At 36.9% G+C, this 61,013-nt stretch overlaps 3 protein-coding genes across 4 annotated transcripts; 1 reads left to right on the top strand and 2 right to left on the bottom strand.

The window, feature by feature from the left end:
- Positions 1-23,555: 23,555 nt before the first annotated feature.
- Positions 23,556-31,728, bottom strand: LOC127426090 (specifically androgen-regulated gene protein-like). Its single transcript, XM_051672605.1, has 4 exons — positions 31,599-31,728; positions 28,113-28,279; positions 27,419-27,623; positions 23,556-26,749 (listed from the first exon to the last, which is right to left on the bottom strand). Exons 2-4 carry the CDS (start codon positions 28,215-28,217, stop codon positions 25,485-25,487), a joined length of 1,575 nt encoding a protein of 524 aa, XP_051528565.1. The 5' UTR covers positions 28,218-28,279; positions 31,599-31,728; the 3' UTR covers positions 23,556-25,484.
- Positions 31,729-33,617: 1,889 nt separating this feature from the next.
- LOC127426103 (ubiquitin thioesterase OTU1) lies at positions 33,618-43,532 on the bottom strand. Of its 2 annotated transcripts, XM_051672628.1 has the most exons (3): positions 43,447-43,532; positions 41,004-41,228; positions 33,618-38,166 (listed from the first exon to the last, which is right to left on the bottom strand). In XM_051672628.1, the coding sequence occupies exons 2-3, from the start codon at positions 41,209-41,211 to the stop codon at positions 37,469-37,471; spliced, it is 906 nt and encodes a 301-aa protein (XP_051528588.1). In that variant the 5' UTR covers positions 41,212-41,228; positions 43,447-43,532; the 3' UTR covers positions 33,618-37,468. The 2 variants fall into 2 exon arrangements, with proteins under 2 accessions (XP_051528588.1, XP_051528587.1); XM_051672627.1 differs by lacking the exon at positions 43,447-43,532 and having other exon boundaries at positions 41,004-43,432.
- An 11,593-nt stretch (positions 43,533-55,125) lies between these two features.
- On the top strand, positions 55,126-60,472 carry LOC127426111 (small nuclear ribonucleoprotein E). Its single transcript, XM_051672641.1, has 5 exons — positions 55,126-55,301; positions 55,565-55,591; positions 56,902-56,964; positions 60,113-60,191; positions 60,291-60,472. Exons 1-5 carry the CDS (start codon positions 55,248-55,250, stop codon positions 60,344-60,346), a joined length of 279 nt encoding a protein of 92 aa, XP_051528601.1. The 5' UTR covers positions 55,126-55,247; the 3' UTR covers positions 60,347-60,472.
- The last annotated feature ends 541 nt before the right edge of the window (positions 60,473-61,013 follow it).

Consider the following 61,013-nt stretch of genomic DNA (forward strand, 5'->3'; position numbering starts at 1 on the left):
CGTCCAATTTCCCTGATTCAGTTAGACATAAACATTTTGTCAGAAATTCTGGCTAATCGATTAAGTAAAGTTATGACATCACTTATATATATAGATCAGGTGGGGTTTATTCGAGGCCGTAGCTCTTCTGATAACAATAGGCATCTCATCAATATCATGTGGTCAGAAGCGAATGATCAGACTCCGGTCGCTGCCATCTCACTTGACGCCAAAAATGCGTTTGATATGGTAGAATGGGATTATCGTTTTAAGATTTTGGGAATGTATGGGTACAGGAGTACATTTATTGGTTGGATTAAGTTACTTTATAGACACCCTGTAGCAGCGGTACAAACAAATGGATTAATTTCAGATTATTTTATTCTGGATAGGGGCACCCGGCAGGGTTGCCCTCTTTCCCCCTTATTGTTCTGTCTTGCCCTGGAACCATTAGCAGCCGCGATAAGAAAGGAGGATGATTTTCCAGGGGTGATTGCGGGAGGCGTGACGCATAAACTTCTGCTTTACGCACATTATATTTTATCATTCGTCTCCGACCCTACTAGATCTATGCCTTGCCTCCACAGAATTATTAACTCCTTTTCCAAGTTCTCAGGATACAAAGTCAATTGGTCTAAATCTGAAGCTTTGGCTTTGACAGCGTACTGTCCAGTAACGGCTTTTCAGCCGGGTGCCTTCCAGTGGCCCAAACAGGGAATTAAGTATTTGGGAATTTTATTCCCAGCAAATTTGTCTGATTTATTCAGAGTTAATTTTGATCCCTTAATAAAGAGGTTTTCGAATTATGTGGACAGGTGGGCTTCGTTACATTTACCAATGATTGGGAAGGTTAATGTTATTAAAATACCAAAATTCAACTACCTGCTACAGTCTCTCCTTGTAGATGTCCCCCTCTCTTATTTCAAGCAATTTGATAGCACAGCGAAGTCCTTTATTTGGAATGGTAAATTTCAATAAGTTACATAGGCCGATTGACAATGGTGGGTTAGGCCTACCCAAGATTTAAATTTATTATTATGCATTTGGTCTTAGATATTTGGCTCATTGGTCGCTTCCACCTGAGAGAGCCCCTCCCTGGTTTTGTATTGAAAAGGAAGTTCTTGCCCCTCTCGCCACTGCAAAGCCTTTCGATCAAACTAGCCGGAGAAGTCGCACCCCATTATTTTGCATTTGCACTCGATATGGTCAAAAGTGTCCAGAGTGTTTAATTCGGATATTTATTTAAACGTAGCCTGGAGCATATGGCTGAATTCTAAACTATGTATTATTAATAAGTCCCCTTTCTGTTGGTCAGATTGGATTCTGAGGGGGGTTAATGCACTCGGTGACCTATATGAGGGTGGAGTATTGAGACCTTTTGAAAATTTGGTTCAATATTCTGGCATTCCCAGATCTCAGTTTTATAAGTATTTACAGCTTTGCCACCTACTCTGCACTGTTTTTGGGAGTGACACGCACCCCCCTAAAGCGGAAGATACTCTGGGAGTGGTGATTGCTGCTTTTGGGAAGGGTCATGAGGCATCAGTGTATTACTCCCTGCTAATTCAGAGTCTGGGGGACGGAACTTTGAATTCTCAAAAGATTATGGGAGAAAGATCTAAACTTGACATTGGGGAAGGGGGTGTGGGCTAGGATCCTAAAAAACATCAAGTCTGCATCTAGAGATGCAAGGGTGTGTCTGATGCAATTTAAGATTTTGCATCCATTTTATTGGACCCCCTCTAGATTGTATAGGCTTGGTCTTAAAGACACTCCCATCTGCTGGCAATGCCAATCAGAAGACGGGGACACAACCCATGTTTTTTGGGGATGTGTTGGGATCCAGGAGTTTTGGTTGAGGGTTTAGAGCTTTGTGTGTGATGTAGTGGACACTCAATTTTCGTTTTGCCCCAGACTGTGTATTTTGGGTGATGGGTCCTAACCAGCGTGATGATTGGCAGACAGGTAATTCTCAGGAGATGGAAGTCAACTGATGCGTCCTCATTTCATGAGTGGTCTACCGAGATGGGCAGGGTAGCAGCATTGAGGAGATGGCATGTAGAAGGCTAGGCAACCTGGATTTGTACATTTGGGCAGCTATTTAGCCTTTTTGGAAGGCTCTTGGTGAGTATTTTTTAATTTTTTTTATGTCTCTAAACATTTTCTGCTGTTTTATTGTCTATATGTGTGTCTTTGTCAGTTGGCTTTTGACCACTGGGGTGCTCATTTGTGTCGGGTGGGGGTGGGGGGGTTAATGTTCGTGGGGAAAAGTTGTGATTTCATGTGGTTTGATTCTGCATTTTCTGTCTATTTGATTTGCTGCATGGAATCAATTAAAATTGTTAATAACAAAATAAAACATTATTGTTACATATTGTTTTCTTTTCTAAGAAACTAAATTCATTTTGACAAGAAAAGTACAAACAGAGACAAATTTCAGCACTTTCTAAATCTTCGATTAGTTCAGTTAACCTAAAAAAGCATCCAGAACCGTCCCCGCATCAACGAGCACCCTAAAGATGCTCTCCTGCGGATATATCAGGATGAAATCAAGAAGCTACTGGCGTTAATCTCCGGGCAGCTGGCTTCTGCCAAACTCACCTGTAAGAAAGAGCACTTAGCCCTATTCTTCATTCTATTTTTTTCTCCCCAATTTGGAATGCCCAATTCCCAATGCGCTCTAAGTCCTCATGGTGGCGAATCTCTGAGACGTCAATCCGCGCATCTTATCACATGGCTTGTGAGCGCATTACCACGGAGACATAGCGCAAGTGGAGGCTTCACGATATTTTCTGCGGCATCCATGCACAACATACCACGCGCCCCACCAAGAGCGAACCACATTATAGCGACCACGAGGAGGTTACCCCATGTGACTCTACCCTCCCTAGCAATTTGGCCAATTTGGTTGCTTAGGAGACCTGGCTGGAGTCACCTATTCTTCATTCATAACCATAGTACATACCCAAAGATTTGCCAGAATAAGCCTGATCTCATGAAAATTACATGACTGTGGTGACATTTTTGCAAAATAATATTACGTGGCTCCTTATACATATTGTGGCAGTTCCGGTGTGAAATGAGTGATGCTAAAAGTGAGATAAATGTTCTACCAAACAAATTAATTTTTTGTGGTTAATACTCTATAGAGTTTTAAATCAACAAAACCTACCTCCCTACCCTAAACCTAAACCTAACCAATAGTGTCATAAAAGCAAATGGAAGATGAAAAACAATTGCTGAAGCAACCACATCATTTTGGGGTGCTTCTTTAACACTTTTGGCTCACGTGTCAACTTGCGTGCTCTTCAGGATTCGCACCCTGGCCCTTTGCATCATAAGTGCAATAGTAAAAGTGCTGTAGTAAAAGTGTTTAGATGTCATAAGATAGCATTGTGTGAGGAACAGGATGAAAAGTAAGTGCTTATGAAATGATAATCTACAGCTTTACTCATGAATTTTGTGAAAGATAACAGTTAAGGTCATTAATAAAAAGTAATTGTTGTTGTAGCGACTCTAGTATTAATTTCACACAGAAACTTGCACGATACAACAAGCCACATAAAAATCTTTTTGCAAAAATTATACAGTTGGTATTAGCGTGCTTGATTCTATGAGACCAGGTTGGTCAGAATCAGAGAGTCGCATTGTGTATTTTGCATTACAATAATCACAATAGTTTTGCAATTGTGAATCTACAGTACTGTGCAAGTTTTAGGCAGAAAAATGTTGTATAGTGAGATATTTTCAAAAATAATGTCATGAATAATTTTTTATTTATCAATTAACTTCATACCAAGTGCAGTTCAATCAAAATCAATATTTGGTATGACCACCCTATGCCTTTAAAACAGCATCAATTCTCCTAGGTACGCTTGACAAATGTTTTTGTGTAACATCTAATGTGCCTAAGACTTTTAAACAGTACTGCATTAGAAATGCTAAAGAACACATGATTAACTCTAGTTTGTCATCAGCACTGTTGGCTGGTCAAGGTCATTGCTCTCGACCCCAGAGCAATATGTCAGAGAGTGAGGCAGATAAAGACAAGGTAAAAGAGTTGTGTGCAGTGATAATGACAAATGAATAACAGAGGATTCCGCAAACCTCCGCAATCTGACAGCATCACTCCACTACTGTGATCCAGACATCTGACTCTTCTCTTTAACATGCCGAAAGTGCGCTAGACTACACAGTGCATCTGGATATATGCCAGGTTACAATACTCTTCTGCATCATTTAATCATAATTTTATAAATGTCTACTGCCATGACTGATTAAAAAAAGAAAAGAAAAAAAAACATACACAAGCGTCTCTTTAAAAAAAATTCAGTTTAACATCTGCTTTCCTTGGGCGGTAATAACACAATGCTAATTGCACCGACCAATAGCACAGAGTTTTATAAATGAAGCAGAATATATAATAAGCCTAATTAGAGGAGAAATGCAGATTGCGCCCGCTTAAAGGAATAGTTCACCCAATACAATTCTGTCATTATTCACTTACCCTGATGCCATCCCAGAAGTGTATGACTGTGTTTCTTCAGCTGAACACAAATGAAGATTTTTAGAAGAAGATAGAGCTCTGTAAGGTCCTTATAATCAGAGGTGGGTAGAGTAGCCAAAAACTGTACTAAAGTAAAAGTACAATTACTTAAAAACTCAAGTAAAAATAAAAGTGTAAAAATAAAAGTGCTAACATAAATAATTACTTTAGTAAGAGTAAGAAAGTATCCAATTAAAAGAGTACTCAAGTACTGAGTAACTCGTTACTTCACAAATGACATAATGGACGTAAACTCCCTACATTCCATTACATAATACACATTTAACATGTATTACAGAATTATTATTATTATTACTATTATTAATGGAAATTCTGTCATCATTCACCATCATGTTGTTCCAAACCTGCATGACTTTCTTCCATGCAACACAGTAAGGAGATTTTAGACAGAATGTTAGCCTTGGTCACCATTTACTTTCAGTGAATGTGTTTTTATATACAGTTGTGCTCAAAAGTTTGCATACCCTGGCAGAAATTGTGAAATTTTGGCATTGATTTTGAAAATATGACTGCTCATGCAAAAAAACTGTCTTTTATTTAAGGATAGTGATCATATGAAGCCATTTATTATCACATAGTTGTTTGGCTCCTTTTTAAATCATAATGATAACAGAAATCACCCAAATGGCCCTGATCAAAAGTTTACATACCCTTGAATGTTTGACCTTGTTACAGACACACAAGGTGACACACACAGGTATAATGGCAATTAAAGGTTAATTTCCCACACCTGTGGCTTTTTAAATTGCAATTAGTGTCTGTGTATAAATAGTCAATGAGTTTATTAGCTCTCACATGGATGCACTGAGCAGGTTAGATACTGAGCCATGGGTAGCAGAAAAGAACTGTCAAAAGACCTGTGTAACAAGGTAATGGAACTTTATAAAGATGGAAAAGGATATAAAAAGATATCCAAAGCCTTGAAAATGCCAGTTAGTACTGTTCAATCACTTATTAAGAAGTGGAAAATTCGGGAATCTCTTGATACCAAGCCAAGGTCAGGTAGACCAAGAAAGATTTCAGCCACAACTGCCAGAAGAATTGTTTGGGATACAAAGAAAAACCCACAGGTAACCTCAGTAGAAATACAGGCTGCTCTGGAAAAAGATGGTGTGATTGTTTCAAGGAGCACAATATGATGATGCTTGAACAAAAATGAGCAGCATAGTCGAGTTGCCAGAAAGAAGCCAATGCCACAAAAAAGCCCGGTTACAATATGCCCGACAACACCTTGACATGCCTCACAGCTTCTGGCACACTGTAATTTGGACTGACGAGACCAAAATAGAGCTTTATGGTCGCTGTGCTGTGTTTGGAGAGGGGTCAACAAGGCCTATAGTGAAAAGAATACCATACCCACTGTGAAGCATGGTGGTGGCTCACTGATGTTTTGGGGGTGTGTGAGCTCTAAAGGCATGGGGAATCTTGTGAAAATTGATGGCAAGATGAATGCAGCATGTTATCAGAAAATACTGGCAGACAATTTGCATTCTTCTGCATGAAAGCTGCGCATGGGACGCTCTTGGACTTTCCAGCACGACAATGACCCTAAGCACAAGGCCAAGTTGACCCTCCAGTGGTTACAGCAGAAAAAGGTGAAGGTTCTGGAGTGGCCATCACAGTCTCCTGACCTTAATATCATCGAGCCACTCTGGGGAGATCTCAAACATGCGGTTCATGCAAGATGACCACACTTTGCATGACCTGGAGGCATTTTGCCAAGATGAATGGGCAGCTATACCACCTGCAAGAATTTGGGGGTCTCATAGACAACTATTACAAAAGACTGCATGCTGTCATTGATGCTAAAGGGGGCAATACACCGTATTAAGAACTAAGGGTATGCAGACTTTTGAACAGGGGTCATTTAATTTTTTTTCTTTGTTGCCATGTTTTGTTTTATGATTGTGCCATTCTGTTATAACTTACAGTTGAATATGAATCCCATAAGAAATAAAAGAAATGTGTTTTGCCTGCTCACTCATGTTTTCTTTAAAAATGGTACATATATTACCAATTCTCCAAGGGTATGCAAACTTTTGAGCACAACTGTATATATATAATTTGAAAGTAAATGGTGACCGAGACTGTCAGTCTGTAACATTCTGTCTAACATCTTTTGTGTTCCACATAATACAAAGGGTCACACAGGTTTGGAACAACATGAAGGTAGAAATAATTATGATGGAATATTAAATTTTGGCTGAGCTATCACTTTAAAGGGACAGTTCACCCAAAAATGAAAATTCTCTCATAATTTACTCACCCTCATGCCATCCCAGATGTGTATGACTTCCTTTCTCCTGCAGAACACAAATTAAGATTTTTAGAAGAATATTTTAACTCTGTAGGTCAGTACAATGCAAGTGAATGGGTTCCAAAATTTTGATGCTCCAAAAAGCAAATGCAGGCACCATAAAAGTAATCCATACGACTCCAGTAGTTAAATCCATATCTTCAGAAGTGATATGATAGGTGTGGGTGAGAAACAGATCAATATTTAAGTCATTTTTTGCTAGAAATTCTTCTCCTAGGGGGCATATGCAGAGAAGAATGTGAATCACCAAAAACAAAAGAAGAATGTGAAAACGATCTGTTTCTTACCCACACCTATCACATCGCTTCTGAAGATATTGATTTAACTGGATTTATACTGTTAATCAGCCCGGAGTAGTTGCGATAGTTGCCAGTACACCCGCAAGGGCGCGGGGTAAATGCATAAATACTGCTCATGACATGCGGGACATATTTTCAGAATAACCCTGAAAATGACCATCACCATGACACAGAAAAGCCCGCGTTATCATTAGAGCCACAACTTACCTCAGCGTGCTGCCTTAAGTTGGAGCTACAATTTTAATCTTGAAATATAAGCTTGACTTTGTGTAAAATGGTACTGCATGACGAAACTATTATTTTTTCACTGTGCGGAGCAAAGAAGGTGTTTCACTTTGTTTGAAGAGCATGATGCAGCAGCAGTGATGGACTCGGCTTGAGTGACATTCTGTGACAGTGCACACAGCTGTGAACTTCCGCTGTCGTAAAAGTCCCATTCAATAATCACTCAATAAATTACGCATTAATTAAAATTAAACCCAGTAATGTAATGAAAGGTATGCCACCCATTGTAATGAAGTAAAAGTACAAAAATGTCATTAGAAATTTACTCGTGAGAGTAAAAATTACCCACTTTTAAACCTACTCTAAAAGTATTTTTTTTTTCAAAAAGTTACTCAAGTAAATGTAACGGAGTAAATGTAGCACATTACTACCCACCTGTGCTTATAACAGAAGTACACGGGTGCCAGCACTTTGACGGTCCAAAAGTCATATTTAGGCAGCATAGAAACAATCCACACGACTCCAGTCGATCAATGAATGTCTTCTGAAGCAAATCAGTACGTTTGTGTAAAAAATAAACTGATTATTAAATGTTCTTTTTTGGGTGAACTATTCCTCCTTTAAACTCAATTGTGGGTGATTAGTAAATAATATACACTGAAAGTTTTTGCACTGAAATACCACACTCAAAAATGGCGCAACTGTTTCGAGAATTCGCCCTGCAGTAAAAGCACCAGATAAGTAGTCCATACAACTGAGCGCTACATACAAGTTTTCTGAAGCCATACAAAAGTTTTGTGTGAGGAACAGACCGAAAATTAAGACGTTAGTTACTAATAATCTTCCCCTCTGCCTTAGGTCTTAAAATTTGTTAGCAATCACATGCAGTTACAAAAATCTTGAAACATTGCACCAGGTTTGACATCATGCTCACTTGTGTCGTAATCAAATGTTATGCACTAGTTTGAATATGTGTATAGGAGAATGTGATTTGAGAGCTGCAGTACAGGTGAAGATTTTCATTTTTAGGTGAACTAGTCCTCTACACTGTTATTTCCACACTTTAATCTACACCTTGAAGAATGAAGGAACAATGAGCACATTTACATGCACAATCTTACACTGATTATGCTTAATAAGCCTTAAACTGCTTTCCTTTATCGTGGTAAGGTCCTAAATGGTTTAATCACAACAAGTAGATTTCTGCCCATTATCACGATTTTGTGTTGCATGTAAAAACCTTTACTGGCGTTCCTACCGGCTTATCTAATGTGCGCAAGTGTTGTGCACATGTCTGTTTCAACTTTGACATCAAAATCGGTGAATAATGCAATGATTTAAAATCTCATGTGAACGCATTTATCTTGCGTTGTCTGATTTTTTTGAATATGCTGATTTTTTTTTGTCGTTATCCAGCGTATTGGTTGGTGTGCATATAAACACACTTGCTGGCAGATTTTTTAGGAAACTTCCTGCTTTCATGTGTCTTAATAGATAATTCAATTGAACTAGTTTGCTGGATAAAAATATTTACAAATTCCTTTCCCAAATCATCCAAAAAGCACTGATCTGTTTTAACTGTGCATTTAGGAATATGAGAAGAAATTAGCCAGGCTGCAGGCCAAGTACGATGCAGAGCAAGAGTCCAAAGCCAAACTCCAGAAAGACATCGCTGCCTTGAGAACATCATATGAGACCAGACTCTCTTCTCTGGAGAAGTCCAGAGCCAACCGAACCCATAACACTGGTAATGTTCTAACTCAAGGGTACCTCATTCATGAAACATGAGCAGAACAAATTTTTGTGTAAATTGTTTGTAAAGCCAGTTTGACATACATTTTCGGATTCAAGTTTTTGTATTTTCAAAACGTTAGTCAGTACGAACAACATCTACATCTGCTGCTCCCGACCATGTGTAAATCATGTGTAAGACATCTGAACGTGTTGGGATCTTTCAGACAAACTGCCATGACTACAATTGAATAGAAGTAAAATTAAATAAGTAATTAAATAATTAAATTAGTGAAATTAAGCTTTAAAAAAGAAATAATAATAATAATAATAATTTCTAAATAACTTTCACAACCTTTCGTTTCACCCCTAGCGGTTCAATAGGGAACTGCATGTCCAAAATAAAAAGTTTTTTTTTTATAGCTTTTTTTTTTTTTTTTTTTGAAAAACATATATAGGCATGAAACCAACTTCATTCAATAGAGTAGGACAGTGTGCAACTTTCACAACCTTTCATTTCACCCCTAATGGTTGAATAGGGAACTGCCTGCCCAAAATTAACTTTCTTTTTGTAATAGCTTTTTTGTAAATAAACTTTTATTTAGAAACGTTTCTTTGCTGCTTGCATTTATTTTTTCAAAGTATCTTTTTTTTTTTTTTTTTCAACTCTACTTATTTCCAGCAGAAGTTCTTGACATGGGTTTGCATTTGATTTTCTCAAGATAAATAATAATAATAATAATAATAATAATGCCCTCTAACGTGACTGGCTGGAATGTTTTTTTTTTTTTTATTATTATTATTTGATATAAACTCTATTATTTAGATTTCATAATTTGGTCGTGGTAAAACCATAAATTAACACATCGGGGCAGGTGTAAACAATACAACAGGGGGAAAAAAAGAAAGCGTCCGCAAACTGTTGTATAGCTTTTAAATCTGCAAAATCTTACAGCGTTTCGGTCAAAGACCTTCTTCAGGCATTCTATCAATTTCTTTGAAGATTGTTCTTGTTGCAAGAGAGGTATCACTGTACAGTCTTGGATTTACTCGAAGTTTCTCCAACTGAACCAGAGAAGGACATCCTCCTGTGACCTGTAGGCATGAACAGAATTTTTTAACACTAAAGCTTCATGTCAAACCATTTTTATTAACGTTGGACTGTTTAATTCACAAAAGAACCTCTGATTACAGCAAAGATGACTAAGTTCCTCACTTTCTTTTTAGATGTGAGTGTTTGCTACATCAATATTTTATGCTGTGAATGCACTCCATAAAAAAAAATAAATAAATAAAAAAAAAAACATTTTATTACTGTTCGCATATACACTGATCAGCCACAACATTAAAACCACCTGCCTAATATTGTGTAGGTCCCCCTCGTGCCACCAAAACAGCACCAACCCGCATCTCAGAATAGCATACTGAGATGATATTCTTCTCACTACAATTGTACAGAGCAGTTATCTGAGTTACCGTAGACTTTGTCAGTTCGAACCAGTCTGGCCATTCTTTGCTGACCTCTCTCATCAACAAGGTGTTTCATCCACAGAACTGCCGCTCACTAGATGTTTTTTTGTTTTTGGCACCATTCTGAGTAAATTCTAGAGACTATTGTGTGTGAAACTCCCAGGAGATCAGCAGTTACAGAAATACTCAAACCAGCCCGTCTGGCACCAACAATCACGCCATGGTCCAAATCACTGAGATCAAATTCATTCCCCATTCTGATGGTTGATATGAACATTAACTGAAGCTCCTGACCTGTATCTGCATGATTTTATGCACTGCACTGCTGCCACACGATTTGCTGATTAGATTATTGCATGGATTATTGTTGGTGCCAGACAGGCTGGTTTGAGTATTTCTGTAACAGCTGATCTCCTGGGATTTTCATGCACTACCCAATTCTTTCGTATATTTACAAAATGTTCATGAATGAGGGCCAATGTTCTGACTATTGTCTATTTTTCAGTGGTGTGATTCTCACGAAACTGGTCAAGAAAATGCTTATTTTGGGGACCATTAAGATTTTTAGTTATGCACATTTACATTTTACCCCAGTTCACATTACCGCAGTGTGAAAAAAGATGGTCATTATAATATTCTCATTACCGCAGTGTGAAAAAATAGGGCCATTAAGATTTTTTATATTGTGACAGGTATGTGCATTTGACCCCTCCCCCCTTTTCATTACCACAATGTTAAAAAAGATGGTCATTATGATATTCACCTTACCACGACATGTAAAAACGATATATTATTTAAATTCTAAAGTATTTATATATCATAGTAGTAGTCCCTAGGTATTGCCTTTCATTTGTGCAGATTTTAATGTAAAAAAAAAATGTTAATGTTTTTTTTTTTTACCTTTATAAGGCATTTTTTTTTTCTTACCATATAAAACATAAACTGTCTCATCCGTTTATGTCAAAGACTTCAATTAGATTTATTTCCTCTTACCCATAAAATTAAATTAACATTAACTCATTTTATGTGATAATATACAGTATATAACTAATTATAACAGAATATTAAGAACTATCAGATGTAAAAAAGAAAAACTAACAAAAAAACAGAACAGTTCATCTTGGCAGGGGCATTTTTTGTCTCCACATTTCGAATTTGGTTTTCTCTTTCAGTGGCTAGAAATGACCATATTTAACATGTTTTGTGAGAATCAACCAGTTCTCTTTAACAAAAGTTTCTTTCTGTGATCTTGTTGTGATTTCTTTTTAATCAGGTGGATCTCGTGTGGATCAACACAAACAGGAGCCCATCACTGCAGTTACGCAAGAGCACAGGCGAATTTTGACCATGTTGTTTCCGAGGTACAATGATTACCTCCCCGCCATCCCCTCTGAACAAGGCTTAAAATCTTATTTTATTTTGCTTCACAAGTAAATGTATCTTGTTTAGGAATGTTAAGACAACAAGACAAAAACACTGATTAAGGAAATTCTTTTTTACAGTGTAGACCAGGATCCACATCCTACCAATCTACATCTAGAAACAAGCATATTTATCTAGTCTTTTCTAGCTCTAGCCTAGATTTCTAGAGTTCTAGACTTGCTCTATCTTGCTGTTGAAATGAACATTTACAACCAATCTATCGTTTTATTCAATGGACAGCTAAAGCTGCCAAGTTGGAGATTAGGGATCTTCAGGCAGAGTTTGCAATGGAGAGTTTTCTGCTGCGCACAAAAAAGTTCAAGTTTGTTTAACTCTGTAAATTCGTTTGACGAGAAAACGTGACCAACAGAAGATAGAAACATCAAACACTGACCTTTTGCTGCATGTTTTTATTGTAGCAGGAAAGTGAGTAGATGGAATATTAGAACATTTTAAAGATAATATTATTTGTTATACATTATTTATTAAAACTAGAAGCCCTCAAGTGTGACATCATATCCTGTCCACTGCAGTGTGCGAAGTAATTTTGTATGCTCGAAGCCTAGTGTGACCGTGGCTTAATTTATTGAGGTTTATGCTAAGGAAAAACTATTTGCCAATGTGGTAAGAAAATAAACTTAATTCAAAGAGAAAACAAATTTATCTTTATTGACCCATTGACATATAGTTGTTATATATATATATATATATACACTATATTGCCAAAAGTATTCGCTCACCCATCCAAATAATTGAATTCAGGTGTTCCAATTACTTCCATGGCCACAAGTGTATAAAATGAAGCACCTAGGCATGCAGACTGCTTCTACAAACATTTGTGAAAGAATGGGCCGCTCTCAGGAGCTCAGTGAATTCCAGCGTGGTACTGTGATAGGATGCCACCTGTGCAACAAGTCCAGTCGTGAAATTTCCTCGCTACTAAATATTCCACAGTCAAATGTCAGTGGTATTATAACAAAGTGGAAGCGATTGGGAATGACAGCAACTCAGCCACAAAGTGGTAGGCCATGTAAAATGACAGAGGGGGTCAGCGGGTGCTGAGGCGCATAGTGTGCAGAGGTCGCCAACTTTCTGCAGAGTCAATCGCTACAGACCTCCAAAGTTCATGTGGCCTTCAGATTAGCTCAAGAACAGTGCGTAGAGAGCTTCATGGAATGGGTTTCCATGGCCGAGCAGCTGCATCCAAGCCATACATCACCGAGTGCAATGCAAAGCGTCGGATGCAGTGGTGTAAAGCACGCCACCACTGGACTCTAGAGCAGTGGAGACGCGTTCTCTGGAGTGACGAATCACGCTTCTCCATCTGGCAATCTGATGGACGAGTCTGGGTTAGGCTGTTGCCAGGAGAACGGTACTTGTCTGACTGCATTGTGCCAACTGTGAAGTTTGGTGGAGGGGGATTATGGTGTGGGGTTGTTTTTCAGGAGCTGGGCTTGGCCCCTTAGTTCCAGTGAAAGGAACTCTGAATGCTTCAGCATACCAAGAGATTTTGGACAATTTCATGCTCCCAACTTTGTGGGAACAGTTTGGGGATGGCCCCTTCCTGTTCCAACATGACTGCGCACCAGTGCACAAAGCAAGGTCCATAAAGACATGGATGAGTGAGTTTGGTGTGGAAGAACTTGACTGGCCTGCACAGAGTCCTGACCTCAACCCGATAGAGCACCTTTGGGATGAATTAGAGCGAAGACTGTGAGCCAGGCCTTCTCGTCCAACATCAGTGTCTGACCTCACAAATGCGCTTCTGGAAGAATGGTCAAAAATTCCCATAAACACACTCCTAAACCTTGTGGAAAGCCTTCCCAGAAGAGTTGAAGCTGTTATAGCTGCAAAGGGTGGGCTGACGTCATATTAAACCCTATGGATTAACAATAGGATGTCACTTAACTTCATATGCGTCTAAAGGCAGAGGAGCGAATACTTTTGGCAATATAGTGTATATATATATATATATATATATATATATATATATATATATATATATATATATATATATATATATTGTAACATGGGTGTCTTGGAGAAGAGAGGAGACTCAGGAGTAGATTCTTTTTATTATAAACGTTGGAGTAGAACAATCGCAGGAGTGGAAACAGAAGAAAGACAATAGTAACCGCTGGAGTGGAACAAATGCTGGAACAAACACTAAATCTTAAATAATCAAACTAAGCACAACATAACACCACATGGAGTCAGACTGTGACATATATATATATATATATATATATATATATATATATATATATATATATATATATTTAAGCAATATCACACGAGCAAGAGTGCGATATGGCCCTACATCAACACTGCTGTGATTCGGCCGCAGGCCGAGTGCTGTAGGTAATCACAGCAGTGCTTTAGGGCCATATAGCACGATGTGAGTGTGATATTGCTTATATACAACAGTTCATTAAACAAGCACATTTTTTTAAAAATTAGGAAAAACTGAGTATGTTCATAAAAAACGCATTTGTGCATGGAACTACTTTTTTACGCCACGGATCAGAATCTGCCGTTGCTGGTTCAAACCTAATGATGCGTCCAAGCCTTTGTTAGTAAATGTCACTTCAGAAATAGTATCACGGCTTGTGCTTTTTCTGCCAAGTTATTGCATAAACAAGGATGGATGTGTGTATGTGAGAGAGAGAGGGAGAGAGAGAGAGAGAGAGAGAGATGGAGCGTGTGCCATCACCTGTTGCCACTCCCAAGAAGAGATGCAGTCAGCTTTCTGAAGATCAGCTTTCACAGTGCAAAAAAAGGCATCCAAGAGGGGGTATTTCTCCCTATTTCACGGTAGCTGGTGCGCAAGAGTCTTTCACTATAGAAACCGCCATTTTAAACAATAGTCCCTCTCCAATGTGGAAAGTCCGGTAAGAGGCAAGTGCCTTGAGTTTGTGTAATTAATCAGTCTTTTGTGTCGCTCAGCTGTGATGAGCCGTAATGCTGAAGTTGTTCGTTTAAAGCTATTTCCTAGCTTTAGTAGTGTAGTAGTAATACAAGCGATCATGTAATGTTGTTGTATGTAAACATTGACTGACGCTGACTTCACATCAACTGGCTCATATTGTTCACACACAAAATTTATATATATATATATATATATATATACAAGAATTAACCTCACAAAATGTTGTTAGATTTCTCTGGAAAGAAAACAGAGTTGGCATGAAATCAAAATTGGCCCTATTTATTTTCATAATGTATGTTATTGGTCTTATTTGTGACCTATTCATCCATGCATATATTTTTTTATAAAAAAATTTGACCTGGTAATCTTCCATCAAAATATCATAACTAACTCATGCATTGCTGCTCGACAGTTAAGCCGTATTTAAGTCAAAAGTTTTTAGTCAGTTTTAATCCCGTCCCTTCAAGAGTATGTCATGCACACAAACCTGGCACAGATTGGAAATGTAATACAGTGACACAAGGCGACGGGGTAGTAATACATTGAAAATGACTCCTCTTCGCATGACGCCAGGTTAATTATACAAGCAAAGAAACTAGCAAAGCAGGGTAAGCAGTGAAACATTGACATATCACCCCTTTTTCACAGCCAAAATCTGGGAAGAGAGGAAGGAAACATCTAAGTTACAGAACCTGACAAGGTGATAGGGAAAGCACAGCCTGTGGCTACACGTATGTCCTCTAAGGACACGCCCTTCGTCCACACCCAGGAGGAGGCCATGCTCCATGGGACGCCGTATGACTTATAAATCGTAAGCGAGTGCAATGACATCCACATCCCAGTGAAAAAGTCTTTGCATGGAGATGGCCAAACCTTTTTAGAGGCCTACAAAGCAGACAAAGAGCTGTTCAGACAGCCTGAACTGACTTGTTCGGTCAATGTACATGATAAATGCCCCCACAAGGCAGAACATGTGCAGTCCTGTAGCCTCGTCCAACTCAACAGAAGAGGAGAGAACGCTTGCAAGGTAGCAACCTGAGCCATGAAGGGGGTGGCAAGCACTTCGAGCATTTAACCTTCTCTAGGCTTGAAAATGGCTTTCGATAAGCCCGGTCCAATTTTACAAGTTTACAAAAGTTTCCACAGCTCCATCAGGAACACTTGCTTTGCCCAGGAAGAGGGTTTTCTTGGGACTGGAGCCAAAAAGTGCAGTCTTGTAATTAGGCCATGGCCCCTGGGGCCTCATCATTGGCTCAGTCTCCGTCTCCTGTGGGAAAGCTGGAGCAGTGGCGGCACTCTCCTTTGCTGGACGCTGCCTCGAAGAAAAACACGAGCAATCCAGCTGCACTACAGAGCCACCTCACCACGAATAGCTGTGCTTATATGCCAGCAAGTGCTTCGTAGCAGACTGGAACCTCTCAGTGAAAGCATTTATAGTATCACCAAATAGTTCCTGCTGCGACACCGGTGCGTCAGGCAGAGTGACCTTTTCCTTGTAGCAAAGCTCTGACAAGCTAAGCCAGATATCATGCTCAATGTACACCAGGCTTACCATAGATCTGCCAACAGCCTGAGCAATAGCCTGGGCAGTGATCTCGGTAGCCTGGAGCGCCAGATCCATGGCACGACATAGCTCTTTGAAGGGCTCTAGGTCTGGGCCGCTTTCGTCCATGTCCTTTAGTAGGTCAGCTTGGTAGGCTTGTAAGACCGTCATGGTGTGCAAAGCTGAACCAGCCTGGCCCGCCGCATCGAAGTCTTACCCACTAAAGCGGATGTGAGCCTACACATCTTGGAGGGATGCACAAAATTTTCATGCCAGCGTGGAAGAGGAGGGGCACAAGTGGGCCGCTACTGCCTCTTCGAATTGGGGAAGCCCAGTTTAGCTTCTAAGAGTGGCCCGATCAAGTGATGCAGAGGCTGCTGCACTGGAGAAGTGATCTTGATGAATAGTGAACGTGCAATATCTTGACCAGCTGGACATAGAGCTCACTCAAAAAGAAAGCGAGCTGAGAGCAAAGCATTTTCATTTTCATGTGCTCACAGTGAATGCAGTCACCAAGCACTGCTTCCATGTGAGCTTGGCCCAGGCAGACAAAGCAGTGCTCATGCCCGTCAGACGGTGGATATTTTGCTCACATGGGGGAAATGTTTGCGAAGTGTCATCCTTATTAAGACGCTGTTAAGCAATAGGCTCTTTTAGTTTTTTTTAAGAAACACAGTGCAATCAGTATCAAACACGGAAGTGCTCAAAGGATACACTGTTTTTCGGAGCACAACAGGAAGAAGGAAAATAATCTACTCACTGTACAGGGGTGCAAATCCAAACGACGAAGCAACGAGTCGTGTTTCCAGAGCACGAGAGATGTAATCGCGACCCTGAAGAGAAAAATTTTGATGAAATGGCACTGTGCTCCGGTTTATACGCACATGATCACGCGCGCATGAGTACTTCCACAACAGCTCCAGCCTCATCGTAAGCAAAGAGCGTGATGTGCTGTGTGCTTTTGTGGGCTGGTTATGTATTAATGTGTTCACTAAGATCATTGTTCAGTTCTCAAGTCAGTGGAAAAGCAGGCCAGCATTGAGGTTCTCAGTTTCCCCAGTAACTGGCTCTGACATGAGCAGCATGGTGGAAAGGTTTATATGTATGTGTGTGGCTATAAACTAAAGCCTTTTGGCTATTCTATAAAAAAGGGATGAGCCATTCGAACTGTCCCGCTCCAACTTCATGTTTCAGTAAGAAATACAAAAAATTTAATTTATCTTGTTTTAAGGATGTTTAGATATTTTTACTATACAACAAGCAAAAATACTGATTAAGAAAAGTATTTTCTGCAGTGTACATTAGGATATCAACTCCATTTAACTTATGTTTAAGGCAAATACCCTGTTGCTTCTTGAATCTGGCCTATAATGACTGTCCTAATTACCTCTTAAAGGGACAGTTCACCCAAAAATGAAACTTCTCTCATCATTTACTCACTCTCGTGCCATCCCAGGTGTGTATAACTTTCTTTCTTCATCAGAACACATTTGAAGAAAAATAAAAAAATATCTTAGCTCAGTAGGTCCTTAAAATGCAAGTGGATGGTGATACAACCTTTGAAGCTCAAAAAAGAACAGACAGTCAGTATAAACATCATCCATATGACTCAACTGGTTAAATTAATGTCTTCTAAAGCGAAACGATTGCTTTTGCTGTGAAAAGATCAATATTTAAGTACTTTTTAACTATAAAACCTTTGCTTCCGGTCAGCAGCCCTCTGCGCATTCATGAGAGGGCAGAGTTCACGTGGTCTCCTGTGACGTATTCGCGTTGGCATGTTATGGATCTAATCTTACGTTTTTCTCTCAGTTGAGACATCCAGGATGAGCACACAAATGCCCCATTGTGAGTAAACAGACAGATAAAACCAACAAAGCTTCTGTACAGCGTTCCTCCTACTCAGCTGTAAACAGCGCTGCACTTCAGGGTTTGTCGCACATGCGTCTGTTCTCGCATGAACATGCCAACGCAATTACGTCATGCGCGTATTGCTGCTGACCGGACGTGATGATCTGTAGTTAAAAAGTTCTTAAATATAAAAAGTGCTTAAATATAATAAATCTTTTTCACAGCAAAAGTGATCATTTCGCTTTAGAAAACAATAATTTAACCAGTGGAGTCGTATGGGTGGAGTCATATGGATGACGTTTATGCTGACTGTCTGTCCTTTTTGGAGCTTCAAAGGTTGTATCACCATCCATTTGTATTTTAAGGACCTACTGAGTTAAGATAATTTTCTATTTTTCTTTAAATGTGCTTTGATGATGAAAGAAAGTCATACACACCTAGGATGGTATGAGGGTGAGTAAATTATGAGAGAATTTTCATTTTTGAAAATGTAACCCTTTAAGGTAAATTTTTTTGCTCATGTGAATAAGGGGCATTCATTCTCTGTATCTTTCTTGCCTTACAGTGCCTCCTACAGTTGCCAGTGCACCTTGCGGACTATCAGCTCAAAGGAATTCTGCCTCAGATCTGGCTGACCTATTTGTGGTATTCAAACATTGAATTAACTTTCAATCTGGGCTTGACACTCTTTAAACATTATGGAGTTCCATGTATGCTGGGCACTTGTTGGCTGCTTCTTCACTATCCAATCCAACACATTCAATGTATTTTTGTAAAGAAATTAAAACAATTTATAGGAGAGACCCAGGGTTAGTGGTCACTCTTTTTACTCTAGTGAATATGCCACAGCGTAAGTTTATCTATGTACATTTTTGTCAATTTCTGCATAGCCAAATACCTTAAATTTTGGCTACAAAAAAGCTATTGAAAATTTTCAGAGATATTGGACAGGAAAAAAGATTTTTTGGGGGTAAATCACAATGGAACCTGCCAATAAACCAGTGCTGTAGGTTTCATGTGAACATTTGTGGGGACTCAGGCCCCAGTCACCCTACAATGACAACCACCACCAAAAAAACAAAAACCTTTCTTTAAATCTACGCCTGCATTAAACAGCCTATTATAGGCTTTTCAGGAAAATATAAAAATTGAAACAAATATGATGCACAAAACAATTCATAAAACAAAATATTTAAAATGTGTAATGTACAATACCAAAATATTGTTTTGGGCCACAAATATTGTACTTGAATTAATAAATTGTATACATTTATGAAATGTAAAACCCTGACATGACTTTCATGAAAATATCTTTGTCCTAAGAACACATTTAAACCTTTCAGTAAAAATCTGCCTTCATAATATAGTTGACCCTTCCTTTAATGTGTGCCATTGTGGTTTGATTATGTTTGCTTGTTTACCCAAGAGCTATAACAAAAATATAATAATGGTTAAAATTTTCTTTTGAGGGTAGAATTCTTGAATTATTTTGATATCAGAGGGTTTTGAACTAGGTGTTTGAGACTAACATACACAACCTCTGCTAAAGAAAACATATATTTGAGCAATCAGACTTTTGACTCCAGATCTTATCATTGCTGGCCCTTGTGACAACTTCCCCGTGTGACAACTAGCCCCAGTCTCCCCTATTTGTCTACCTATTTTGCATTCAAGCAAATAGGTCTTCAAATCAACAGATGAAGATCACAAGAAACATAATGCAGTCAAATGTGTCCAAATTTTTGACTGGTTGTGTAGTTCATCCACACTATTCTGACATTTAAATAATTGATGCACAGATAATACATCTAATATGATAATTGATTAATGTTCAAATTCACTCAGATCTCTACGGTCTAAGTAAACCCTTATCGAGCACTGAGAAACATTCACAGATTAGACACACGTCCTATTGTTGATCTCTCTTTAGCAGGAAGAGGGGGAGGATCGCTACAAGGAAACGTTGGACCGCAGTGATAGCGAACATACTGCCACTAACTACTTCAAGCTAAAATGGACAAGTCAGCTGCTGCCTGGTGATTTCATTAAGAAAATTATTGCAGATTTATATACTTTTGTTTCTCTAATGGAACATCTACAGTTCTGCTCATAAATGTGCATACCCCTTGAAGAATCTGCAAGATGTCCTGTTTTTAATAAGAGGGATCATAAAAATGGCTTTTGGATTTATTAAGTACTGCCCCGATGTAGCTATTATTTACATATTTTCCTCAGGACAAAATAATAAAGGAAATTGCCCAAGTTATCCATTTCAAATGTTTACATACCCTTGATTCTTAATATTGTTGCCTCCTCGAGTATTAATGACCTTTGTTGTCTTGTGGAATATACTTAAAGCTGAAGTATGTAATTTCTGCATCACTAGCACCAATGAACAGAATTGCAAACATGAACAATGTTTTCAAAACAGCTTTCTGAATACGCTATCTATTACGACTGAATACATTCAGACAGTCCCGCCCCCAACTCACGCCATTAATCGAGTAACGTTGTTGGGGTGGGTCTAAGCGGGTCGCTCAAAACAAACAGGTATATTTATAGTGCCACAGAGACACAGTGTTTACAGTTTTCGAGAAAATTCACCTATGAATGGCTTACTTATAGTTTTCTCTGCATATTAAGCTGGGATGAAAGAAAGTATTTTAACACTGAAAAAGTTACATACTTCAGCTTTAAATATATGATATGCAGTCTAAGGGCAGTACTAAAAAAAAAAAAAACAATAAAAGAACCTTGCATTAAAAAAATGCTACACTTCTTACAGATTCTGAAAAACATTGCTAATGCTACTAATTCCCATACAGTGATTCACTCTGGTCCAATCGGTTATGGTCCGGCATACCAGACCTCCAGTGGATCCAGTTTGTCTCCTTTATCTGCGGAATCTCTTCTTCCACGTTCCGTCCGTTTGGAATATCTTGGAGTTCTGCCTGCAAACGGCGAAGTAAAACGAAAGAAGAGCAAGATGCTCATCTCAACAGAGAGCAATGGACTCTGACTCATGTCCTACTCTCTTTATACATAAGGAATGAGAAATAACATATAAAGAGAGCTTTAAAATGCAGCATTTATCTGTTTTTATTTAATTTGTAGATGTATAAAGACAGATTTTTGTTGTATTGGTGACTTTATGTCATAAAGGGTAATGATGATTGTCAATATCTCATAATGTGGCTAATAAGCACGGAGTAAAACAAAGTGAACTAGTACTACCTAATGTAAATCTAATGCTACCTAATGTCTAATTAGTACTGGTATATTGCACTGTTTCAGCATGTATCTTAAAGTTTCTTTCTGATTTCTGTATCAAGAAATCAACATTTTTGTCCTGAAAAATTCATTGCCAAATTGAAGTGGGTTTTCCTTTCTTGTTAAAGTGGAAATGTGTAATTTCTGCACCACTAGTGCCACTGAATGAAACTGCAAAAATAAACATTTTCACTGCTGTTGATCAAGCAAATAGATGGTCCCGCCCCCTTCTCATGCCATTTGTTGAGTCAGTGTTGTTTTGTTGAGCTGGATGGGTCCCTCAAAAGAAACTTTTATAGCACCATAGAGACACAGTGTCTACAGTTTTTTTTTTTTTTAAGAAATGTAACTTATGAATGGCTTACTTATAGTTGTCTCTGCATATTAAACTGGGACGGGAGAAAGTATCAGCGAAAAATTTATGCATTTCAGCTTTAACATATTTCCTACTGAAACAGGAAGTTGGGGTGGGAAGGGCTATCGAAGGGCGTCCTTTTTGTAAAGTGTTATTAGCCTTTAGTTTACACCACAGCCCAGCAAATACATAATTTACTGCTTTGAGGAGAAATTTTAAATGCATATATCTGCAGAAAAAAAAAAAAAAAAAACATTTGGTCTGCTACGAGTACACTACTTGCCATATTAAAAATACTTAGGTGTAATAAGTTTAAGCCCTACCATCATTGCTTTACATACTGTATATACAGTACATAGATATGTTAAATATGAAGTGTGCAATGTTTGTCTGTGTTAAAATACGGTACTTTCTCTTTTCCCAGCTTAATATTCAGAGACAACTGTAAGTTATTTTCTCAAAAACTGTGAACACTGTGTCTCTGTGGCACCATAACAACTCTTCTGTTTGTTTTTAGCGACCCGTTCATAACGACACAGTAACATTGACTCAACCAGTGGCATGCGTTGGGGACGGGACTATTTGTTTGTTTGATCAACAGAAAGCTGTTTTGAAAACAAACATTTATTTTTGCAATTCCATTCAGTGGCAGAAATTACACACTTCAGCTTTAAATACACATTCACTGTCTGGCATCAATATATCAAGGCATTAATTAGATGTAACCTTTTATTTGCAATTCCCAATGCGCTCCAAGTCCTCATGGTGGTGTAGTGACTCGCCTCAACCCAGGTGGCAGAGGATGAATCTCAGTTGCCTCCATGTCTGAGACTGTCAATCCATGCATTTTATCACGTGGCTTGTTGAGCGCGTTACTGCACCTAGTGCATGTGGAGGCTTCACACTATTGTGGCATCCACGCACAACTCGCCACGCGCCCCACCGAGAGCGAGAACCACATTATGGCGACCACGAGGAGGTTAACCCAACGTGACTCTACCCACAGTAGCAACCGGGCCAATTGGTTGCTTAGGAAGCCTGACTGGAGTCACTCAGCACGCCCTGGATTCGAACTTGCGAAATTAGATGTAACTTTGATTAAAAACCCATTAGTGATAGTGACTTGTGGTCAGCAGACAATCAATGTAAGTAAAACTACAATCAGACTGACTGAGACCAGGCAGAGTATCACTTTGAGGGTATCAAGTTCACAATACATGAAACAATATATTTAAAGCTGAAGTGTGTGATTTCTGCACCACTAGCGCAAACAAAACAGAATTGCAAAAATAAAAATTGTTTTAAAACTGCTTTTCCGAAACATGACTTAGTCTTCCATTGGTTGTATAAACAGACAGTCCCACCCCAAACTCACGCCATTGGTTGAGTTGAATAAACAGAGCAATTTTAATATCGCCTCAGTCACAGTGTTTACACTTTTTGGGGAAATCAACCTACATTTGGTTTACTTTGGATATTAACCTGGGATACAAGAAAGCATTTTAACATTTTAAAAATTGCATGACCTTGAACAGCAATTCATCACCTGTTTCACTTTTTACAAGTATTTTTATTTATCTAATTGTATTGGCAATGATTCAGGCACTATATTTTCACAATGATACATTCAGATGTGGTGTGACTATCAACCACAAGCACCCCAAATGGAAACATTTAAACTATTGGTTATCCAAATCACTGCCCTCAGACATGATTATGATTTAGGCATTATATTCTGCTGATTACATTACATTCTCATATGATTAAAGGGAGCATAGTAACCAGGCAATGACAAAAATAAACAAAAACCAGGTAAGACATTTTATGCTTAAATTATGGATGATTTCCCTGTGTTGATTTCCATCTGTGGTTAAAAATTGCTAACGTTTATTGCTAGCTCTTAAGATTAAGGCAGTAAAGTTAGTATTTCTATTGTTTATATTTGGATTCAATTAGACAAGCTAGTCTTGGATCTTTGTGAAAGGGCAACTGGTAACTGGGCCAATCACAACAGAAGGAGCCATTCTCAGTGCAAGTCATGAACTAGGTCACTTTCCGAGATAAAGAACTTTAATGACAGATGAATCTGAGAGGCCAGGTAATATGAACTCTCATCTGTTGGCGCAAGCTAAGACAATGTGCTAATCCACTAAAGTGCTGTGTCAGATCTCACTGAACAGTGGGTAAAATGAGGAGATTGACTGATAGATGATCTATGAGGGGAATGGCAGGGGTAAAGACAACCTGGGTTCATCGGGTTCTACAGTCTCTGTTTAAGCAAATGTAGTAATCACGCAGTAAAAATACAGTCAGTATTTGAGTTTTTAATCAATATTTTTCACTTGTTTTTTAATAAAAATACTGTATCTAAAAATGCTTGAAACATCACACATTTACTTGCGAAGCAACACTGCATAAGATATTTAGCCTTATTTTCAGAGAATGTATCTTTAATATTTTATGCAGTGTTGCTTCTCAATTAAATTTATCTTGTTTTAAGGATTATTAGATATTTATACTAGAAAACAAGTGCAAAATTACTAATTCAAAACACATTACGAACTAGATTTTGCAGTGTGTAAAAAGCATACATTTATTTTCTGAAACAATCTGTAAAATTGGTTCGCAAAACAGGCCCTTAACAACAACACCAAAAGGTCATTTAAGGCTAATTGCTAATCTACTTACACAGCCAGTTCAAAATTCAAGGAATTTTAGCACCTGGAAAAGTAAACATATCATGTAAATCTTCAGAGCTGCATTAGGCAAAGGCATCCAGGTGATAGTCATTATTTAGAGTCAGTAAATAATCATCTAAAATTAAAGTGCCCCACTGTATTTCTTAAAATTTTTAAAGTAACACCCTGTCTGCACCGGACATGACCGATGTTACATCACAGCTATAAGTTGTAGTGCCAAATGCGTGCCACAGGTCAGAAATAGAATGGGATATTCATAAGGCCAGAAACATATGCAAGTACATGGCAACACATTGCCAGCGCGCTGTCTGGTTGAACATACATTACGTACGTCCTTGAGTTTCTGTGGTGGTATCAAAGTACTCAAGGGGGCGATAGTTACCTTCAAAAGTCTGTGCCATTAAAGCGTATTTCTTATTATTCAGGTAAGTTGCTATAAATAACTGAATTTACCTTACTTGCTCAGCAATATTCTCTTCAAACTATTGCTCCGTTGTGAAAGTAATTGAAGTAATTGAAAAACTCACCGTAGAAGCGGACAGTTCACACTAATATCTGCTATAGTGCCCCTGGTGGCAATGTTGAGAATGCAACGCATACTTGTAAATTGCGGTCTGACATATTTTGGAATGCAACTATGCACAAATTTTAGCTTATGTACCTAGAAGCGTCTGCGTTCACGTACTTGCGTAGAGTATGTTTTGGTCTTAAACTGTCGACGCAATGTGATGCGACCTTGATTACAATAGGAGCAATTTGCTTTTAACAAGATACATCGCGCCACTCGCGTCAGGTGTAAACAGGGTGTAAAATACAGTCAACAACACTCAGTTTTTCAACAACCCTAGTTTTCGTAGCGCCTCTCTCCGATCCTTTCCAATGCTGTGCACCAGCACATTCAATCCCTGAACATGTGTAGATTTGGAATGGGATGAGGATACTTGCTGCGACTCTTGGGCTTTACCGAGTGTCGACTCATTAGCATCCATCTGAGTGTCTCTGAGGTTGTTTTTGATTCCATGTGTAGAAGAACAAGACTGGTGATTCTGAGAAACTGTATTTAAGTCTGTCATGCTAGAACTTGAGGACCCATGATTGGATGTACAAATTTGTCCTTCCATCCCATTGCATTCCAGTGTCGCAGCTTTCCCTGCTGAAGTCATACTGGCATGTTGTGGACGTGAAGGGGCTGTGCAAAGATCACTCATGGACCTCTGGCGGAGAGGGTTGCAACTCTGCACTGGTTGGTTTATCAGTTTTCCAGGTCTTGCTGCGACACATGGAGGAAGAGGTTCACCTATAGTCTGGTTTTGCACCGATTTTGCAGGGAATTGTGAATGCTTCAATTGTTGAGATGTTGGGTTCTGTCCTGTTGTCATGTGCTGCCTCGAATTAGATGCTTCCTCTTTGAGGAGACCCAACTTATAAAGAGCCTCCATTCTCACTTTCTCTGGGTTCATTAATTTATCCACTGGTAACACACCAGAGGAAGACATGTTTGAGGGGAATGTCACTCCTTCCTGGTCCATTGGTGCTTTTTGTGGGGATTTCATTTTAGGTTTTGGGGCCACAGGAGGGGGAGTGGGTTTGGAGCTTCTACTTTCCATTGCCTCTGAGTTCTGATTAAGGGTTTTGGATCTAGAAGTTCTTCCCTCATTAGAACGATGAAGATTTGTAGAAAAATCCTCTCCAGTTTTGGGCTCATCTGCATTGGTTTTCTGCATGGATGCACTCTTGCATAGCTGCACCAGATTCTCATAAGGCAGGGGCCCTCTATGGGGCAATATCTCTGAACACTGGTCATTTGGTTTTTCAATAACTGAACCTTTATTCCCTTTGATTTTATGTGGAGGTGGTAACACAACTACATTGATTTCTGAAGGAACCCGTGGAACTTCCTGAAACAGCTGGGTACTATCAGTGCTTACATTGCGTAGCTCCTTTTTACATGATGCAGCCAGTCCAGTTCTGTCTGGGATTTGTGAGTTACGGTTCGCAAGGACAAATGGTGTAGGAACCATATAGTTCAGAATTTCACTTTGAATTGGGCTGCCAGATGATAACGGACCCTCAGAGTGGAGTTTGGGAATGTCTACAAGACAAAATAAATAAATAATATAGGGATATCTTTTTTGTAATGTATGACATGACAAGTAAAGCTCTATCGACAGCCACTATGCCATACTGTCGATTACCACAGAAAACAAATTGAAATTGTTCGTCAGTTTGTAAAAATAAACTAAATTGCATGTAAATTAATGCATGCACAATAGAAGTCTATGGGGCAAATCATTCTGGAGAGTTTAAAGCAGAAATGTGAAGCTTGTATTTTTATTAAAGTGCTTATATTAATTATTTCGTACAAAGTTATGTATTACTTGAGCTAAAAAATCACCAGTGTTGATTTCAACATTTATTAACAATTCTGTCATTATTTACATTTAAGTCGCTCTAAACCCACGTGACTTTCTTTTTTTTAAGTCACACAAAAGGGAAACAAATTTTTAATCTTCACAAATATTCGACATATAATGTTTTTTTGTTTTTGTTCTTTTGGAGCTTCAAAGCCAGGAGTCACTATTTACTTCTATTATATGCCGAAAATATTTCCTTTTGTATAAGTTAAGAGCGACATGAGCGTGAATAAACATGACATAATTTTTATTTTTGGATGAATTATTCTTCTAACTTCTATTGAATCTTGAACATTACTTTTTGTTTGTCTTTTTGGCAAGTCACAAATACTACAGAAATACAACACCTTGAGCAGAGAGCTTTTTCAATCCTATTGACGCTGAGAGGTGGGCTGCTTTAGTAGCCACATTTCCTCGTACTGGCAATTTATCGGACTCATCATTGGACAGTCCACTGTCATCCTCTGTATCCAATGACTGAATGGTCTCCTCTAGAAACATGAGACAAGCCTTTTCTTCAGCAGAGAGGTACTCCAGGCTATCATCATCACTCTGAAACACATCAGTCACGTGAAACTGGAGGGATTTACAAGTGTGCTAATTGATATTTTTTTAATAGTTCAGCTACTTTTAATGGATAGTGGCTCCTCAAAGAATTTGCACACTTGAGCAGTAAATTGAAATAAAAAATGTCTATGTCATTGCATTAGATAACAAAATATCAAACCAAGTGGCATTTGCATACAAATGCGCTAGAGCTTTTCTCAGAACTAAATTCACTTTTCTGAGCCATTTTTGCAATTACTTTTAACCAACTGGTCCCAAGGTGATTTTTAGTCGATGTATGAAGTCACTTCCCCTCAAGTTCACACAGGGGTAGTTCATAACATTATCTATGGACGTGTTCCACTAACATTTAACAACCAGAAAGTGTCCAAACTGTGTCCACTTTTTGGGATCACTGTACATGAAAATAATCAAAGGTTAATTTAAATGTAACATCACATATAGAATGTCTTCATAAAATAAAGTATGTCTCACAAAGCACAAGTTGAAGCTGACCACACTGTCGCAGCTGCCAGTACTGTCCATTTCTCCCATCGTGTCAAGGGCATTGCCATCCTGCCATGTGTCACTTTTTGGCATTGCAAATGATGAAAATGTTAAACTGACAGCTCTCTAACAGCGTAGATCAAGTCACATATCCCCTAAAAATACAAGCAGGAAAATATCAATGCAAATTGAATCACTTGCCAGCAGTTATAGTGTAAACAGTCCATTTTCTAGCAATCAATGACCATCTGATACTAAACAAGCACAGGAGGGCCAAGAATGATGGGCTAAGCACCGAAGGCGCGTAGGTACCTATTGTATCCGTTAGTATTGTTATTATTATTATTCCGCTCTCGAAGTCTATGGCCGGCCATAGAACCGTACGTAGGAAAGTTATGAAATTTGGCACACTTATAGAGGACACTCAGATTTAAATGACCTAATTTGGGGTTTCTAACTCAAACCCTCTAGTGCCACCAACTGTACAAATCTCCACGCATGTTTCGGCCTATAACTTTGAACCTTAAAGGTGCACTCAGTAACTTTTGTCTTTGTGTCATCTTGGACTTACACTGACACCTATTGGCTTGGATGCAGCAGCATCATTGCATCCACGGGGGTTGGGGGGGGGCGGGGTGATGTTGGAGTGGTCGAGGAGGCCGTTTGCACCACCTTTAGTGAGCCGCCGGCACTCCCCTTTACATGGCACCCCTATGCATTGCATACCTTGCATATATGGTTTTTGCACCTCTGGCTACTGAGATTAAGTGAGTAGTATTCAGCTGGTCATGTGATTCTAACATGGCAGCCCCCATGTGCGGACCCTCTCCATGTAGAGTAAAACAGCTTTTTCAAGGTTACTGATATGACTGGAGTCTCCATTTTAATGTGGGTGTTCATGATTTCCTACATATATTGCAAAATTACAATTCATGTCTTTAGGAGTTGAACTTTTAATGAGGAAATAATTACTGAGTGCACCTTTAAGGCCTAGAAATACATTTTTGAATTTCTTTCTTTCTTTATTTCTTTCTTATTCCATGGGTTATGACAAGTCCCAATAGAGCGCAACAGTCTGGTTCCGGAAGTAAAAATCCCATTCGTTTCTTCCACATGAATTGATTTTCAACTCTAACTTATAAACCTTTAAGACAGACCTACCATGAGCTCTGAGGTTGTTCATCGATGGTATACTGTATGCTTTCGTCTTTCCGTATTTCAATTTTTTATAAATCGTCTTTAATAGCAGAAATGTGTGAGGTGTGGTGCGAGCTGCAAGACGATAGTCTGTGTTCTGCAACTGCTATCAGTTTGTTGAATAACGTATAATGTGCGAGGAAAGGTAGCCGGTAGAGTTTTTGGTGATCCCCTAGGGTAAGATGGTGACCCCCTATGGAGTTGGTGCCCTACGCAGACTGCGTAATATGCAGATAGATACCGGGGGTACTGCTTGAACCTTTGTCTTTTTGTCAGATTTTCAAATATGTTTTTGCCTTAAAACATAGTCTGTAATGTTTTGATTCACCTTGGATCTGGTTGGTTTGGTTTATGCTTTGGTTCAACTATTTTATGGAGTATTTTGTGAAAAGTCTATTGAAGAAATGTATAGGAAAAATACTTACGGAACCCGGATGGCAGAAAAAGTTGCTGGGCACTGTTGCGCTCTATAGATTGTTTCTAATCTCCACCCTCTAGATTTTCCACCATTTTTAATTTTCCAGAGCACCTACTTTTACGAACTCCTTGGGTCATGCAAAGTACGATAATAACACATATGTCATGGTCAGCAATTCTTCCTCTCCACCATTTTGAATTTAATTGAAATTTACTTCTTCTAACAACTCTTTGGCCATTTGTCTGATTTGCATGAAATTTGGCGTGTATCATCTAGGGACATTCATGATACAAATATATCAAAAGCTTTTCGATAGTCCAAACGGTTCTTGAGAAGTGCATTAATGAATTAGATGGCAAGACTCCTAAAAGGATCTGAGGCTGTATCCTGGCAAGGCTTTGGCCTATTAACATAAAAAAAATGTATGAGTCATTGTCACCACACCCTGACTGCACCACATAAATTTGGTGACATCACCACCAATTGGTAAAAAGTTATAATGAATTGTACTGTACTATAAGCAATTCTACTTATATATTTTATACCACTTTCTTGAATTCATAATCAGTGATGTCCAATCATACTTCCTTACATGCCATAGGTGTGCTTGGCCCAATAATTGCTTCTTGCAGCTATATTTATAGCTGTATTTGTGTGTGTGTACAGCATTTTAATTGATCAGATCATGTGATGGAGATTGGTGCACACTTACACTAAGCTTCTCTAATTGGACCAGGTCCAGCATGAATGGCAGAAACTGTGAACCACCTTTTTTTTAAAGCAAAAGTAAGCTTTGACCTATAATTTAGAGTGCACAGCTCCTCAGATGCATAACAAAGTTCAGTTTATATCAATTTTTGTTTTTTAACTTTTGAATATTTAGTACTTAGCCTATAACCAGTTTGAAAATAAGTTCAACCAATAGAGAACATTTAGGAGAAATTTTTTGAGTCATCTCAGTTTCAATAGGGCCAAATCTACCTGAATTCTCCCTTTTTCTGTTTCTAATTTTTGATTGGCATGAACAAGTTAAATCAGTCACATTTGTAATATGGTCCCCATGTAAGCTGTCAACACACATTGTGTTATTAGTTGTCATGTAAAATACTCTCATTGTTTTAAATTTGAATATGGCTTGGATAATGATAACATTTTTGTCTTTCAGCGGTTGGATATATTGTCTGATTGCATGCAAATGTAAAGGGGGGGGGTGGGGGGGTATGCAGTAGTATGGTTTATAAATTATATAATAATCAAAAGACACAGATCTATTAAGGAAATATGGTGGGTTTGGGCTATTAAAGATTTTATATGTTTAAATTATTTTATAAAAAAAAGTTTTAAGTGCCCTACTAAGTCATAGAGCAAGGTCCATTTTTCAGACATAATAAATCAATTGACCTTTTTGTTTTATAATGTAATAAAGTGATTCAGATGATCTGTCATTTTGTTATTACTCTGATATGCGCTTTGGATGGCCATAATGCGACCAGTATTGCATAAGAAAGAAAACTGATCTGTGTTATCTGCTCTTAAGATTTCAGTGTCAAATTACACAGTGAATTAACATTTTTCAGCAACTGGGTAAGATGCAGCACTAAAGAAAATTACAGATCCAACAAAGGATTTCTTTGTTGTCTATTTCTAAATAAATGCTCAACAGGTTAAAAGAATAAAGTCATATTACATTAAGATAATTTAATTTCAGATTACATGATTCAGCACATTTCACCAAAAAGGTTAATTGCATTCTTTGCTTAAAAATCTTGTATAATTATTTGCCCCCTCTCTCATTTATAATTTAAACATAATGAGTAAGGGTTGAGAAAACCTAAAAAGATTTCATAGTAAAAGCTTACCTCCAGTGCAGAGTAGGTTTGGATGACAACTCAGCAATTCAAACACGTCCAGGTGCCTCCAGACTCTGGTAGGTGTGTACTGGTGAAGCAGATTACCCTGGAAGCGAATCTGTACATTGGAAAATGCTTGACCAATCATTTATGTCTATTTCCGGAAACAACCAATCAGAGAAGAGACCGGTTACGGCGCTGAATAAAACGAACCTTTAGTGTTACAAAGTTAAATTATAATGTAATGACATAGGTGAATATCCCTATGTTTGCTCATTAAACGACTTTATTTTTCTGCACACGTTTCTAATGCTAGGCTATATGATGACAGAACTGTCAAAGAGGATCACAGCCAAATCCTGGTTAATCAGGTTGTTAAAGGTGTCTTAAAATAGCATTAGTTTAAACCCGTCAACGGGAACTGCATTTACTGGGATTCATTATGTTTCTTACACCACACATATGTAGTTAAGCTGTATTTTTGTAGCTTGTTAACAGGTTTATCGCATTTCGGTGTAACTGCAGCAAATGTATATGGGTCATTCCTGAGATTTGGTAATATTTCAACTTGGAAAAAAATATTCAGCTACATTTAATTATATTGTCTGAATACACCACAATGTTAAGCACATAATAAACCTCCAGCAAATCATATTTTCCCACCTCAGGCATCAAAGACCTTTTATTATTACCAATGTTATGCAACACACTCTCACGGCGAATTCGTCAGGATTCCTACGACTTTTCTAAATTTGGCTAATTCGTGTGATATGGTGCAACTGCACTTGTTTGAATCGCTACGACTTTAACTACAGCCAATGACGTCACTGGACATCTTTCCATCTAATACGCGACATTTACATGCTTCACACACAACAGCTTTGTATCATGTTTACACACTCTACTGATTGATTAAGTTTAAATAAGGGGTTTGAGTTATGACATAATATTAATAAGTATGTCCTTAATGCCTCATGCGTGGAACTCACTACTTCCACATTAGACATCCAGGAATTTGCACGTGATTAAGTCGTACGAGTTTATGCACAACATTGTGCAAGACCATATCATATGAAATAGCCAACTCGTAAATTATGTATGCATTTTCATCGCAATTTAATGACTACAAACATAACATTTATTACATTTTTCATATTCTTTTTGAAGCTACAAAGTCAAATTTTGTGTGATGTCTCATAATATTTGTTAAAAATGTATTAAATTCAGATGTTTAATTAAAACCCCTACTTTTTTTGTGTTGGCCCTTAACATGACAGGCTGTGCTCAACAAACAATACATTGATTTTCAATTGTGTTCCCATTTTAATTATCCAATATTATCACTCTTGTCTCAACCCCATCACAGCTCTCCCACCGTAGGCTACTTGCACTTTAATATCTTAATTTCATGTGATGGGGTTGAGTTGTTGAGGTTGACGAGACCCATCTTCCTATAATACACTTTATTTGTAATTTCATAACAAATTATGAAATGTCTTGCCTGTTTTTGCACCACACTGTTGAAGAAAGCTGAATGATGTCACTCCTGGTTAATAATGTCACATGGGTGGAACAAAACATTTTATGGGCTGAAAATGGTTGATGTGACGGGGTTGAGTTTAGACTGAGGGACAAAACTTTATAGTCTTTTTTTTTTTTTATCATGCATTTTTGGTAAAATATCTTTCTCAGCAAAGGAACACAAATGTCCACATTAATGAGAAAAACTACAGACAGTGTGCACCATTAAAAAATAAAAAATACATTCTAGGTACAAAATCAGTGAAGTGCCTCAGAGACATGACAAAATGCTTGGTTTAATATCAAAAGAAGACATTCTTTAATGATAACGATTATTTTAATGCAATAAATATTTTAAAGCTTTCAACATTTCAATTTACTGAACCACCACTTAAAAAATGTCTAGGGTTCTGAAATATTACCGAATCCCAGAAATGACCAGACATACAGTTGTGCTCAAAAGTTTGCATATCCTGGCAGAAATTGTGAAATGTTTGCATTGATTTAGAAAATATGACTGATCACGCAAAAAAAAAAAAAAAAAAACTGTCTTTTATTTAAGGATAGGGATCATAGGAAGCCATTTATTATCACATTGTTGTTTGGCTCCTTTTTAAATCATAATGATAACAGAAATCACCCAAATGGCCCTGATCAAAAGTTTACATACCCTTGAATGTTTGGCCTTGTTACAGACACACAAGGTGACACACACAGGTTTAAATGGCAATTAAAGGTTAATTTCTCACACCTGTGGCTTTTTAAATTGCAATTAGTGTCTGTGTATAAACAGTCAATGAGTTTGTTAGCTCTCACGTGGATGCACTGAGCAGGCTAGATACTGAGCCATGGGGAGCAGAAAAGAACTGTCAAAAGACCTGCGTAACAAGGTAATGGAACTTTATAAAGATGGAAAAGGATATAAAAAGATATCCAAAGCCTTGAAAATGCCAGTCAGTACTGTTCAATCACTTATTAAGAAGTGGAAAATTCAGGGATCTCTTGATACCAAGCCAAGGTCAGGTAGACCAAGAAAGATTTCAGCCAGGAGAAATACAGGCTGCTCTGGAAAAAGACAGTGTGGTTGTTTCAAGGAGCGCAATATGACGATACTTGAACAAAAATGAGCTGCATGATCGAGTTGCCAGAAAGAAGCCAATGCCACAAAAAAGCCCAGTTACAATATGCCCGACAACACCTTGACACGCCTCACAGCATCTGGCACACTGTAATTTGGAGTGATGAGACCAAAATAGAGCTTTATGGTCACAACTATAAGCGCTATGTTTGGAGAGGGGACAACAAGTATTGTGCTCATTGAAACAACCACACCGTCTTTTTCCAGAGCATCTTTTTTTTTTTTTTTTTTTTTTTTTCTGTATTTCTCCTGAGGTTACCTGTGGGTTTTTCTTTGTATCATGAACAATTCTTCTGGCAGTTCTTCTGAAATCGTTCTTGGTCTACCTGACCTTTTGCATGATCAGTCATATTTTCAAAATCAATGCCAAAATTTCACAATTTCTGCCAGGGTATGCAAACTTTTGAGCACAACTGTACCAATTAGAAAATACTTCTGCCAGGCAAAAATTGTCTGATTTAAAGGTGCAGTCAGTAATGATTCTCACATTAAAAAATGTTGAACTCCAAAAGAAATGAATAACAATTCTTAAACATATGTATAAAATAATTTACACTCACATGAGATGAAGACTAGTCATATCAGTAATGGCACTGGTAACTGAAAACTATTGCATTTAAATGATGCTGCATCCATTCCCATAGATGTCAGCGTACTAGTGCATTCACGTCATGTTGGAATTACCATAATTACAAGATTACAACTTGTAAATTGTAAACTCAGCATTCTATGAAATCTCTGACTTGACCGTTGTGACGTCATGTAAAAAGAACAAAAATGGCAGTAGCTTTGACAGTTAAAGGTTTACTTGTATTTTTGTTAGATTTGCGAAATGTATCAGTTTTGGCAATGCCACAGTAACAAATAATTTCACAGTCAGAGGACGTGAAGAGTTCAGAGTAGAATCTTGTAATTACAGTAATTCCAACACAACGTGAACTTAAAATAATCTAAAATGTAAAATTAGTGAGTGCAACTTTAAGCCTGAGCACTTAGTAAAGTAATAACACACCTCTCAACTAGAGGTAGACCGATATATCGGTTCCTCCGATTAATTGGTCCCGATAGTTGCTATTTGGAACTATCAGTTATCGGCAAAAATATATTCCGATAGTTTCCTTTTTTTATTATTCCTCCATGTTCCTCAATCTTTCATCATTGACAATATTCATCCATATTTTTATCCTCACTTCAATGCATATTGTGTTATTTTGATTAGATAATCAATCTAAATTGAAGCAAGGACATGGAATGAAAAATGTGACTATATGGAAATGTGCCACATCAGTACACCTTGTCTTGAACTTCATATCTTGTGAATAATAATAAACCTTATTCCTCATTAAACTTCATCTGGTGAAGTATATACACAAAATATACACCTTCATCTGGTGAATATATAACCTTTAAAATGCATAATTTAGTTAACACTTAAATATAGAGCATTGCAAGAGAGCCAAGCCTCTGCCATTTCAAAATATAAATCCCGGGTGTTTTCCACATTATGCAACAAATCTAAATTATTTTAGATTATTATTGGGATTTTGGTTGAATAATAAACTACATCTGGGATTTTATTTATTTAGGACTCGTTTCTGTGCCCCGTCATAGTAAGAGAAATCTTAGCATTTTTTGGTATAAATCATTCTATAAATCGATTTAAAAAAAACTATTGGCCGATTAATTGGTTACAGGTATTTTTCAACACCTTAGTTATCGGTATTGGCAAAATACACTATCGGTCCACCTCTACTCTCAACAAGCCACATCATTTGAGGTATTATTCATGTACATAACAAAAAATTCTAGAGTTATGCACCAACATGGTTAGGGGTTTGTTCAAATCCATAACCGTAAGTTTGAGCAATTATACTTAGTGATGCTTGCCTAAGCAGCACCACTAATGAGTTATGAATTGGGCCAAACACTTCTATGTACACTTGGCAACCACACAAGTATATACTGTATATCAATTCAAGTTTATTTATTATTAACCCAGTATAACCAGTGATTTTGTAACAGTGAGTGCTGTGCATGCAGTTTCTCACTCAAAGATACCTTAGTGTGATAAAAACACTTATTACAGTGATTTAAAAAATAATAATAAATCACTGCAAAAATTAAAACAAAGTCCTTTGGCCTTACCATGACACCATTTCTAAAAAATAAAAATAAAAATTCTGGAAACTAGTAAACAACCATGAGGACAGTACCTGACTGAAAATACACAAGTCACATGTATATCCTCAGACATTGCAAGGTCTCTCTAAAGTTCATCCACACACTAATACACTATAATACCTTGCCACACTAAATGTGTTCCTAAAACTCAGATATCGCCCCTCTAATTGTGCCTTTGCACACAGAGCAGGAAAAAGTCAAATATGACACATTTCTCCATTTAAAATGCACTACAATCACTCTTCCTTACAGTATTCCATAGCCACTTGAGAGAGAATGAACACTTTTGCATTAAGTGCCCTTCAAAGAAAAAATTCACTAAGCAGTTAATTGAGATTATTCTGTCAGCACCATTGTTATCCACATCAATGTAAAATCCATGCTTTTGGAAACCTAACTAGCACAGTGAATGTGTGTAAAACCGCATCAAGAATTCAGAAACAGACACATCTCATCTTAGCTTAAATTTGATCTATGTGATTTTCAAGTAACAGGTACAATGAAGCCAGTGAAAATAAGACTTTACGTAGTGCCATCACATTATTCATAAGCTGTGCGATATGACCTTAATAACATACAACAATGCCATGATTAACTTAGAGATAATGGAGCATTCTTGCCACATTCTGAAACATTTTTAAGTTCATTTGTGAAAAGATTAATGACTATGATTTGTTTGTTGAAAATGAACAATTATTATGCCACAGCATTTTCATTTTTCTGAGAACAATTCCTTTAACATGAAATAATACATTTATTTATATAACAAACAGGATTTTTTAAATCAGTGGAGAATCCCTTTAAAATTTGGTTTGAACCAAGGCTTCGTTGTCATGTCAGGCAACAGATTCAAAAACACTACTTCAAATAATACTGAATTCTTGGGGAACTCTCCACGATAAGTCTCCTGAAGTTGCTATACAATGTGAGGTAGAGGACTGTACCGAGCCGGAACAGGCAGCAGAGCGGGTACCATGTCAAGTGGCGTGGCAGTGGCGCAGTAAATTTGGGGGTGATTTCAACAACAAAGCGAACAGTTTTACACCTCCCCAAAATTGGTGTGTCCAGTCTCCTTGGCGTGCTCCCTTGCTTCCTTCTGCCCCACGAGGCCAGTCTGGCACACCATGCAGCGCAGCGCAAAACGGTTTACATCCGTGTACTGCCGTTTCCTCCGTGCCTCATCCGCTAATTCTAGCGCCTGGGCCAGAATGATGTCATCCGTGGTGGAGAACACAGTCTGAGGTGGAACGTCTGAATTAGGCACCACCTTTTGGAGTGGGTCGTAATGGATGCCGTCGTAAATAAGCAGCACCCGTTTGGTATAACCCGCATCCTCGCCGAATCGGTCAACGCGTACAGTTTGAGTGTCAACGACACAAATCTCGCACTGGTAGAACTTTGAGAGTATAGAGACCTCGATGGCACCCCCCCAGGTGTCATCGCGACGGATCCAGCCACAGTAGTCCTCGTTGGTCTTGCCCAGTACCGCCTCTGAATAGGCAGTGGGGTCACTGGCTACAATTTGCGCAATAAGCCCTCGCATTTCAGGGGCGGAGGCTGGGTCATATAAACCCCCTTCCATCACATAGTTCACACTTGTAAACAGACAAGAGTTGTCGGCGGGGACAACGCGGCGTTCTACGACAGGGCCCAGGTCGAGACTGGGCCCTTTGGTCACAGCAGATTGTGTTTGGGGTTTGGGTTTGTTCTTTTCCTCTTCTACAATCAGTGTATCACCTATCAAGAAGGAAGCCAACAGTATACACAAAAAAAAATATCAATGACCATTAGAATACATTGTCCATAATTAAATGCATTTGAATGGCTTTATAAACAAAGAATTTTTCCATTTCAAATAGTGGTCAACTGAGATGTTTTTTTTTTAAATGGCTGATGCCAATACCCATGTCTAGAGAGCAGGGTGGCCAATGACCAATATAATGCCAAAACAGTGCCTATGAAAAGTCATCATAACTTGTAAAAACCCTTTTCATTTGTCACATTATACCATGGAAATTTAAATAAATTCAATATAACCTTTTCCAGCTGTATTTACACATTATAACCTTCAACATCAAAGTGAAAATAATATGTAAAAAAATCTGATCAATTAATAAAAATTAATTAGTGAAATACCTGGTTTATATAAGTGATCAGCCCCCTAAGAGTAACCATTACAAACTTGCTCAGGTGCAACCAATCACCTTTCAGAACACATATCTGGCTAATTGGCCCCCACCTGACATCAATCGTAGTGGTTGTGAATACTTCAGAATAAAAACGGCTGTTCCATGAGGATTCCATTATTAGTAGTGCATGGTAAAGAATTCAAGAATTCACGTTTGGAAAGGGGCTTTCAAAAGGGCTCCGGGATAAAATTGTGGAAAGGCACAGGTTAGGAGAAGGGTACAAAAATATTACAAAGGCTTTAACTATGCCTCGGAGTACCGTTCAGAGCATTATTAAGAAGTGGAAAGCGCATGGCACCAACAAAACCTTGCCTAGATCGAGCAGTCCTCCAAACTGGATGAGCGTGCCAGGATATTGATCAGGGAAGCTATTAAGAGGCCAAAGGCAACTTTTAAGGATTTACAAGCCCTTATGGCTGAGATTGATCGGTCTGTGCATGTGACAACAATCTCCCAAGCTTTACATGAAGCATGGCAGGGTAGCAAGAAAGAAGCCTCTTCTAAAAAAAAAAAAAAAAAAAGGTCCAACACCAAGTCTCGTTTGCACTTTGTGGAAAAACAAAAAACACTTGGATTCTTATGCCATGTGGCTAAAGGTTTTATGGTCAGATGAGAACAAATTCTACCTTTTGGACTGAACAACAAATGCTATATTTGGAGAAAACCAAACACAGCACACCACCCAGAACATACCATACCTACTATGAAGCATGATAATGGCAACATTATATTGTGGGGGAGTTTCACTTCAGTGGAGACTAGGCAATTAGTCAGGATTGAAGGGAAAATGGATGCTGCCATGTACACCCAATTTCTTTTTTTTCTTTTTTTTATCCCCTTTTCTCCCCAATTTTGGAATGCCCAATTCCCACTACTTACTAGGTCCTCGTGGTGGTGCGGTTACTCACTTCAATCCGGGTGGCGGAGGACAAGTCTCCATTGCCTCCACTTCTCAGACAGTCAATCTGTGCATTTTATCACGAGGCTCGCTGAGCATGACACCGCAGAGGCTCACAACATGTGGAGACTCATGCTACACTCTGCGATCCACGCACAATTTACCACACACCCCATTGAGAGCAAGAACCAATTAATCGTGACCACAAGGAGGTTACGCCATGTGACTCTACCCTCCCTAGCAACCGGGCCAGTTTGGTTGCTTAGGAGACCTGGCTGGAGTCACTTGGCACACCCTGGATTGGAACTCATGACTCCAGGGGTGGTAGTCAGCGTCAATACTCGCTGAGCTATCCAGGCCCCGTACACCCAATTTCTAAGGAAAATCTGTGGCCCCTCTACTTGACAAATGAAGATGGGCAGGTGGTTCAATTCTCAACATGAAAATGACCCTAAACACACAGTCAAAAAAAACAATGCAGTGGCTTAAGGATAGGAAGGTCAAAGTCCTTGAGTGGCCAAGTTAGAGCCCCTACCTAAATCCAATAGAAAACCTGTGGATGGACTTGAAGAGAGCAGTCTATCGCCGCTCACCCTGCAATTTGACTGAATTCAAACAAATCTGCAAGGAAGAATGGGCAAATATTCCCCAATCTAGGTGCGCAAAGCCAGTACAGACATATCCAAACAGACTAAAGGCTGTCATTAAAGCAAAAGGTAGCTCTATGAAGTATTAAATCCAAGGGTATGATCACTTTTCAAACACTGTTATTCTAGTTTTTCATCTTTTATACATTTTTGGAACTGTTGCCTTTTTTTTGGTACTTGAATGTTGTAAGGCACAATTTGTAAGTAAAGCTGCAAAAAAGGGTTTTGATGTCAGGCTGTAAGACAAAGAAAAGGACTATTCCAAAGGGGTATGATGATTTTCTATAGGCACTGTATATATAACGTAATTTAATGATAGCAAATAATACATATGGTCATTCAGTGTCAACTCAACGAGAAATCCCCAGCTCAAATGTTATGCCTGATTTTGGTTAAAGAAATGATTAAAGAAATTTTCGCAAACCAGACCATTGAAAATTTGTAACATTTTACAATTTACACATGGAGCCACATTTCTCTGGGATTTAACCATAAAGGGTCTTAAAAATGAAGGTACCAAAGGAAAGTTTATTTTGAACCACAATCAGAAAGGATATTAAGATATATTTAATACTTCTGGAGTTATAGGCACTGCAAATTTGAAAAAACAACACAAAAAGGTGCTTTTTCACATATATGGACTGACACCATTGGCATATAATGCAACAAGGGGTGCTGAAGTCAACTGATTTTAGTAACAGACCAACCTATCTCTGTGTCAAAATAAAATAATGACGCTATTGACAAGGCTGTCTGTAGATTTTGGAAATGACATTAGCTGGAATGACCACCTCTTTTTTAATCTGCCTATCAGGCACTGATCAAACCTGAAAATCAAACCTGATTTGATGGGATAGTCTTTAAGGTGGGCTTCGCCATCACATAGATCCAGGCTGGATGGGGGATAGCCCACCATGATCTTCTGTACATCACATGGTATTCCTGTCAACTCCTCGATCTTGTCTTTTAGCTCCTGAACACAAGACTGGTGTGTAAGGCCCTGCATTAGATGGGTCCCATTCTTGGCCTTGCAACGTAGACGCAGCATCCTCTACCTGTTCAGTTCTGAACACAGTTACAGACAAGAAATTAATTTGACCATACAGACAATGATAACATGAAACTGAAAATATCTATTTAGATTGGCTTGGCCTACGTATTAAATGTAATCTAAGGGCGTTTTCACACTTGATCCGTTTCAGGGGTCTGAGTGCGGTTCGCGGGATTTTTGGCCCATATGTGAACAATCCAAGCGATCTCAGACCCCTTTAAAGTGAACCAAACCGAGACCATCTCGGGAGGTGGTCTGAGTATGGTTCACTTGCAGCCTGCAGTTCGGTGCATGGTGAACACAAAGTGCTCCGGGCTAACTTGATTTTCTCTTTAGCGTAATGCCAAACATGTTTGACCCTGAGAGGTAACCCTACACCAGTAATGATGATGCGCAGAGAAGTTGCTGATGAAAACTATTTAGACTGTTTAACCGGACTGCATTAGAATGGTGCGTTACAGTTAGAGATCACGATACTAATATATTACTATTGTATTCAATGAATGGATGTTGCCCGATGCTGTCAATAGATAAAACCATGATCAATCATTATTTTTTTGTTGGTAATACAACTAATCTACCATAATCCATGATTGAATTTCTTGAATTTTGCCTCTAAATACAGTATTATTACAAAAAATACAATTCATTCAGTTTAATGCATTGCTTTTCCCTCTTAATTTATAAAAAACAAGATGTTATATATTTACACTATGTAATACAGTTCTTTTTTGATGCAGAATATCAATAAAATATATTTTATTGAACAAAGACACCTGTACTAAAATGAATTATTCATTTTAAGGGTATAAAATGAATTTTTCCTCCCCAATTTGGAATGCCCAATTCCCGATGCGTTCTAAATCCTCGTGGTGGCGTAGTGACTCTTCTCAATCCGGGTGGCGGAGGACGAATCTCAGTTGCGTCCATGTCTGAGAACTTCAATCCGCGAATCTTATCACGTGGCTTGTTGAGTGCGTAACCGCGGAGACGTAGCGCGCATGGAGGCTTCACGCTATTCTCCGCGGCATCCACGCACAACTCACCACGCACCCCACCGTGAGCGAGAACCACATTATAACAACCACGAGGAGATTACCCCATGTGACTCTACCCTCCCTAGCAACCGGGCCAATTTCGTTGCTTAGGAAACCTGGTTGGATTCACTCAGATTCGAACTTGCGACTCCAGGGGTGGTAGTCAGCGTCAATACTCGTTGAGCTACCCAGGCCCCCATTTTAAGGGTATTAAACATGTTTAATAATATCATAAGTTGATATGTAGAGCTAATTGCACTCTTAACCTTTAATATAGCCATAATAATAATTATTATTATCATAAATTTTACAAAAACAACACAGTGTGAATGCAAAATGGACTGAGACCCTGTAACGGGTCAAGTGGACAAAAAAGAGATCTGAGCCCACTTTCAAGGTCACACATAGTATGAATGCAAAGAGAACTGGGTACTTTTTTTCACTCGGTTTACTTTTTGGTTGAGTTTGGTTCTTTTAAAGAGGACCCAAGTGTGAAAACACCCTAAGAAAGCATGAATATTATTAAATGCAAGCTAGGGAATAATAGTGAGTCAAACTGACAAAATGCACTTTTTTTAACCCAATTTATTGGTTCATTCCTATTCACTGGGAAAAGTTAAGCTTTGTAAAGCAAAGGCAGCTTTTGTCAGAACAAATTCAATGCCCAAATACAATGGTCTAGGATGATTTTCCACATACAACAAAGCTGAAGGTTTTACAGTCTATAAATATATACAGAAATTGTATGAAAAAATATTAAGCCATTAGAAATATAAGCCAATATCAGTAAATATACAGGACTGATATTACAGTTGAACTATGTTGTATTGATGGGCAAAATAAAAGCTCTAAATCAACCAACAAAAACAATATTTTCCTTTTATCATTCATAAAGCTTTGTAACGCTGTTTTTGCTCCCTCAAGCAATAGTTGATAGAATTTAAGAAGTTAAATGTCAATGATGTTGACTACAATCTAAGCTTGGCTAACTAATAGCAGCAGCTAACGTTATCAAACCCAACTGGTAGATATTTAAATCCCATAAATCCTTACAAACTTTATTTCACTATAAAAACATCTTCTAATATATATATATATATATATATATATATATATATAAACAAAAGTGAAATACGGTCTAACTGAATGAAAAACCGCGGGTAATCTGCAGTTTCGCCAAAGCTAAGTCACTCACCAGTGATCGCCTCTGAAACAACAACTGACCGAATAGAAACATGCGCATTACGTCACACATATTGTGCACTACGTCATGAACATTATACAGAATGGAAGGAAAGTGTGAATTACGGTTGTTTTTCTTCTTCTAATGATGTTTAATGGCGGTTGGCAAACCAACTTCCGGTGCATTACCGCCACCAACTGGACTGGAGTGTGGAGCACTATTAAGCAGCTTCAAAAAAAAAAAAAAAAAAAAAACACAATTCTTCCATCTAATCCTATTTCTTTAATATATTTTAAAATAGCACTATATATTTTACATTGTTCTGCATGTTCTTTCAAAAGGCTTTGCATGTTAAATGATTCAGTGCCCATGTTTCTTACTTCCTTAATGAGTTTTAACCTTTCTTTTCCATATTTGTTACATTTGATTAAAGCATGCTCTATTGTTTCTGCCTGATCACAATAATTACATTGACCTGTTTCATGTTTTCCTATTTTAAACATAGAATGGTTTAGTCTAGTATGCCCTATTCGGATGCGAGTAATAATTGTATCTTCTTTCCTATTCCTAAAAACACTTCTTCCATTTCCTACTTGCTGCTGAATATTATACATATGTCTGCCCTTGCTATCACAGTTCCATACTTCTTGCCATTCGTTGTTTATGAATTCTTTAATTTTCCCTTTAACCACTCTTTTGCTAAGAGTCACTTCTCTGTGTGCTTTAGAGCTTGCTTAGCTAGCTTATCAACCACTTCATTAGCCTCCACTCCCACATGAGCAGGAACCCACAAAAACGTTATTAAGCTTACACTACTTATTCTTAACAAGTCTACAAGCTTGCAAGAATCTCATAAATAATGTCTTGCCTTGATGATTTTACTCCACTAGCAAGGCTTGAGATTGCTGCATGAGAGTCAGAACATATTACTACTAGTCTTGGTTTTACATCCTCTACCCACTGGAGTGCTACCATCATGGCAATGAATTCTGCTGCATACACAGATACATGATCAATTATTATTTTCTTAATACTGGTTTGAAACTTAGGAATAAATACTGCAGCAGCTGTTCTTCCAGAGACAGGATCTTTAGAACCATCAGTATATATATGTAACCACAATGAATAAGTCTGATCTAAATATTGCTGTACAATAATGTTCTTAGGGGTATCTTTCTCATTCCTAATTTTTGTATTTGAAAGTCTATTATTGGCATTGGAAATATCCACGGTGGAATACTGGATAATATCACAGTTGAGCTAACATCACAGTCTGCAATACCAACTGCTTGTGCTTCTCTGTTAGCAATCCATCCAAAGCTTTTAATGTTTCTGTTTCCATTTTCCCAGCATTCCTCTATCACTCCCTTTACTGGATGACTCTCTTTATGACCTTTTATATTAACCCAATAATTCATTCTTAGTTTATACCTACAAAGGTATAAAGGAGATTCCCCAACTTCTACCTGCATGGCTGCAATGGGAGATGTTCTGAACGCACCACAGCATATTCTTAAAGCTTGCTTCTGTATTGCTTCAATCTTTTTGAGTAAGGTTTCAGATGCAAATCCGAAAATTATACTTACATAATCCAAACTTGATCTGATTAATGTACAATATTATCTTTTCAATGATAATCTACAAGCTCCCCATTCATCCCCAGATAAACATTGTAAAATATTTATTCCTGTTTTACATTTATTGATTAGTTTTTTAGCATGCATTGCGAATGTCAGTCTAGGTTCCATCTATGCACCGAGATATTTAACTACTGAGACTTGCTCCAGCTCTTGTTTGTATAACTTCAACTTAACCTCTGGTACATTTTTCCTTTTTGTAAAACATATAACTTGAGTTTTAGCCATGATAATCTGAAGCTCCAATTATTTGCCCATACCTCCACTTCATCTACTGCTTTTTGTAATCTTTGTGATACACATGTAATATTATGTCCTCTTTTCCATATTGCCCCGTCATCTGCAAATAATACCCTTCCTATGTCACCTTTAAAATTACTAAAAATATCATTTATCATAATATTAAAAAATACTGGGCTGCATACTCTTCCTTGAGGAGTTCCATTATCTATCTTGTATGTCTTAGAATACTCAACTCCTACCCTAACTTGTATTGTTCTTTCAAGAAGGAAATTCATAATCCAGTTGTACAAATTTCCTCCAATTCCCATACATTTAAGTTTTATAAGAAGTCCCTAATTGCAAAGCATATCATATGCTTTCTCAATATCGAATAAAACTGCTACCAATACTCCTTTATTTGCTTGAGCTTGCCTGATATCAGCTTCTAGGCTTAAAACAGCATCCATTGTATTCCGACCCGCCCTAAATCCACTCTGGCATGGTGATATAAGTCCTTTTATTTCCAATATATAGTTTAGTCTATGTATAATCATTTTTTCCATCAGTTTACATAAATTAGAATTTAATGCAATTGGCCTATAATTAATTGGAATGGATTTGTCCTTTCCAGGTTTGCCTACTGGTACTATTGTTCCATGCTTCCATGAAGAAGGGAGCTTTCCTGCATTCCATATCTTGTTGAAGAGATTTAAAAATATTTTTAAAGATCTATCTGATAAATGTTTCTTATTGAACCCCATACTTCACTTATGTCAATATCTTCTCCTATTGTATTACACCAATCTCTCCAGTACTTCTTTTTAGCTGCTGGAACTACTCTTCTTACTTCAGCTTGTGCTTTCTTATATTTAATAAAATCTTCAAATAAATATGTCTTTTTGATTTTTCTAAATGCTTTATTCCTATTTTGTACAGCATTACTACATTGTTCTGTCCACCAAGGAACTGCTTTCCTCTTTTTACATTGTCCTTTTTTTCCTATAACAGTATCTGTTACATCATACAATACTTTACATATTTTACCATTACATTCATCTATGTCCTCCATCGTATTTAGCTCCACTGCTGTTAGTTCTACCTCACTTAGATATTTGTATGCTTCCCAGTTTGCTTTATTAAATCTCCATCTTGGAGATAAAATCACATTATGCTCCAATACACTCATCCCTACCTTACATATGATTATATAGTGATCACTACCCATATTATTATCTTCTCAAACGTCCCATATACATATACTTGCTAGCACTTCAAAAACCAGTGTTAAATCTATAGCTGACCCGATTCCACGTACCAAATCAATTCTTGTGTTTCTACCATCATTTAAACATACTAACCCATTACTGTCTATTATTTCTTCTACAACATCCCCATTATGATCATCATTACTGCTTCCCCATAAAGTGCTATGTGCATTAAAATCTCCACACCAAATTATTTTATAATTTCCTGACCCAATAACCTTTTCTAATTCTTTACTTAGTCTACTACAAGGATTATAATAATTTATTACTCTGATATTTTGTTTTTCTGCATATATATATATATATATACCCACCAATTCGTATTCTTCAATCTCATTAATGACTCTGTATTCTAATTAATTCTGTATAAAAGTGGCCACCCCACCTCCATTTCCTGTCCTTCTATCTTTCCTTACAATGTTATATCCTTGCAGAACAAAATTTAATTGAGGTTTTAACCATGTTTCTTGTATACAAATTATATTTGGTTTCTTATCCTGTTGATCTATAAACTTTTTGAATTATGGTCCATTTGACCAAGACTTCTGGCATTCCATTGCAGAATCGTTAAAACTATTATTATTATGTACTTCCACATGTTGTTTGAGTACTTGTTTTAGCATGTCATTTATTTTTTCCAAAGTTACTCCGGCTACATTCAAGTATCTCTCTGCTGCCCTTATTATGATTTTAATTCTCACCGTTCTGCTTTCTGTTTGTGCAGAACAATTTATCACTTCAGCCATAAATGAAACAAATTCAATTTTTCCAATCACCAATCTGTCCTCATTTATCTTTCTTTGAACCAACCTATTCCTAGTCCATTCCTGTGTTTTTATCTCTCTCAATGTCTGTTCATTTTGTTTTGCTTTTTTGGGCTGCTTCAGCATATGTCAACCCCTCAAATATTCTTACATTTTGAACTTTCACGGGATGTTTGTGAGCAATGCATCCCCCAAATCCAGCACTATGCTCACCACCGCAATTGCAGCATTTTGCCTTCGCCCCTTCATCACATTTACCATATTCATGGTCACCCCCACATCTCGCACATTGTTGTTTTCCTCTGCAAACCACACTAACAAGTCCATACTTCTGACACTTGAAGCATCTTAGTGGAGGAGGTATGTATGGTCTTACTGGGTAACTTACATAGCCTATTCTTACTCTCTCTGGCATTTTTTCTTCATCAAACTGAAGCATAACAGATAGACTATCCAACCTTTCTATATTTTTTAACATACTGAAGCCGTTTTGCTCCAATTACCTTCCCCCCTTCAATGCAGCTTTTAATTTTGTCAGCAGGTACATCTGAATTCCAGTTATTACACCTCTTACCCAAGGCTTCCTATTCATCAATGTGCATGAAACCGAGAATCCAAACATCGAATTTATACTCAGTGCCTTCTTTTGTTGTTTTTCGTCTTTACACATGATGATCAAATTTCCATCTCTCAGAGTCTTAGCACTATTTATTTCTCCTAACGCTTTTTTCAGAGCTTTGGTCAGTTTAATTGGGTTAGTTGTCATGCCCGGTTCTGCAAATTTCAACATTACTTTAAATTCTTCTGTATTTTTCCATCCTCCTTTCCACTATCAGTATATGATCCTTGAATACTGGTTTTCTTTATTTTCCGATTAACTATTTTCCACTATTCATTCCCTCCAGCACTCCCGCTACACGATTCATCCTCCATTTCCGGATTGCTGCCAGAGCAACCTCATTTCCTGCCATCAGTGCTCCAGTCACAGTACAGTGCTGCCAACCGCAACCTCGCGCAACACCTCCAGCTGAATAGCTGACCTCCACACAGGCTGCTTCCTCAATTCAAGTATTTTTTTTTTTAAAGGTGCAGTATGTAATATTCAGAAACCCTTGTTATTAATGACACCTGTGGGCGTTAAGTGAACTGCAGCCAGCTACCTGTTGCTCATGCTGGTGAATACACTCCATAGGGATGCGAGCCAGCGAGCATCGGCCAAAACAATGACGTAATGTACAAAGAGACTGAACGTTATCCACCGGCATTATGCTGACAGATGAGGTAGCATAATTATATAAATACATTGACTGCATTTATACGATAGCCTGTGCCTGCTGTTAGCTAAATTTGGTGGATGATGACAGATGTTTATTAAAATAGACTGTACATTATAAATGTTGACACAATTCAATACTGATGTGATTCCATCACAACTGTCATTTTGATATATCGATGCGCTATTGTTTTATAATAATAGAATGTATATATTTTCTGTATAACCCAGTTACGTTACACTAATGAATGGAGCTTTTTGCATTATCTTGAACATTGTCTAGATTTATTACTTTAGCATTGCTGAATAATTACAGATTAACATTGTTTATGTCAGTTACTGTGAATCATCATACCTGACTTTTAGTATAAAGAGAAGATCGTTGAAATTATTTGAAAGTTGAAATTCGTCAGCGTTAGCAGGCAAGATCAAGTTAACAAAAATTACACAGATCAATCCTTATGGCACTATATTTCACATGCATTGCAGTTACGTAAGCTTACCTGTCCAATAAGAAGAACGCCAATTCACCGAACGAAGGTCCCTCCAGGAATCAAATGCCCTGCCGGTGTTCACTCTAGTTTTCTCTCGACCACGATCACGTTCCCGCTTAGCCAAATGGGATTCAGTAGATACATTTAAATTCTTTTTTTTTTTTTTTGGCTTGCTTTGGTTTGTGTAGGAGTCGGTGTTGTGCTGTGAGTCGACCGTTTGCTGGATTCCATCTCTAAGATAACATTACCTAGTGTTGCAGTTTGTTGACGCTGTTGAATAGCAGAAGAGATGCACTGAGGTAAGGCTCTCGGGAGCACGCATAAATGTCACATCCTTTGGATTTTCCCGGCAAAACCGACCCGCTCCCTTCTCATGAAAATCAGTCTACAGGCTTTAATAGGCAACTTAGGAAGTCCGGGAAGGGCTCATTTTTTAAGTTATGTTACAAGCTGTTCACATATAGGCAAAAAAAAGGTGAATATTACTTGAAAATTGTTAAATATTGCACCTTTAAATAAACATCAACATTATACACTTTGTATAATTACACATATTAAACCTACAAGGAGTGTACAAAACCACTTATACAACATGACAAAAGAGAAAGAGAAAAATAAATAAATAAATAAATAACAAAACAAAAACAAAAAAGTGCCAGGGGGAGGTAGGAACATACTGTATTAAATAACATTAAAAAATAACATTTAAAAATGTAAAAAAATACATATAAAATTCAAATAAATATTTTATAAAATTTACGAATATCTTTATAGAGTCTCTAATATTGTCAAGATATAGCTTTACTTCACTTAATAAAACAATAACGTTTGATTTTTTTATGAGTAAATTTTCATTTATGAATGTAAAATTTAATCAGCATTATAATTAAATTAAGGAGATAAAAGTAGTCTTCTTTTGGATAACTGGTGAAGCCAAAAAGTACATTGTCCCACAATAGTGAAAAAAAGAACTTGGATACTGAATAATGTCAATAATATTTTTATTTTTTTTGCATTTTGCCACAGAGTAATCGAATGAAATCAACGCCAGAATGAATGTAAAACAGTTTCTTCTCGGTCACTGCAAAACACAAATTTTATGAATTTCAGTAAATAATGATTTGTTGGATAGAATCTGTGTAAAAGTTTAAATGAAATGTCTTTCACCTTGTTCCTAATATGATACTTCTGAGGCAGTAACCATACTTTTCCCCAGCATATTACTTTTTCATTTAACAAAGAGTTCCAATATGACACAACATAAGATATTTACACATTTTCTCTATGAAAAAGAGTGTGATTTGCCCTTTTATTATTTTTAGCAGTCACTGATAAACACATTTTTACCAACTAAGGTTTCAAAAACATCAGACGAGATCAATTCTATGAACTGATATTTGCAAACACTTAAACAACATGTGAGTACCAGAGGGGATTGAACCAATAACAATTGAGTACTCCCTCTGAGTAACTGGTATTTGAAAATGTAAAATAAATTCTTCATAAGACAATAGTAAACCCTCCGCATTATTTAATTGACTAACCAGTTTAACATTGCTATCAAACCATGTCTTATAAAAGAGAGATTTGTGTTTATATAAAATATATTTATTGTTCCAAATAAAGTAAAGGTGAGGACTACAATTATGCTTGTAAATTAAAGACCAAGACAAAAGTGCTTGTTTGTGAAAACTGTATTGTAGTTACATAATAGAACAAAATTAAGACCACCGATGTTTGAAAAAACATAATGAGGAATGAAGTTCCAGATAGAGGTGGGTTTTTATAAATGGTGCTTAATCCAGTTGATTTTAAATGTGTGACTCATAGTGGTAAAGTCTAAAAAGTTAAGGCCACCGTTTTCATATGTATTCATAACTACAGATTTTCTGGTATAATGTGTTCGGTTTTTCCATAAAAAACTCTACCTTTTAACGAAAGATCTCTTTGGAGCCAGAGATTCAGTTTCCTTTTTGTTTTATCAATTATGGGGTTACAAAAAAGAGAGCATCTTTTCAACTGATCTTTATCAATAATAATTCCTAAATATGTGACATTGTCTTTTTACTGCGATATTATAAATACTAGGTAAATCACAGTCTTTGACAGCCATGAGCTCACATTTATTAATATTAAGATATAGACCAGAAACACTAGAATAATTGTTAAGAATATTATTTGCAACTGGCATTTGATTACTATCATTTAAGAAAAGAGATGTATCATAAGCTAGCTGGCTAATAATGATTTCATTGTCCACAATTGAAATACCTTTAAGATTACTCATTTTGATATGAACAGATAATAATTTAGATGCAAATAGAAAAAGATAGGGGGAGATAGGACAGCCCTGTCTAATTCATCTTTTTAAATCAAACCTAGAAGTGGTTCCGTGTTTAAGTTTGATTGAGCAGTTTGCATTATTATATAAAGTTTGAATTGCTGTACAAAAGAAATCACCAAAACCAAAAACTTTTAGAGAGGACAAATGAAACCAATGTTCAATAGTGTCGAAAGCTTTGTGGAAATCTAAAAATAAAATACAACTATTTGCGTTAATTAAATGAGAGTAATCTAATATATAAGACTAATCTTATATTGTTGGAAATATGTCTATTTTTCATAAAGCCTGGTTGGGTTTCATCAGTAATAGAATCTAGAACAATTTAAATTGTTTTAGCAAAAATAGAAGCAATCAATTTATAATCATTATTCAAAAGACTTATAGGACACCAATTTTTTAGGCTTAGGAATCAAGGAAATTAATCCTTGAGTCATAGATGATGGGAGGCTAGTATCTGATATACTCTCATAAAAAAAACTTGAAGGAGGAAAGGGGCTAGTTGATCAGCAAATAACTTATAGAATTCAGATGTTAGGCCATCAGTTCCAGGTGACTTATTATTTTTTACATTGTGAATTTAATCAATTATTTCTTCTATATTAATGGGTTGATCACATATGACTTTTTCTAAGTTACTTATCTTCCTAACCTCTCTTAATGAATTAAAAAAATCAATACATGCATTTTTATTTATATTAGATGTATATAAGTTACTGTACAAAGTGGAGCAATATTTTGAAATCTCTTTTGGGTCATTTGTGAGGTTCCCATTAATATTTAATTGTTGGATGGTATTTAACGTAGCTTGAACATTTTCTAACCTAAAAAAAGGGAAGAATTCTGTTGTCCTTCCTCCAGCCATCTTTTCCTTGATTTCACAAAGGCACCTTCAGCCTTTCTTTTATAGATGTCATCTAACTTATTTTGTAAATCAACCATTTTTAATTTATCTTCATCTGTAAAGGTATTTGACCCTTTATTAAGATGTGAAGTACTTCCAAGTGTAATTTTGTTTTCTTGTTCATTCTGACTGCTAGCAGAGCGACTGCCAACATTTCTAAAATACTTTGAAACTTCAAATTTTAAAAGTTCCCAATTAGCACAATATAATTTTTCTCTGGGGGCCTGGGTAGCTCAGCAAGTATTGACGTTGACTACCACCCTTGGAGTTGCGAGTTCGAATCCAGGGCATTCTGAGTGACTCCAGCCAGATCTCTTAAGCAACCAAATTGGCCCGGTTGCTAGGGAGGGTAGAGTCACATGGGGTAACCTCCTCGTGGTCGCGATTAGTGGTTCTCGCTCTCAATGGGTGCATGGTAAGTTGTGTGTTGATCGCGGAGAGTAGCATGAGCCTCCACATGCTGTGAGTCTCCACGGTGTCATGCACAATGAGCCACGTGATAAGATGCGCAGATTGACTGTCTCAGAAGCGGAGGCAACTGAGACTTGTCCTCCGCCACCCAGACTGAGGTAAGTAACCGCACCACCATGAGGACCTATTAAGTAGTGGGAATTGGGCATGCCAAATTGGGGAGAAAAGGGGAGGAAAATAATAATAATAATATATATATATATATATATATATATATATATATATATATATATATATATATATAATTTTTCTCTGTTAGCCTTCTTAAAATATATATTATTCAAATAAGTAATCTCTGTCTGAACAGCCTCAAATTTCAATAGAGAGTTGTTAAGTTTCCAATAGGATGGTTTTGGGATGATATAGTAAGTAGAAATGTGTAAACAAAGATAAATAGCTCTATGGTCAGAAAGAGGGGTTGGAAAAATATTAACAGAATTATTCTCGACATTTACATTTTTAGATATAAGCCAATGGTCAATTCTTGACTGTCTGGAAAAATCATTATTACTCCAAAAACAATTATACTGTTTGGATATTTTTGTCTCCATATGTCTATTATGTCAAATTTCTCCATAAATGTTTTCAATAGAGAGTTAATAGGTGTGGCATTTATAGGTGGTATACGATCAAGCATATTGTCTGGAGCAATATTAAAATCCCTTCCCATACAAAGGATAGCAGAGGGGTAGTAAATTCAAGTTATTATTGCATATATTTTACCAAGCCAATGTATATTTCAAAAAGTTTCAAATAGATATAGAGACAGATTGCTTTTTTTTTTTTTTTGCTTTTTTTTTTTTTTTGCAATGCCCGACATGAATCTAACTTCACATTTTTTTGGGATTGTCCTTTTATACAATTATTTGTATTTGTAAAAAAAAAAAATAATAATAATAAAAACAAATAAAAAAAAAAATAAAAAAAAAATATATATATAGATAGATAGATAGATAGATAGATATAGATATAGATATTTATTATTATTATTATTAATATCAACCTTTTATTGCTGTTTGCCCAATTTTACATTAACCAAAGCAAATTCAGTAATATTTATTGTTTTTGAAAAAGAACTTAAGAAATACATCCAAACCATTTAATCTTCAAAGAACACCAAGCTCTTAATGGTGTTAACATGTGCTTCATATTTAATATTCATAAAATAAAATGTTATGCTTTATACTTGTATTTGTTCTTTTGTATATATATATATATATATATATATATATATATATATATATATATATATATATATATATATAATACCAAGAAAAAGAATGAAAAAATAAAATAAAATAAAATAAATCACTACACAAGTTCTTTGTGTAAATTGTACAGTTAAAAAAAAATATATTTTTATAACTATATTCATATTTTGGAAGCACCACTGTAAAGTCTTGAATATAGATAATTTGGTGATTAATCCAGTAGTTTCAATTTCTAAAAAAAAATGTTTTTTTGTCAGATGTAACATTTGGACCTACTTCAAAAGAATGTGACTATTATTGATATAATACAGTGGAAGCACCGCTGTAAAGCCTTAAATCTAGATTTGACTTCTGTCATTATTCACTCACCCTCATGTCATTCCAAACCTGTAAGACTTTCTTCTGCAGACAAAACCCATAAGGTACATTTGAGGAAAATAAACCTGCCACTCTTTAAAAAAAAAAAAAAAAAAAAAAAAACTAGGGCTGACAGATTCCAAAAATGACAAAGTAAAACCCATAAAAGCACAATGAAAGTGGTCCAAACGACTAGTGAGCTATAAATTCAAGTTGTTATTCACTGAAAATATTTCAACACTGTTGAAATATATCAGTCCATTTCATGTATATCAGTCCATTTCATGAAATAATAATTTATCACTTATTTATTGTGATCAACCAATTCATTGAAAAGATCCAAAGAACGATTCCTTTTCAAATTGAGAGGTCTTCTACCTCCATTAACTCTCATGAACGTGCCAAGGAGAGCAAGGACAGAAGTCAAGATTTTTTTAATGGAGATATTTCAGTCTTTTCCTCACACAATCATCTTTTGTATGGCTTTAGAATACTTTATTGTGATTTCTTGTCATTTTGGAGCTTGACAGACCCAGTCCTCATTCATTTTCAAAATATGGTAAAGAGTGACCAGAACATTCTTCAGAAATTCACTTTTTGTGTTCCACGGAAGAGAGAACCGATGAGTAATGTACTGTACTCGTCTTGCATGTTATCTGTGGGAATCCACATGATTGTAATGTGTCTCCCAACCACAAGCGGCGCTACAAACAACCAGCGGTTTAGTATTTTTGCGTCATTCAACTTCCGGAACTGCGCGGCCATTGAAATAAGAATCCAACGTGAGAATTTCGTTTTCGCGCTAATAGTTATTTCATTCAATTTTACGTTTATCACTTTCATTTAAAAATATCTGTGAATATTAGTGAGAAGAATGGCGTACAGAGGACAAGGGCAGAAGGTGCAGAAGGTCATGGTGCAGCCCATTGTATCTTTTCATAGTTCAGAATTTAGGTTTTATACAATTATTATCCTGTTGTATAAGATATTGTAAGACACGTCTTTAATTAAATCTTTTTACCTACATATGAGATGTTTGCATCAGTTCAGTGTTTATATTCTATGTTGATTGAGTTGAACAGTGCAAGTGAACGTAACACATGCATTTATAATTGAATGGAGTAAGTGTTTGTGATGTCAGTAGGTTGTTATTGTGTTTATTTGTGTTTGCTTCCTCAACTTTATGATCAGAACCTTATTTTTAGGTATCTACAGAATGTAAGTTCATATTTTATTTACTTGTGTGATTATTTGCTATTTACATTTGCAATATACACTGGCGGCCAAACGTTTGGAATAATGCATATATTTGGCTGTTTCTGAAGGATATTGGTACTTCACCAAAGTGGCATTCAACTAATCACAAAGTATAGTCAGGACATTACTGATGTTAAAATTTTGTATATATATATTATCAAATCTAGACTGGCCCCATTTCCAGCAGCCATCACTCCAACACCTTATCCTTGAGTAATCATGATAAATTGCTAATTTGGTCCTAGAAAATCTCTTGCCATTATATCAAACACAGCTGAAAGCTATTTGGTTCATTAAATGAAGGTTAACATTGTGTTTGTTTTTGAGTTGCCACAGTATGCAATAGACTGGCATGTCTTAAGGTCATTATTAGGTCAAAAATGGCAAGAAAAAAAAAAAGAAACAGCTTTCTCTAGAAACATGTCAGTCAATAATTGTTTTGAGGAATGAAGGCTATACAATGCTTGAAATTGCCAAAAAAACTGAAGATTTCATATAAAGGTGTACACTACAGTCTTCAAAGACAAAGGACAACTGGCTCTAACAAGGACAGAAAGAGATGTGGAGGGCCAGATGTACAACTAAACAAGAGGATAAGTACATCAGAGTCTCTAGTTTGAGAAATAGATGCCTCACATGTCCTCATCTGACAGCTTCATTGAATTCTACCCGCTCAACACCAGTTTCATGTACAACAGTAAAGAGAAGATTCAGGGGTGCAGGCCTTATGGGAAGAATTGCAAAGAAAAAGCCACTTTTGAAACAAAATCTAAAAGAAAAGGTTAGAGTGGGCAAAGAAACACAGACATTGGACAACAGATAATTGGAAAAGAGTGTTATGGATCTTAACCCCATTGAGCTTTTGTGGGATCAGCTAGATTGTAAGGTGCGTGAGAAGTGTCTGAAAAGACAGCCACATCTATGGCAAGTGCTACAGGAAGCATGGGGTGAAATATCACCCGAGTATCTGCACAAACTGACAGCTAGAATGCCAAGGATCTGCAAAGCTGTCATTGCTGCACGTGGAGTTATGTTTGATGAGAACACTTTGAAGTAGTTTAAGAAGTTCTGATTTTTTTTTTTCTTTTTCAAATTGTAATAAAAATTTGACTATATATGTAATGTCCTGACTATAGATTGTGATCAGTTGAATGCCACTTTGGTGAATAAAAGTACCAATTTCTCTCCATAAGAGAAAAATCTGTACATTATTCCAAACTTTTGGCCACCAGTGTACATAATTACTAATATTATTTTCTCTCTCTCTGCAGCGTTCTCGGATCCAGGTGTGGCTTTATGAACAGGTCAACATGCGGATAGAGGGCTGCATCATTGTGAGTAAATGCTACATCTGTAAAATTTGCAAAGCACTCCAAAGCTTTCTTTTGGCACAGATCATTTTTATTAGCATTTCATTTTACATCAATACAAGCTTTATTGTCATTGAAGTGTGTAGTACACTGGAAAGTGAAATGGCCCTGGTGCCAGTTTTACATTTAAATTTAAAGTGCAGATAAATATAAGAAAAGTGTATGCACAAAACATTGAGTACATGTACATGTGTATGCACACAAACAGGCACTGTCTACATTAGTTATTTTCTTTGAAAATTTACACTTATGAATCTTAAATTTTGCGAGGAATAGTAATAAAATAATTATAAAATTAATAAGGGTCTAGTTTCAAGGAATCACGGAAAAAAAAAAAGGTCTGGGGATAAATTCCTTTTTACCAAATTTGAAAAGTCAGTCCAAAACACTTTGCAATAAACACAATTCCAAAATAAGTGGAAAATTGTTTCTTGAAAGTGATGGCAAAAGTAGCAGTTGGGAGAGATACTATTATTAAACTTTGCAAGTTTATAATTTCTGGGTAACAATTAAGAATAATCTTAAAAGAGACTTCATCAACTTGGTGTGGCATAAGATTTATTTTTCTGAAGAAGCCAGAATTCTTTCCATTCTATGTCATTAAATGTATTATTTGAAAAGCTACTACACACAAAAAAAATTCATCAATAAATAGAGTTGTCAGAATTGGGAGGGGAGCATTAAGGACCTTTGGTGCCAGACTTGAGTAATAATTTGACACAATCAGGAATTGTGCCAAAAATTATAGCATACTCTCTTGGGGGGATTGGAAAAGAGAATTCTTTCATTAAGTATTCATAAGATAAGAAGACACCATTCTCATCTAAAAGTTGACTTACTAAGATAATATTCTTATCAAACCTACAATGTTGTAGGTAAAAGTTCACATTTGTGAATATTGAGAAAAAATGTATAATGTTTAAGGCTACAGGAATTTGCTGTTCATTTTTTTAAAATAGTGTTGTATCATCTACCAATTGGCTTATTAAAACTGATCGATCTGCCACAGAAATACCTTTCAGATTACTATTTTGAATGTGGATGGCTAGGAGGCAGGAGAAAAAGATATGGTGAGATTGGGCAGCCTTGACAGATCCCCCTGTCTATACTAAACCTACGGGTAGTACCATGTTGTAATTTGATTGAAGCATTACCGTTATTATATGAAGTTTGACTTGCATTAATAAAACTGAAGCCAAAACTAAATATAAATATTTTAGAATAAAAGGAAACTCAATGGAATCAAAAGCTTTGTAGAAATCAAGAAAAAGCAAGAAACTTGTCAACTAAGATCATATCTGAGTAATCTAGACTATCAAGAACTAGTCTAATATTATTTCATATAAGCTTGCCTCTCATGAATCCTGACTGACACTCATAAATTATATCATCCAGAACATTTTTAATCCTTTTTGCAAAAATCATGGCTAAGATTTTATAATTTTATTTAGAAGGCTTATAGGCCACCAGTTTTCTAATTGAGAATGGTCCTATAGAGGTTTAGGAATCAGATTTATAATACCCTGAATCATAGAGGTTGGGAGAGTTCCCTTGTTAAGGCTTTCTGAATAAACCTTGAGGAGAAATGGAGAAAGTTCATTAGAGCATCTTTTTATAAAACATCTGTGGTCAGTCCATCATTTCCAGGAGATTTATTTAGTTTCAATTTGTCAATTGCCTCATATATATCTTTAATTTGAATGGGAAATTCGCACAGAAGCCTACTATTATTATCTATTTTAGGAATACGGTCTATGTCAAGGGAGTTAAAAAAATAAATTCAAATTTTGTTGAATGCCTTAAACAATAAAGGTCTTTATAAAACTCTTCACAGTAGCTAGAAATGTCTTTATGGTTCTGTAAAACCACTCCTTTTGCAATAAGTCTATGTCTAGAATTAAGATGACTTCACTGTTTCTCTAACTTAAAAAAAAAAATAGCTAGAATTACGTTCACCCTCTTCCAGCCATCTCCTCCTTTAATGAACAAAAGCGCCCTTTGCCTTACGTATACAGCACACAAACTGTCCGTGTGGCCCTGATTTTCTGGAGAGAAACACAGTCCTCGTTTGTGCGCATAGTCGGCGCATGTGCCAGCCAATGACTGTCCTGTAAATGTATCAAAAAGCAGTCGTAGTGTGCATGTGTCGAACGCATTTGTATTTGCACATGGTCAAAAGAGTATGCTTTGAAAGACAACGCGGTCGACTGGGTCCAATCTGATCCGGAACACAAAAAAACTAAGTATACCAGGACCTTAAGTACAATCAATGACAGGCACACTCACCAAGAATAGAGCTGTTCAGGATGTAGTCCACAAACCCAGAAGAGAATTCGCCATGGATTCCCTGGGCATTTTCCTATGGAGGTTTATAATGGGTTTTTTTAACTTTTGAGTAAAATAAGGTCTGTGATAAACATTACTTGAAGATCCGCTGAAGCAAAGCTTGTGTGTCGAGTGTCTTTAAAGGAAACACCCTGGCGTTACATCTTAAATGCAGTTATATTTAATGCATTATAGCTTTATTAATCTAAGGGGGAGAGATTGAAATTGCACCCGGCTGATGAACACTCTGTCGCGGGGACACATCTCTCGAGTGCGTGCGCTTGCTGCAGCTAGATTATAACGTGATGGCTCGTGACTTATTGAATCTATAATATATGTCATCTTTATTTTTAGTAAGCACAATAAAGTAATAACATAACCTTTTAAGTCGGGGCACAAGCTAAATAATCGGTTAAGAGCTAATGATTAATTGTTGCAATAATCGTCGAATAATCGTTCTAATTATTCAAAATAATCATTAGTTGAAGCCCTAATTCTTGGTGAGCAGACTGTGCTGATGACGAAATTGGGTCACACATGGTTCGCGTTCCGATCAGCAATGCGGAAAACCGAAGTATACATTGGCCTTTAGTAGTCCAGTTGTGCTTTCGGTAATCCATTTCACAATATTCACACATGATTTCAAACTGACCTGGGTTTTTCCACACCCACTAAATTGATCTTACACATTCCTTTCTGTCAAACGCTCCATCAGAGCTTTCACTAAAGTGTATGTGCCAATTTCTATCTACTTAGCTAGCAATTTCTTTTCTTTTTTTGATTAAAGGGATTCGATGAGTACATGAACTTGGTTTTGGATGACGCAGAAGAAGTTCATATGAAGACCAAAAACAGGAAACCTCTGGGTAAGTGTGAACTTTGTTATAGCATTGAGTTATCGGCTTTTGAGAAATAAAATTTGCTTGAATACGATACAACCTTTAACATATTTTGCTCTCCAATAGGACGGATTATGTTGAAAGGAGACAACATCACGTTGCTGCAGAGTGTGTCCAACTGATCATCTGTTAGGAGTTCTTCAGAATTTAGATTTTTTTTTTTTTGTTGTTAGATTGTTGGTTTTGCTTTTTATTTTCATCAATATTTGTTTATTGACCAATGGTTGTAATAAATGATGTGGAAACTCTTTTTTTTTCTGTCTTTTTCTAAATCTCCAAAATTGAAATATTTTTCCCGCTATTTCAGACTACTGTTCTTGCTGTTATAGAGCTAACCTGGGCTAAATGTTGAAAGTTCAACATTAAGAAGTTATCTTGATGCTTGGCCATGTTCAGTTACATTTTTCTCTGAATACTTTTCAAAGCAACTTAAAAGTTGTAGCCTATATGTGCTTGTGGCAACTAGCTAATCTTCATCAGGTCATAATATTTAAAAGTTTAGTCCAGTAAAACATGTATGCGCATAGACTAGTAATGTATTTTTCTTTGTGGCTAATAATATTTAGATCTACAGCCATTTTCACCTTTTTTTAAGCTAATTTGCCCAAATTGTTTGGTAAAATGTTCTACATTTTTCTTTTTAAAACAACTTGAAAGGGTTACTTTAAGCTTAAACACTTCAAGTTTGAAATACAAAAAAAAAAAAAACTTTAAATACAACAAACAAATCAACTAAAAAATATATCTAGAACACCTGCTCTTTTTTTTTTTTTTTTTTTCACCTTTTTC

The sequence above is a fragment of the Myxocyprinus asiaticus genome, chromosome 35, assembly GCF_019703515.2.
Source record: "Myxocyprinus asiaticus isolate MX2 ecotype Aquarium Trade chromosome 35, UBuf_Myxa_2, whole genome shotgun sequence".
Classification (NCBI taxonomy): Eukaryota; Metazoa; Chordata; class Actinopteri; order Cypriniformes; family Catostomidae; genus Myxocyprinus; species Myxocyprinus asiaticus.

Excerpts from the sequence above, each read along its gene's own strand:
- LOC127426090 (XM_051672605.1), bottom strand. The coding sequence starts at position 28,217 with ATGCCAAAAAGTGACACATGGCAGGATGGCAATGCCCTTGACACGATG. Across the intron at positions 27,624-28,112 it reads TCAGCTTCAACTTGTGCTTT|AGTGATGATGATAGCCTGGA; the intron begins GTGAGACATACT and ends GATGTGTTTCAG. Across the intron at positions 26,750-27,418 it reads GAAAAAGCTCTCTGCTCAAG|ACATTCCCAAACTCCACTCT; the intron begins GTGTTGTATTTC and ends TTTGTCTTGTAG.
- LOC127426103 (XM_051672628.1), bottom strand. The coding sequence starts at position 41,211 with ATGCTGCGTCTACGTTGCAAGGCCAAGAATGGGACCCATCTAATGCAG. Across the intron at positions 38,167-41,003 it reads AGACTATCCCATCAAATCAG|GTGATACACTGATTGTAGAA; the intron begins GTTTGATTTTCA and ends CCTTCTTGATAG.
- LOC127426111 (XM_051672641.1), top strand. The coding sequence starts at position 55,248 with ATGGCGTACAGAGGACAAGGGCAGAAGGTGCAGAAGGTCATGGTGCAG. Across the intron at positions 56,965-60,112 it reads GGATAGAGGGCTGCATCATT|GGATTCGATGAGTACATGAA; the intron begins GTGAGTAAATGC and ends TTTTGATTAAAG. Across the intron at positions 60,192-60,290 it reads CAAAAACAGGAAACCTCTGG|GACGGATTATGTTGAAAGGA; the intron begins GTAAGTGTGAAC and ends GCTCTCCAATAG.